Consider the following 72,089-nt stretch of genomic DNA (forward strand, 5'->3'; position numbering starts at 1 on the left):
ATGAAATAAGTATATTACTGTTTTGGCAATGTGTTTTTCTTTTCTTGGGTGCAAATGATTAGGTTGAAACACGAGGTGTGAGAAAGCCCTGGCCATCTACTTCACTCCAGTTTCCAGAGTTGGACCATCAGCCCTACATTGGCTTTCTGTGTCCTACCCTACCTGAGTCTCCCCTCCTTAACAGACAGGATGAATTTTCTCCATGGAATATTAGTCTAAAATTCTCTGAGTAAATCTGTTGTCCCATTTTCAGGAGGAGTATTCGAGAAGGTCACAGTGAGGATGATAAGAGGCAGGCGCTGGGTCCAGAGGGCCAGGAGAAGTTCTGCTGAATGTAATTTTCCGGCAAACTAAGACATAGCTCCTACAGAGGAAGCCTGATTGGCAAGGACTGCTGGAGTCTGTCATTTCAAGTCACCAGTTCATCATCCCACTCCCACTCCACCTTCCCATCACTCAAGGGCTTGGGGGTGGGCCCTTTATCCATTAGCCAATCAGAGCGGCTGTTTAATCGCCTGCACCTCCCGTCCAATGAGGAGCGACAGTGGTAGGCCATTCACGTTGCCTTCCTCCTGATCGCCATATTTGCCGCCTTGGCTGCCATTTCTCAGGGTACCACTACAGCAGCCGTGTGAAATCTTCTGACTGCAGGAACACAGTGAGGTCACCTGGATGCGTCAGAAGCGGGAAATGGTGAGAGGGGGCTGGGCATCTGCAGTGCAGGGTGGAGGAGCTGTTGGATCCAGAAGCAGCGGTGATTTTACGGTGCCCCGTCCATTCCGGATTCTGTTGTTTGATCACAGGTTTGCGGCCTTAGGTGCGCTTCCGCCTGGAGAATGCTGGTGGGCCTAAAGGCTTGAACCCCTGTGTCCCTGTGAGGTGACTTGCTCCCAGCTCCCAGTCCTGCTGGGAGACTATTTGCAAATTCCTGTCCCGCAGACTGAGGTGGTGGGAATTCTCCCGAGTACTTAAGGAGTTTGTGCCAGGATGGGGCGCTCCTGGGCAGCGTCCCCTTAACTCCTTACTGGGACCTGGCTTCCGTTTGCGTCCATCAGGTTCAAGAGAAGCATGACCTAAACTCTATGCCCTGTCCACTCAGTGCAGTGCTTCTTAGTTTTGCCAATAAGTTCTTAAATTTCCATGTATCCCGCACATTGCCAGATTGATTGGAAATGCAGATCCACACGTGCACATGGTTGGATTCTGAGTGGAGGGGACACTTTTTGCTCTTCCTGACTTAAGTGTTCATTTTCCACAGGTTTTTTTTTCTAGAATATTGTCTTACAATGAAATGCTGATTACTTAGACCATGGCTTTAAGAGAATTGCTCTAGGGGGAAAGCCCCGAAAGTAAGGTAGGTAGGCATCTCAAGGCAGAAAGGCAATTTGCTCCCAAAGAGAGGAGAAAACAGGAGAAGAAATAAATTTGGAGGGCACAGACATGCATAATGGCAAGTCAGTTTTCTCCTACAATCATCTTGGTCTTGTTTCCTTGTTACTTCTTTTTATTTTTGGTGAGTGAGGTTTAGATCATAGTTTTGCACAGAGCAGGTGCTCATCCTCTTGAACCATGTCTCCATTCTATTTTGCTCTGGTTATTTTGGAAATGGGGTCTGGTAAACAATTTTTCTAAGGTGATTTTGACTGTCTTCCTGATGTCAATCTCCCCAGTACCTGGGTTTACAGGGAGGAACTACCAATGCTTGGATCTTCATGGTCTTCTTTTGTTTTTTTAACTGCACTGGGATTTGAAATCAGGTCCTCACACTTGCTAGTCATGTGCTCTTACCACTTGAGTGACTCCACTGACCCATTTTTGTGATGGGTTTTTCAAGATAGGGTTTCAAGAACTTTTTCTTCCCACAGGCTTTGAGCCAAGACAATCCTGATCTTTGTCTTCTGAGCAGCTAGGGTTACAGGAAGAATGTTGGGTCTGTGCTCCTTTTCTAGCACAGAAATGATTGGAAGTGTGGGTTAATTGCAGCTACTTATGAGGGTTACAACATTCACAATATGTTATTCCACCACTTTCTATTTGTATTGAGGTAGTTGGTTTGAGAGTGTAATTTGTGTCAATGAAGACAAGTTTGGGATGCCCAGTCTCAGAGAAAGACACCTTTATATTTTTCCTGATGTGGCAAAAAGTTGGTGTATTTGTATTTGATGCGGATGTGTAGTATAAATTAAAAGTATTGGTCCTTGTGTCAGTTCTTAGCATAGAGATTCTGAAATCCTTGAAATTTCTGAGGCATAGGGCTGTATTTGGTTGTTTTCCTAAGCCTAATTGTGGCAATGTTTGCATTTACTCTAATGATTTGTCTTGTGTTTGTACCTCTTTATGACTTTAGGAAGGTGACTGGCATGACCAGAGATAGCAAACATGTGCTATGGCTTATCTGTTACACACTGATGCCCAGAAGTTGGAGGGACTGTGCTGTCTGGACAGTGTCAGATTTGAATTGAAGGATAATTAGTTGCTATTTGAAAGGTTGCTGGTGTTAGTAACACCACATATTTGTTATCAGAAGTGATGGCAATAAACGCAGCACAAGTCATACCATTTGGGATCTTTGGGGGAATGTTTGGTAATGTTACCAGAGTGTCCATTCTTGGTACTTCTGTCTTGTGTGAGAGGAATTCTGGCAAGGCACTAGAGTTGATCAAAAATGAAGCATGGTTCATGATGTAAAAAGTACACATTGAATAGATTTCATTGGTACCAGGCATAAACCTTGTAGTACACTAAGCAAACCTAAAATGGTGGAAGAGATCAGAAGGTTTCTGAAAATAAGCATTGCAATTAATACATCTCAGTGTACATTGATATAGATTAAGATAGCTCAGTAAGGTCACAGGATGTCAGAAGATGACTGAGTATTTCACTCACCTTAAAGTGAGTGCATGGCAAGAGTGTCTGGTGCAACAGATCTTTAAGAAAGACTGCACTGCATTTTTGTGAGGCTCTTGGTTTTTATTACTTATGTCTTCTCCATAATCCTGTGGATGCCACAGTCTTATGCTTTTTTTGTCTCTTTCTCTCCTGATCCTCAATTGTCTACTTTGTATAGGGTGCTGTCCACTACTGAGCCTTCAGTGCCTTCCCATCATTGCCCAACTTCAAAGATAATGCTTCACCATCTTTCTGGCTCTGTGCCTCAGAGGTACTAATAATTCCCTGATGTGCTAGACCAGTCTACCATCTTCACATTTATTAATGACTTGTGCAGATACTCATAAGGATGAGTATCTTCAGTCATGTTTCATGCTTTTTATTTTATGTATTATTGATAGGATATAGTTTCATCTGTTTTTCTTTGTTTTTGTGTCTCTATTAGAAATCATTTCTTCACTGGTGGAATTGCTCAAGTAGTAGAACATCAGCCTAGCAAGCATGCAGCCTTGAATTCAAACCCCGGTACTGCCAAAAAAAAAAAAAAGAAAGAAAGAAAAAAGAAATGATTTCTTCATAGTTTCCACAAGGGTTACATAAAACATATTATGGCTATTCAAAATTTAGCAAATAAAACATAGCTTTAGTTGAATATAAAGACAATTTACTTTTATTTCATTCCCACACCACATTCAATGATATTCCTTTCACACTTTATATCTCTCTATACTTTATATTCTGTAAGACATAGTATATGTTTATTTGTTTTTAATGTTTATTTCTCACTGAAGTTAAAAAACATTTTGGTAGTACTGGGTTTTTAACACAGGGCCTAATATGCTAAGCAGACACCCTACCACTTGAGCCACTCTACCAGCTCTGAAGTTAGGTTTTTACATTCTGCTTTACAGCATTTGAGTATTGTAAATATGACTAAAATTTACTTTCATCTGGTGGGATTAATACCATTTTCATGGGATTTCTAAGGTCACTTTGTTTAATTTTTGCTTTTGTCATGTGTAAGCTGTCTCACCACCTCCCTAAGGAGGACACACAGAAAATATTCTAACCATATCATCAGTTTTGATAAATGCAGGGTTACAGCACAAGTCTGAGGAATCCATACTTCAATAAGGATGAGTGGGTTTTAGTCCTGTCCTCACCTAAAGTCACAGAGTTTCATGGTCTTTCAGTTTGTGCATAATTGTTTAAAGCATAGTTTTGGTTGATTTCATTACCTAGCAATATCAGTACATAGAAGTGCTTACTTATTCGATTTACATTCTTAATCAGTGATTGAACTCTTCATATACTGCTAAAGGGAATAAATATATGCTAACAAAATCAGTTAGATTTTATTAGTATATATATTTACGCAAATTAATGGATCTCAGGACTTTGCACTTGCTTTTCAGGTACTGTACTACTTGAGTCACACCTCTAGCCCTTCTCTCTTTGGCTATTTTTTTTAGATCAGGTGCCTCCAACTTTTTGTTTTTGTTTTTGTTTTTATGACCTGGACTGACCTGGACCCAATCCTCCTCTTCTCAGCCTCTCAAGTACCTCAGATGACAGGCAATGGTCATTGGTTCCTGGCTCAGTATGACATTTTCATACATCTCTGTAGTGTTCTTTGATCACAAACACTCTTCTACACACTCTTCTCACCCTCCTGGTTGTCCTCTTCCTGTCCTCAAATAGTCCCTGCTACTTCCATGTCTTTTAAAATGGTCATAATATGTCACATAAAAAACTCTTCCTACATAGAATTATTTATACATCTTTATATATAGATACTTGAAATATAAAACTATTCTGATAACATATGCATTTAATGATATTAATGTAAACTTTATAATATACATACATGTGAAAAACTTATGAAAAATGCACAAAAATATAGAATTTTTTTATAGAAACACAAAATCTCATATAAATATACAAGATAAATAAATGTTCTTATTTGAGAAATTCACAAAATAAATACCTTTGTACCATGCTACATAAGAAAAAATAGTGAGCAGAAAGCACTTCAACTGATACATTTCATTGACCCTCAAATTTGATACCCACAAAAATACTAATCTTGCTTAACACCTGTGGATCATGCCTATAATCCTATTTACTTCAAAAGCTGACATTGGGAAGATTGTGTTGAAGGGTAGCCTGGGTAAAGAAGTGACCCCCATCTTTGAAATAATCAGACCAAAATGCACTGCAATAGGGCACTTGGTTTAGAAGCACAAAGCTGTGAGTTCAAACCCAAATCCCACAATCCAAAACAAGCCAAACACTAAAATATATAAGTTACTTTATATCTTTCTCAGACTTTCATATTTTGCTATTAGCAAGAGAAACTGGTCTAACACAAGTAAGTTTTATATTCAGTCCTGTGCAGAATCTATTAAGAGAAAAGGTTTTTCTAACAATAACAACAACAAAAATGCCTTGGTATGTATAGAGTTTTTCTGGATTTGAAAGATGACATTTACTAGGAATGCCCTTGCCAATGATCTGAGGAATAGGTATATAGTTAGGGAAACAGCTAGAGAGGGACATAAAGGAAAAGGAAGGAAGATAACCTATGGATTTTGGAAAGTACTACCAGGACTTAGAAAATGGAAGGAATGATGAGTATACCTGATGGACCTTGAGGATCATCTTATTCAGCAAATAGTAAAGCAAAGAGAGAAGGTGCTATTGCTGATAATTTTGAGATCTTCAGAGAAAGAGACAAGATGATGTCCCAGAGGCTGTGAATAATAGGTGGAATGACAAGGTGTTGAAAATTACTACAAAATTGATCTTATCAAGTTTGAAATCTAAGATTCCAGGTTCTGAGAGAGTAGGAAACAGTGTATTAGTCAGCTTTCATTCTGCAGAAAATTCTTCAGGTAGTGAAACTGTAAGGGTTAAAGTTGTTTTTTGGTTCCTAGTCATGGAGGTCCCATCCATGATGGAATGGCTCTGTGGGATTTGGATATGGGGCCTGGCAGCACATAGGATGAGGATTATGTGGTAGAGCAAAACAATAAATGTCATGGCAGGGAGCAGAAGAGCAGAAGTAGAGTAGGGTCCAGTGAACTCCCTTGATGGCTTGTTTCCAAATATCTGAAGACTCATATTTGGCCCCAACTCTTACAGGTTCTAAAACCTTCCAATAGTCCCAAGCAGGGGACAAATCCCTCACTCATTTGCCTTTGGATGACACTGGTTCAAACAACACTAGATTGGTGAGAATGGGGAGTGGTTGGTCAATAAGTAGTAAGTTACAGCAACAATAAGGAGTCACACTTTCTGTACATGCAGATATGTTTAACATTCTGTCCATTCCATGATTGGACTTTATCTAGGCATGCCTAGAAGTGGTGGGGTCAGACTGTCATTTCACAAAGTCTGTAAAAGTAAGCTTAAAGAAGGACTTACAGAAGCAGGTGCATGAAAGAGTTTATGAATGTGTCAGTTTCTTTTTATCAGAATATTAAACTCTCTCCATGTGATTGTTTTCTCTGTTTAAGGTCAACATTGAAGGAGGGGAATTATTACCATGTGAGGAAGAGGGGGCAGCAGACATGCTAAGGACCCAGATTTAAATCCTTAGGTGTGCCTGCTGCAGCACATGGGACTGTTGCACTGTGAGGCACAAATTCAGTGTTCACTCTAGTGTTCAAGCTTGGGAATATGATGTACCTTCTGAATGTGGGTCTTCATTTATAACTTGGAGTTAAACAGACTCCTTGTCTGAATTACTCCAAAGGGTTTTCTTTTCAATTTTTTTTTTTATTCTTCACTTTTGCATCCTTTGTACATTTCTGCAGAGAAATCTACACTTTCTCCTTGTACTTATTAACTGTGGTCTCTCTTTCATGTGTTCTTACTTTCTTGGGTAATACAGTTTAGGTTGAGATTTCAGGTAAGAAATTCTTGTCCATGAAGAGACATACGTGATCCTAATTCCTGAAATGTGGCAACATCAGGCCTTTCCTTCTGGTCAAGGAGATACTTACCTGCCTGGCCTAGAACCACAAAGTTTCTGAGGTCACAGGCTGTCCCCATGAGAAAATGAGTGTGAAATTCTCTCAGCATATTCCTGGCTCCATTTCCCAGTTGAAGAAGAAGGGTCCATTCTGAAAAGCAGGTTCCACCTAACTACAATGAGTCCCCCGGATGGACTGGGTAGGCACCAGGGAGGAGGCATGAACTGCTGAGGGCTGTTGCTGGATTCAATTATTGGATTTTTGCACTCTACCTTGTAGGGAATCACTTCTTCTGTTACTCAGATCTCAAGGGGTGAGTTCTGGATCCCTAGCCAGTGAGAAGTGCTTGAGAAATGGTGAGTCACAGGCTGGTCTAAGGAGGACCCTCTGCTTAATACAGGAAATACCTTCCTGTTTCTGCCATTTTCTGAATCACATTTTGCTGCTGAGAGCAATTCTCAGTCTCTCTCCTACTGTGACCTATATCTGGTGCTAGGGTTCACTTAACTCACCAAAGAAGCCTAGAATGCTATTTTTAAAAGGCATTCCAGACCCTAGGAGGATGAGGGGTTAGAAATGCCCTAAAAAAGTTTGGTGCAGACCAGGGCCTCCCAAGTACAGCACTGCAGTTTGTGGCCTGAGTCTTCACTTGTGCTGCTTTGCACTTTTTCTTCTTGACCCTGGGCTGGGACTGTTCAGATGGGTGAACTCTGGCATCCTGTACTTTATGTGCAGTGACCTTGCCCAGGCCCAGAGCCCTGTTAGGACTCCTCAGCACCTGAGCTCCAGGTCTCTCCAGCCTTCAGTGTGTGGGAGGTTGTTGCTTCCTCCATTATCCTTAGGGCATTGGTGATTGACCAGAATTAGCCAAGTGTTTCGAATGCAGTCTTAGGCCAAGGCCATATATGCAGCTCAGCTCTTCTTAGGGCTGTCATAAATTCCTAAACTTTAGCTGCCTTTGCATTGCTCAACCCACTGGAAAGGCTGTGCACATGAATCTAGGGATCATGGTGAAGGGGAGATGTTGGGAAGATATTGAAGGTTTGAGGTTTTCACAATCTCTGACATCATTGGAGTTGTCTAGATTGTTTGTTCAAAATTTAATTTCATATGGAAGGGGGACCTGGCCTACTATATCACAGCAGGACAGCACCAACTCTGAGGTCTGCAGAGTCTTAAGGGTGAGTTAGAGGAGAGCTGTGCTTTCTAGGGAGGAGCATACTGTGGTGGACAACTGTGGGAGAGGAAGGACAATGGAGGGGCCACCATCAGCTCCTGGACCAGAGATCCAGGGGAAAAGGTCTTCCAGGAGACCACAAAGAAGGGGTTGTTGTGGTGCCTTAGGTTGAGGGTGGGTCATAGACTTCAGGAGTATAAGAAAGAGACAGAGTTCAGGAATATTTACTTATTAAGTGTACTGTTTCTTCTGACCAGTTAAGGCAATGTTTTTGAGGTAGAAAGTGGGAATATCAAAAGTGTGAGACTTACTTTGTTTCAGGTATACTGAAGAAAGTCATCTAAGTATAATGTGAATACAAAGGATGGTGTTATTTAATCACAAGTGTTTTCTAGGATTTCTTTGCTTTGGCAATACTTCAGCTGTTTGCATTTTCTTTTTTTGTGGCACTGTGCTTTGAACTCAGTTTTGCACAGTTGCTAAGCAGGCTCTCTACCTCATGAGCCCCTGCACCAGCAAGTTGTTTGCAGTTTCATTAAGGGAGTTGGTCTTGTCAGAATGTACCATGTGACAATTGAGAAATCCTGCCTTATATAGTGAAAAACAAGACATATTTGGTTTGGTGTGCTAACATACAGGTTTTTATTATTTGCAAGTTTATTTGGGTGTATGGTATTGGTGTGATAGCTACACTTTCTTTTGTATTTAATAATTTTACTCACTTGTTAGTATGTTCTCCTTTTTTTGTGGATCTTGGTCTTGAACTCAGGGCATACTCCTTGAGTCACTCCACCTGTCCTGTTTTGTGAAGTGTGTCACAAACTATTTGTCTAGGCTGTTTTCAAACCATGATCCTCCTGATCTCTGCCTCCTGAGTAGCTAGGATTAGAGCTGTGAGCCAGTGGCACAAGCTCTTTCTTATTTCTTGGGTGATAATGGCTAGATTGAGAAATCCTTGTCCATGAAGACAATTGCCTGATAGCAACAACTGTGACAAGACCAGGTTTTTTCTTCTATTCTATTCTAGTCTCATTTGCCCTGTCCGAGAAATTGGTCCTTCTGTGAAATCAGGGGCTATATCCATAGGTGCTGAATGTGGAATATTCTCAGCAGACTCTTGGCTGTATTTCCATGTGAAAGAAATAAAAATCTTTTGGAAAAGCCGGGTGCAGGTTATGCTTAAATAAAATGCATCTCCATGCTGGTGAATATAAGCTTTCTTTCTCTCCCTGTCTCCTGATCAAATTTTCTAATTTGTAGATTTTTCTGTTGACTAATGAATCTCCAATGCCTTCCCACCCCTCACCCAGCATGAAAAGTTGCTGCACACCATATTCTGCCTTTATGCCTCAGAGATACTGGGGAAAGGCTCATGCCAACAGTCAACCATCTTCACATTTATTTATGACTCTTTATTTAGTTACACCATCCTTTCAGTCTTGTGGTCTTGTTCCTTTTTTTTTCCCCTACTGGTATGCTTTGATTTTTTTTCTTTATCATTTGTGCCTGTATTAAAAGGTGTCTTTTATTGTTGTTGCAGTTACAAGTTTTCATAAAATATCTTATGTTTATCTTCTTGTAATTTTAGCAAACAAAACTTAGCTAAAATCGCAAACAGAGTCTTTTCTTTTTTGCTTCGCACTCTACATTTACTACCATTCATGTTATACTTAAGGTTCTGAACTGAAGAAACTGTCAGATTCATAATTTCTTCTTACATGAAACTGCCTAAATGTCTCTTTCAGTTCCCCTGACCTTGAGAGATTTGTAATCCTATTGAGATATGGTCTGATTCCTGGAATCTATGCATGCCAAAACAAACATTTTCCAAAATCAGCCCAAAGGTATTAAGAGTTAAGACCTCAGAAATGACAGGAACACTCCTGTCTGTCAATGTGTGGGTCTTCTTCTTCCAGTGCTTACCAGTTTCCCACTGTCACCACTCCTTCTTTAGGTGTTCTTGCCCTCTGTTCACAAGTCCAAGACTGATTTCAGCTTACAGTCATTGGCCTCAGCCCTGTATTCTCTATTGCACCTTATGCATGGTCATCACACAAACACTATTTTTTTTTTTTTTTTTTTTGTGGTACTGGGGTGTGAACTCAGGTATTCATGCTTCCAAAGCAGGTGCTTTAATGCTTCAGTCACACTCCCAGTCCATTTTCCTCTGAGGTCTCAGTCACTTACTTGCCTAGTTTGGCTAGCAGCTGCAGTCCTGATCCAGCCTCCAAAGTAACAAGGATTACAGATAGGAGCCATCAGCATCCAGCCCACATTGATCATTTAATGTAGACAGAATTCACAATAGTTGCAGTGTTCAGTTTCAGATGTGCTGTAGTAATTGCCTGAAACATTGTCTCAGGCAGTTAAAGAATGATAGTCATAGAAAACAGGGTAATAAAAGAGAAGCGTTTTAGTTAAGGCGAGAAGAAAATAGTAGAAAAGCTCCTGTATACATAGGAGGGGTCTCAAATCAGAGCTAATGAGACTCATTGAATCGTGGTTTTTATAAGGATTTTTATTTCCTACTTGAAGGAGAACTGGGAGGTGTCTTCATTCTAGTGGTCCATTTAGGGGATGTATGCTATCATCACACATGTGTTCTGAGGTGACCATGTGCTTGCCCTCTTTCCCTTCCCTTTGGCCCTGAGGTCTGGTGTACTGGTTGGACATACAGAGAATAGCTTATGTACAAGTATTATTTTCACCTTAACAAATTCTTAGGTGAGACAATGAAATGTTAATTCTTCTCATCCCCACTGGTTCATTTGATCCCTAATCTGCATTATGTTTGTCACCAGATGATTTTAGAAGTGCTTGTATATCCATTTGAAATTGTTTTTTATTTTTATCCTAATCCTACCCTTGGGGATAAATCCATTCATTTCTGTAGATAAATCCCAAACTATGTGTAATGTGTTTACCTTTAAAATTCTCATGTTTGTTTGTTTTGGTGATACTGGGATTTGAACTCAGGACCTCATGCATTCTAGGCAGATGCTCTAACACTTGAGCCACTCCACTTTCCCTTTAAATGACTCTTAATTATATGCTGGCTTAATTACCAGAGGATCTCTTGTGTTCAATATAAATTGTTCATTTGCAACTCCTTTCAAAGACACAGATAACATTTTCAGTGAGACTCATGGTTCTTTTCTAACTTCTCTTCTCCCTAAGCTGTCACAACACATCTCATGGAGGGCACACAAAGGATATGCTAAACAGATAATGAACATTGTTAAATACTGGGGTTCACAGCACAAGCCAGTTGAATCCATACCACATTGAGGATGTGTGGGTATTCATCCTGTCGTCTGGTGGTCCTGGGACTGTTTTCTCCACAGTGTATTGATTTGAAATGAATAGATATCCTGGAAGAAGACCATATGTTTTCCATATCAAGAAAAATCAATGAATGTCAGGAGTTTGGAAAGCAATATTGAACTCAAATTATGCATTTACAGTTTCTTTACAGTTACCAGCTATAAGAGTCTGAAGTGAAGTTTTCTCTCTCATCAACATTTTAATGAAGAAGGAGAGATAATTTGCTGTAGGAGGAGGAGTGGTAGAAGAGCTTGATAGACTACAACAGTTAATTCTGCAGGTTTCTCTGATTATTACTATTAACTGATCCAACTTATGGCTCCCTTTCAGGAATAACGCTGGTCTTGATGATGGGAAATCTGTTTAAAATCAAAGTGGGTTTTATGTGTCATCTTGGGCCATGCAGCATCCTTCTTAGAGATTGTACACAATGCTCTTTTCATTCTTTTCTGCTTTCCTCACAATCACAGGACTTCTTGAGCTCAACTGCCTTTTTATTCTAATTGGAACTTTGGTGAGATACACTTGCCATAAAACTCCATTTTCTCCATACATGAAATATAACATTTCTTGCAATGTGTTTTTATTTTCTTGTGTGAAAATGGCTAGATTGAAACTTGATGTGTGACAAAGCCTTGTTCATCTGCTTTCTTCCATTTTCCAGAGTGTGAGCTATATTGATTTCCTGAGTTTCCCCTCCTTAACTTACATGATAAGCTTTTTCCATTAGATATTGAGTCTGGGGTTCTCTGCACAAACCTGTTGTCCCATTTTTAGGGGAAATGCACAAGAATGTCTCAGTGAATATGATAAGAGTCAGGTAGTAGGTCCAGAGAGCCAGTACAAGCTTTGCTGGTTGTAATTATCACACAAAGAAAAACAAACCTCCAATGTAGGAATTGAATCCTGATTTGGGAAGGGCTGCTGGACTCTATGGTTTAGACACACTCAGACACCTACCCTATGTTTGGGGATTGGGCCCTGTATCTATTAACATGTCAGAGTGGCTATTTAATCACCAGCACTTCCCCTCCAATGAGAAGCAGCAGTGGTAGGAGGTCTATGTTGCATATCACATTATTGTCATATTTGCTACATGTCTGCAACTGGGAAATTGCTCAGGGTACACAACTCCTGCAGCTCTGTGAAGTCTTCTGACTGTAGGACCATAGGGAGGTCACCTGGAAGCATCAGAACAGGGAAATGGTGAGAGGGTGGCTGGGCATCTACAGTGTTGAGTGGAGGGACTGTTGGATCCAGAAGCAGTGGTTTTGACTGGTCCCTGTCCAGTTGGTTCCAGGATCTGCTCCCTAATCAAGAGGTTGGGGCCTTAGGTCAACTGTCACCTGGAGAGTGGCAGTAGACTGGGGGTTTGAATCCCATCCTGTGTCCCTGAGAGAAAATTTCATTCCAGCCCACAGCTCTGCTGGGAGTTTCTGCCTGCAAATCCCTATGCAGCAGACTGAGGTGGTTTGGAATTCTCAAGAGTTTTTATGGAATTTGTGTGGGGACAAGGCACTCCTTACTGGGACCTGGCTTTCCTTTGAGTCCTTCAGGTTCAAGGGAAGCATGGGCTAAACCCTATGCTCTATTACCTAAATCCAGTTCTCATTCTTCTTCTTCTTCTTTTTTTTTTTTTTTGTGGTACTGGGTTTGAACTCAGAGCCTTCACCTTGAGCCACTACACCAGACCTTTTTTTGATGGGTTTTTCAAGATAGGGTCTCATGACCTATATGCCCAGGCTGGCTTTGAACTGTGATCCTCCTAATCTTTGCCTCCCAAGTAGCTAGGATTACAGACATGAGGCACCAGCACCTGGAAATCCAGTTCTTCTTAGTGCTGCCCATATGTCCCTAAATTTCTATGCGTCTTGCACATTCAGATTTGTTGGAAATGGGGATCCTCTTGTGCTCATGGTTGGCTTCTGATGGGAGGGGACACTTCTTGCTTTTCCTAACTTAACTTTTAATTGTCCACAGGTTGGTTTTAGAATATTGTTTTATAATGACATAATGATTAACTTAGATTGTGACTTGAAGAATATTACTTTAGGGGGAAAGCCCCCAAAAGGAAGATATATAGGCATCTGAAGACGGAAAGGTGAGTTGATCTCAAAAGCAGGAGAAAAAAGGAGAAGAAAGAATTTGGGGGCCAACAGACATGTAGATTTGTTGTGCAAATATTGTCAGAGGAGAAACCCAGTGACACTCAGAGAAGTGGAGAACTTAGATTTGATTTTATGCCAGATTTGATTTTGGGCTCACACTCAAAATTCTGGGTCCTATATAAAGAATTCAGGGGATACTTAAAGGGCAGTGCAGGCCCCAGGTTACAAGAAATGTGTTAGGGTTAATAAGTGAGCCAGTGCTGGGTTAGAGACTTGGTGTTGTTTAGATAAGACCAGCAGGGGAGATCTGCTTTGGAAAGTTTATTTACAGAAGGAGACAAAAGAAGGTGGGACTGAATGATTATCTCTACTTATGGCCCTTTTCATGACCTAACTAGCAATTTCTAATGTTCTGTGTCCTTTCCTGAGAGAATGTTCTTGTTGAGATTGGGAATATTAATTTTCACCTATGATCATCTTTGTCTTGCTTGTTTCCTGGTTACCCTGGTTTTTTTTGGAGGGGTGGGGAGGAATTGAGGTTTCCACTCAGAACATGGCATTTACAGAGCAGGTGCTCAACCACTTGAACCATATCTTCAGTCTATTTTGCTCTGGTTATTTTGGAGATGGGGTCTTGTAAACTATTTTTCTGAGGTGACCTTGACTGTTATACCTAGGTTTACAGGAAGGAGCTACCAGTGCTAGAATAATCCTGGTCTGTTTTTGTTTTTATGCGTATACTGGGATTCAAACTCAGTCCTCATGTTTGCTCTTACTGTTGGGACCCAACTAGGGAAAAAAATAACAGATGTGGGGACCCGTTTAAAAAAATAACAGGGACATCATCATTTCAAGCTCAGGCCCCTTTGTTCCTTAGCACGGACCTGAGCACAACCTCTCCTCTGGAATGCACCACCTCAGCCCTGATCCAATCATAATTGAGCAAAGCAGGCCTTTGACCAAGGTGACCAAAAAAAGGAATAACTCTGGCCACATTCCTCATGACCAAGACACAATGGAGTAAAAACCAATTCCAATATGCCAAGACCCCCTCACCTGAATAACATCCAATCTGTTCACCACTAGGATGGAAAGTCCTGCCTCCTGCCCTTCCCCAATAAAAACCCTGCCAGCGCGAGGCTCGGGGCTCTCTGTGCAGATCCGCTGTGTCGGTGAGGTCGGAGAGCCTGAACTTAAGCCTGAATAAAGGCTCTTTGTTTTTGCATGTGACTTCGGACTCCTGAGCTGTCTTTTGGGGTCTCGCGATCTGGGTACAACATTACCACTCGAGTGAAGCTGCTAGCCCTTTTATGTGATGAGGTTTTTCAAGATAGGATCTGAAGAATGATTTCTTAGCACAGGCTTTAAGCCTCAATCTTCCTGAGTGTCTCTACCTCCTGAGAAGCTAGGATTACAGGAGAGAACCATGGGGATCCTGGTTCTCATGACCTTATGGTGACACTGAAGTGTTGTTTGTGTGCTGACTCAGGCTGAGATTTGTCAAAATTCACATAACAACTACTTACTTATAATTTAAAAGATATTTGCACTGATTATTTCACATAATCATTATTGATGCAAAAAAATGGGCTCTTGGAAAATGTGTTGGGAAATGTCTGAGTTTAGAAAGGGGATAAGGGGAAGAATTTTGGTTCAGGCCTGTAGAAAGGAAAGAATTTCTGTATGAAACATTCAAGAGTAAGTGTTCTGTTTCACTAGATCAACAGGAGTAAGTTCAGTTATTTATCCATAGCTCCTTTCGTGTTGTATCTGAATATAAGCTAGTGATGTGATGCACGGTACCACCTCAGATAACTTCACGATGAAGAATGGTGGCCACACAAAGAAAGCATATGCTTTGGACTGGCATCTGCAGTGGAGTCAGTGTGGTGGGATCCACTTGTGACTTCAGGTGTCTCCACTAAAGCCATGCTGTATCGAAATTGAACTCTGAGATACCCATTGGCATTTGAGAGTTTGGGTCTTTCCACACATTTACTTCACTGATGTCAGGAAAAAATTGTGGCACAGGTGAGAACTGTCAAATGATTCTGGATAAGAGCCTGGAAATGGCTGAGATTGAATTCATGGAGAAGGAAGCTGTTTCCTGTTGGACGGTGGGAGAATTCTCTGCCTGATGGCCTAGGGTGAAATTTCTTCATTGATCAGGTTTCTCTCCTCTGTTCCTAGGAAGGAACTGCCATGGGCTGCATCTGAACAGAGACAAAGTCTCTCAGCATAGGAATTTGTTTAACCTTCTCTTCCTGAACTGTGGGTGAAACAGGCTGCTTTCTTGAGTGGCCTTTCCACCCCCCCAAAACCCCACCCCATACAGAATCATTTTCTATAAAGTAGCAGTTTACTGAAGCAGTTAAAATTTTTCTTGTGATTTGAGTGTAAGAATGTAATTTTTCTGGTTGGAAGCAGAGGAGAATTCTTCCTGTTTTCTTTTTGGTGGGACTGGGGCTTGAACTCTATCACTTGATCTACACTTCCAGTTCATTTTACTCTGGTTATATGGAAGAAGGGATCTCACAAATGGTTTTCCCTTCTGAACTCAAACCATAGTCCCCCAACCTCAGTCTCCATGTAGTTATGATTGTAGAAGTGAGTCTCCAGTGCTCAGCACACAGGAAATTTGTAAATATTTATAAATATTATTTGAATCCCTATGCGACTGAATAGACAGTCCATTATTACTTCTGGGGTTTCCTTCTGATCTCTGCCAGTTCTGTACATTGATTTGACCAATAGATTTTTTGTATATTCTTCACAATATTGCTCTGTATTAATCTCAAAGCAGAGTTTTACTTGTTTTTGTTTCCAAGAGTTTGAAAGTGTTAATATTGCCATCCATGTGTTAATAATGGTATATGGAAAAATGGTTTTTGACTTCTTTCCTCATAGTTCGCACTCTTGATGACATGCATGGCTACATTTCAGCCTGTTTACTATGAAATGTGGGTTAAAAGTTCTCTCTTTGATGTTGTTGACTGCTGATTTTGTCCCTGAGTACTATGCAGTCTGTGAACACAAGTGACATTGCAACTTACATGGGAGACAAAACTGCTTATTATTTAACAACCTGAATCCTTGTTCAAATTATTCATCAGAAAATATGTTATAAAGAAATGGATAGAATGTGTTTGATAATACTCAGTTATGAGAAGAAAAGGTCAGAGTAATAGGGGGAAGCTACATTCCAAGGAATGAAGGAGAGGAAATACATAGGGAATGAAGAAACCAGTATACTGAGTCCAATATGTGTTAGAAATAAAGAATGACATGGAATAGATAGGTGGGTTGATAGCTCAATTCCCAACTCAGGATTTATTGTGGAGAAGTAGCCCTGCAAATGTAGCATAAGAGCTGCTTTTTACAGATCTTACTCAGAACAGAACAATATTAAGATAATCTTATCATTTTATGGACATAGAGGGTCAAGGTTTATTTTAACATGACCCAAGAAAATCTTTCAGACATTTCTTAGATTTCAGTCAGCTTAATGACATACTTAACCTTTTATAAGTTTCATCTATTATATATTTTTTAAGACAAGTTCAGGAACTCTACATGACATTCTGTACTTTCTGATTGTTTTCCTTATCCCTCTTCCTTCAGATCAAACCTGTCTTTCCAAAATCCATTCCATTTAAGAGTACTTTCCTTTTACCTTTTACCTTTCCCCAAAAATATACCCAGTACTTTTCTACATCCTTTCTACTTGTTGACATTTTCTTTGTAACTTCTATTCTAAAAGAACTTTTATAAGAATTTTTCATTTAAATAAAATTGCTTTTCTAATAAACTATTTTATTAGCTTTATATATTTAATATATAGACCCATGAAGAAAAGGCAATCTTAAACTGTTTTTCTATTCAATAATAATTTATACAGACACATTTGGTAGTAGATCTAACTAGAAAAGAATTGAATGTGAATAACACTTATGACAAAATGAAACAGATAAAGGTTATTGTTTATAAAATGATGCCTGTATTTTAATTAGACCTGATTGACATAAGCCTTGAAAATCTGTTCTTTTTTTAAAAAAGTGTCATCAGAAGAGGTGGGGAAGAGAGGAGAAGCATCATTTCCTTTACATCAACTTTAAAATAGCAGTATTCCTAGAGATGTTCATATAAACATATTCACACATGTAAAAAGTTTGAAAGCATTCTAAATTAGGCATGCCATGATTGTCAATTTATTCAATATCTTAATAGGCTCAACAATGTAATAATATTTAGCTTCTTTGTGCAAAACTATATAGGGTTTCCCAGTGCCGTCAGAACAAACTCTTAATGGGACTTCATGATATCGAAAGTTCTTGCCTCCCACCTATATGCTTTCATGTCCCAGAAATCCTCACTAGTTTCCTTCAGCCTGTCATGGCTCACTGAACATTCACTGCACATAGCATATCTATGTCAACCTGAAGCTTCACATTTTCTGTCACTTCTAGCATCCCTTCCTCCACCTGTCACAATGACATGCTCTTTAGATGTCACTTTAGACACAATCATCTCTTGATGCTATGTCTGACCATTCTATCATACCTGTGTACAAGATACCTTCCCAAACTGAACTCTTTGAAGCTGAGAAAAGACCTTTGATCTGTGACAGACTTGACTGTCAGCAATTACAATAGTTCCATAACAAAAAGTCCATGAGGAACTTAGTTTTTGACCGACTGGGGAAATGAAACAGGGCAAGATACACCAAGGATGAAGAAGTGTTTGGAGATTGACACGGTTAATTAAAGACAGGACCTGGTAACTTGGGGCTTGAAAGGAAAAGAAACATCCCCCGACCAATAATGAAATAGCAGTTCTACCAGAGCTAAGAGTTTGAGCAAATATATGGAGGTCTGCTGACTATGGAGAGAAGACATCCTCAAAATATGAACTAGAGATGCTCCCTAAAGAGACTACCAACCCACACAGGATGTTTAGCCTTTGACCAGGACCAGATGGCAAAACATTGAGGCATCTTGTACATTGAAAACGCATTGAACTTGAAATCTGTGTCCTGTTTCATTCCATGCCCTGATGTCCTTGAGGCTGTATACTGGCCATGGTACGAATATGGCGGGAGAGTAGAGAATTTATCTCCTATATTTTCTTTTTTTTTAATTCATATGTACACACAATGTTTGGGTCATTTCTCCCCCCTTCCTCAAACCCCTCCCTTACCCCCCATGTCTCCTCCCTCTTCCCTCCACCTCCTCATACCTGGCAGAAATTATTTTGCCCTTATCTCTAATTTTGTTGAAGAGACAGTATAAACAATAATAGGAAGGAACAAGGGTTTTTGCTACTTGAGATAAGGATAGCTATACAGGGTGTTGACTCACATTGATTTCCTGTGCATGTGTGTTACCTTCTAAATTAATTCTTTTTGAACTAACCTTTTCTCTAGTTCCTGGTCCCCTTCTCCTGTTGGCCTCAGTTGCTTTAAGGTATCTGCTTTAGTTTCCCTGTGTTGAGGGCAACAAATGCTATCTAGTTTTTTGGGTGTCTTACCTATCCTCATATCTCCCTTGTGTGCTCTCGCTTTATCATGTGATCAAAGTGCAATCCCCTTGTGTTTGCCCTTGATCTAATGTCCACATATGAGGGAGAACATATGATTTTTGGTCTTTTGGGTCAGGCTAACCTCACTCAGAATGATGTTCTCCAATTCCATCCATTTACCAGTGAATGATAACATTTCGTTCTTCATGGCTGCATAAAATTCCATTGTGTATAGATACCACATTTTCTTAATCCATTCATCAGTGGTGGGGCATCTTGGCTGTCTCCATAACTTGGCTATTGTGAATAGTGCTGCAATAAACATGGGTGTGCAGGTCCCTCTGGAGTAACCTGTGTCGCATTCTTTTGGGTATATCCCCAAGAGTGGAATTGCTGGATCATATGGTAGATCAATGTTTAGCTTTTTAAGTAGCCTCCAAATTTTTTTCCAGAGTGGGTGTACTAGTTTTCCTACCAGTAGTGTAAAAGGCTTCCTTTTTCCCCACATGCTCACCAACACCTGTTGTTAGTGGTGTTGCTAATCATGGCTATTCTAACAGGGGTGAGGTGGAATCTTAGTGTGGTTTTAATTTGCATTTCCTTTATTGCTAGAGATGGTGAGCATTTTTTTTATGTGTTTTTTGGCCATTTGAATTTCTTCTTTTGAGAAAGTGCTGTTTAGTTTACTTGCCCATTTCTTTATTGGTTCATTAGTTTTGGGAGAATTTAGTGTTTTAAGTTCCCTAGATAGTCTAGTTATCAGTCCTTTGTCTGATGTGTAGCTGACAAATATTTTCTCCCACTCTGTGGGTGTTCTCTTCAGTTTAGAGACCATTTCCTTTGTTGAGCAGAAGCTTTTTAGTTTTATGAAGTCTCATTTATGTATGCTAAATCTTAGTTGCTGTGCTGCTGGGGTTCCATTGAGAAAGTTCTTACCTATACCTATTAATTCCAGAGTATCTCCTACTCTTTCCTGTATCAACTGTAGAGTTTGGGGTCTGATATTAAGATTCTTGATCCATTTTGAGTTAATATTTGTATAGGGTAATATACACGGATCTAGTTTCAGTTTTTTGCAGACTGCTAACCAGTTTTCCCAGCAGTTTTTGTTGAAGAGGCTGCTTTTTCTTTATCGTATATTTTTACCGCCTTTGTCAAAGACAAGTTGGTTATAGCTGTGTGGCTTCATATCTGGGTCCTCTATTCTGTTCCACAGGTCTTCATGTCTGTTTTTGTGCCAGTACCATGCTGTTTTTATTGTTATTGCTTTGTAATATAGTTTAAAGTCAGGTATTGTGATACCTCCAGCATTTTTTTTTTGACTGAGTATTGCCTTGGCTATTCGTGGCCTCTTGTGTTTCCACATAGGTTTAAGGGTAGATTTTTCAATCTCTTTAATGAATGTCGTTGGAATTTGATGGGAATTGCATTAAACATGTAGATTACTTTTGGAAGTATAGACATTTTTACATGTTGATTCTACCAATCCTTGAGTATGGGAGATCCCTCCACTTTCTATAGTCTTCCTCAATCTCTTTCTTCAGAAGTTTATAGTTTTCCTTGTAGAGGTCGTTCACATCTTTTGTTAGGTTTACACCTAGTTATTTGATTTTTTTTGAGGTTATTGTCAATGGAATTGTTTTCATCTATTCTTTCTCAGTTTGTTCGTTATTAGTGTATAGAAATGTTAATGATTTTTCTATGCTGATTTTATAACCTGCTACCTTTCTATAGCTATTGATGGTGTCTAGGAGCTTTTGAGTAGAGTTTTTTAGGTCTTTAAGGCATAGGATCTTATCGTCTGCAAATAGGGATATTTTGAGAGTTTCTTTACCTATTTGTATTCCTTTTATTCCTTCTTCTTGCCTAATTGCTCTGGCTAGGAATTCCAGTACTATGTTGAATAGGAGTGGAGATAGTGGGCATCCTTGTCTGGTTCCTGATTTTAGAGGGAATGGTTTCAGTTTTTCTCTGTTAAGTATTATGCTGGCTGTATGTTTGTCATATATAGCTTTTATAATGTTGAGGTACTTTCCTTCTCTTCCTAGTTTTCTTAGAGCTTTTATCATCAAATGGTGTTGGATCTTATCAAAGGCTTTTTCTACATCTATTGAGATGATGAAGTGGTTTTTTCTTTGCTTCTGTTAATGTGGTTTGTTACATTGATTGATTTTTGTATGTTGAACCACCCATGCATTCCTGGGATGAAGCCTACTTGGTTGTGATGAATGATCTTTTTGATGTGTTGTCAAATTCGGTTTGCCATTATTTTGTTGAGGATTTTTGCATCAATGTTCATTAAGGAGATTGGCCTATAGTTCTCCTTTTTGGAGGTGTCTTTGCCTAGTTTTGGGATAAGTGTAATACTGGCTTCATAAAATGTGTTAGGCAGTTTTCCTTCCCTTTCTATTTCATGGAACAGTTTATGAAGGGCTGGTGTCAGTTCTTCTTTAAAGGTCTGATAGAATTCAGCAGAGAATCCATCAAGTCCTGTACTTTTTTTGGGGGGGAGACTCTTGATTGCTGCCTCAATTTCATTTTGTATTATAGATCTATTCAGTTTATCAATATGCTCTTGGTTCAGTTTGGATGATCATCTGTATCTAGAAATCTGTCCATTTCTTTAAGATTTTTGAATTTTTTTGAATGTAGGTTCTTGTACTACTCTCTGATGATTTACTGGACTTTGAAGGTGTTTGTGGTTATCTCCCCTTTTGTATTCCTTATTCTACTAATTTGGGTTTTTTCTCTCCTGATTTTAGTCAAATTTGCCAGGGGTCTGCTGATTTTGTTTATTTTTTCAAAGAACAAACTTTTTGTTTCATTAATACTTTGTATGGTTTTTTTTTGGTTTCTATTTTATTGATTTCAGTTCTTATTTTTATTATTTCTCTCCTTCTATTTGTTTTGGGATTTGCTTGTTCTTGTTTTTCTAGGCGTTTGAGATATACCATTAGGTCATAATTTGGATTCTTTGTGTCTTTTTAATATATGCACTCATGGGTATAAACTTTCCTCTTAGGACTGCCTTTGCTGTGTCCAATAGGTTCTGGTAGGTTGTGTTTTCATTTTCATTGACTTCCAGTAACTTTTTAATTTCCTCTTTTATTTCATCAATGACCCATTGTTCATTAAGCAATGCGTTATTCAGTTTCCTGCTGTTTGCATGTTTTTTTGTCTTTACTGTTGTTGTTTAGTTCTAATTTTATTGCCTTTTGGTCAGATAGATGCATGGTATAATTTCTATTTTCTGATATTTGCTGAGGCTTGCTTTGTGCCCTAGGATATGATCTATCTTGGAGAAGGTTCCATGGGTGGCTGAGAAGAATGTGTATTGTGTAGAAGTTGGATGAAATGTTCTGTAGACATCAAGTAGGTCCATTTGATCTATCATAGATTTTAGATCTAGGATTTCTTTATTGATTTTTTTGTTTGGATGACCTATCTATTGATGATAATGGGGTGGGAAAGTCTCCCACAACCACTGTGTTGAAGTTAATATATGCTTTTAGGTCCCTCAGGTTATGTTTGATGAAATAATGTGCATTGACATTGGGTGCATATAGGTTGATAATTGTTATTTCCTTTTTGTCTATTTCCCCTTTTATTAAAGAAGGAATGTCCTTTTTTATCTTATTTGATCAATGTAGGTTTGAAGTTTACTTTGGCATAGATAAGTATTGCTATTCCTGCCTGTTTTCAGGGGCCATTGGCTTGGTAAATCTTCTTCCAGCCTTTCATCCTAAGCCTATGCTTGTTTCTGTCAGTGAGATGAGTCTCCTGTCAGCAACAAATTGTTGGATCTTCCTTTTTATCCATTTCCTCAAATGCTGCCTTTGGATGGGGGAATTAAGTCCATTAACGTTAAGTGTTAGTACTGATAGGTATGTGGTGATTCCTGTCATTTAGTTGTCTTAGTTGTTTGGAGGTTTGATTGTGTGTACCTAAATTGAGGTCACTCTCTACTTTCTTGCTTTTTCCTTTCCCGTAGTTTGGTGCTGTCTGCCCTTTCATGGTTTTGTTGGGTTTCACTTTCTGTGTGCAGAATCCCTTGAAGAATCTTTTGTAGTGGTGGCTTTGTGATCTCATAGTGTTTTAGTTTCTGCTTATCATGGAAGACTTTTATTGCTTCATCTATTTTGAATGATAGTGTTGCTGGGTAGAGTATCCTGGGCTTGAATTTATTTTCATTCAGTGCCCGCAAGATCTCGCCTCAAGCACTTCTTGCTTTTAATGTTTCTGTTGAGAAGTCTGCTGTGATTTTGATGGGTTTACCTTTGTATTTATTTGTTTTTTTCTCTCTTACAGCATTCAGTATTCTTTCTCAGGTCTCTGTAATTGTTTTAATGATGATATGCTGTGGGGTAGTTCTATTTTGATCTGGTCTGTTTGGTGTTCTGGAGAACTCTTGAATCTGTATGGGAATAGATTTCTCTAGGTTTGGGAAAGTTTTTGTTATTATTTTGTTGAATATATTATGCATTCCCTTTGCTTGTATCCCTTCTCCTTCTTCAATGTCCATGATTCTTGGGTTTGGTCTTTTGATGGAGTCAGTGAGTTCTTGCATTTTCTTTTCACAGGTCTTGAGTTGTTTAACTAATAGTTCTTCAGTTTTTCCTTTAATTACAATTTCATCTTCAAGTTCTGAGATTCTGTCTTCTGTTTGTTCTATTCTGCTGGATTGGCCTTCCATTTTGTTTTGCAATTCTGTTTCAGTCTTTTTTCTGAAGTTTTCCATATCCTGAGTCCCTTCCTCTTTAATGTTGTCTATTTTTATCCTGAGTTCATTTATCTCTTTATTAATCATTGTCTTCATTTCACTTTGGTTTTTATATAATGCTCCAATGGTTTCTTTTATTTCTTCTTGTGCTTTTTCAAATTCTCTATTTTTGTTGTCTTGAAATTTCTTGAGTGTCTCCTTTACATTTTGGTTCACCATATCCAGTATCATCTCTATAAAATTCTCATTGAGTACCTGTAGTATTTCTTCTTTTATATTGTTCTTGTGGGCTTCATTGGGTTCTTTCATATAGTTTATCTTCATTTTGCTGGAGTCTGGATCTGAGTATCTGTTTTCTTCATTTCTGTCTGGTTCCTGTAGGAATTTTTGCTGTGGGGAAACTGGTTTCCCTGTTTTTTCTGTCTTCACGTCATTGCTCTTGGTGTTGTTATTGTCCATGTAGAGTGTGCAATTAAGTGTTTTCTAGCTTGTAATAATAACAATGGTGATAATTAGAATGGAACAGTGAGAGGAGATGGAAAGGGAAAGGGAAAAACAAATAAACAAGTAGAAACAAACAAAATAAACAAAAAATAGTTTCAAAGATATAAACAGAGAGAGATAGTGTACTAATCAACAGTAAGTTTGTGGTCCATGTCTTCCCAAGCCTTCCAGATGCTGCCGTTTGGCTGCAGCATGGGAGCCCTCCTGGTTTCTCTGTTTAATGTGAAATGGAGATGCTATGCGCAGGCTGGAGGTGTGGAGGAGTCAAAGTTTTGCCTCTTCTCGGTGGTTTTCCTGTAAGATGTATCTCCAGCATCTCTCCAAGATTTTACTTTAAGTGGCATGCCTTCTGCTTTCACCCTCTAGCAGCCATCTTGGAGTCTCTCTCCTATATTTTCAATAATATGTTTCCTCAGCTTAGCAGAAATCTGAAGGAAACTTTTTATAGCTTTTGTTACTTTTATTTTTATTTGTCTTCTAGTTTCATTTACCTATTTTTCTGGCTGCATTATTTTGTGATTCTGCAATTTGAACTCAGTGCTTCATTCTTAGAAGGTAGGTGTTCTAACAAATGAGCACTTTCAGCCTTATTGCATATTTATAATCTTTTGCTTTTTTTTTCATCTTTTTCACATTATCCTTGTTTTGCTCTCTGCAATCTTATTCTTTTTCATCTACAACATTCCCACTCATTTTTTATTTTATTGTTCTTGTTTTTCTGATTATTTTTAATTTCACTGTCTATTGTACTTTTTGTTTTCATGTACTGCTGTTTAGACACAGAGCCTGTACCTTAAGGCAGTGTATGAGCCATTTCTTGTGTGGGTTTCTTTTTTTTTTTTTTTAGATATGTTCTTCTGAGCTATTTCCCCAGGCTGTCTGTGAACTGTAGTCCTCTGATCTCTGCCTCCTGAGTTCCTAGGATTACATGTGTGAGCCACTGGTGCACAGCTCCATTGTGCATTTTTGCATGCATATTTTTTGCTACTGAATAAGTATGCTTTAAATGGCATATTTTTTGTGTGTATTTTAGCTTTTTTTTTTTGACAGTAGTGAATTTGAACTCAGGATCTGCCCCTGCAAGGCAGGTGCTCTTCTACTTTATCCACTCTGCTATCCCTCTTTTTGTAAAGGGTTTTTTCAACTAGCATCACCCAAACTATTTACCCTGGGATAGCTTCAAACCTGAATCGTTCTGACTCTGTCTCCTGAGTATATAAGATGAGAACCTTGAGACACTGATGCCCAGGTGCCAAAAATTTTTAATAGCTCTCAAGGCCCTTTCAATAGAAAATATGCTCAGATTCTTCACACTTTAGAATGATCCACCAGCCTAACGCAAGCGACCACTCTAATCACTCATTTGCCATTGTCCATCACATACTGCTCTAATCTTTCCATTCTAACAGGTTACTTAGAGTTCAAAGTGTTTGCTAGGTCCCAGTGGATTGCACATGTAACCCTAGCAACTCAGGAGGGAGAGATCAGGAGAAGTGCTGTCAGTAGACCCTACTCCAAGAGGAAAAAGGGCTTGCAGAATGGCTCAAATGGTAGAACATCTGTCTAACAAGCATGATACCACGAGTTCATGGTATCATGATATCATGGCATCAATACTGCCCCACTGAAAAAATGTCTTAAAACCTAAATCACAGCCTTCTCTTTGCCCTGCTTCCTGTTGCTCTACTTTGTAGCAAAGATAACAGGGCCCCTTTTCATACATTCCTTCACGTATAATACAGTTTCTTGACACATCCATGTGTTGTGCCTGGATTCTTCCCCACAGAACTTGAAGAATCTGGGTGTCTTTTGATCAGTGACCCCATGGGATGACAACACCAGGTCTTTCCTCCTTGTCCAGTAAGTTCTCAATGCACCTGGCCTAGAAACTACTCCTTCTCTGAGATCATAAGTTGTGCCCTTGGGAAAATGAATATGGAACTTTCTCAGTATATTCTTTTCCACATTTCCTGGTGGAAAAAGCAGGGTTTGCTGTGAAAAGTGGGTTTTGCTTAGCTAAAGTGAACCCCTAGGCTGAGAAGTGTAGGGAAAAGTGAGGAGGTCTCATCAGCTGAGGGCTGTGGCTGGAATCTGTTATGTTTGCCTGACACTGTGATGTAGGGGATCACTTCTGTTATTCAGATCCCAGGTGAAGTCTCCCAGATCAGTAGCCAATGAGAAGTGCTGGAGAGCATAAACTGTAAGAAATGAAAATCAGAGAATCTATCAAAGTCAGGTACAGGAGGACGAGATGCTTAACACAGCAAATCCTTTTTGGCTCTGCTGTTTTGTGGATCACTTTGAGAACAATTCTTTGTTACTTTGTCTCCTGTACTGACCTGCACATGGCACCAGGGTAGTGGGTAGAACTCAAGTCACCACAGAAGCCTCTGAATGTGAGTTTGTGACCAGTGTCCCCAGTCTTGGGAGGATGAGGAGGATCCTACACACCTGGGTCTCCATCCTCAGCTCTGGGATCGGTGGCTTGAGTACCTGTTGGTGCCACTTTACATTTCTTTTTCTTTGCCCTGGTGTGGATAGGGACTTGGCAGAAGGCTCAACCCTGGTGTCCTGTCCTCTACATTGGCATGAAGTGGCCCAAGATGAGAACCCTGTCAGAGCAATTCTGCATCTGAGCCCTGTGACTTCTCAGCAGGCAGTGGGCAGGAGGTCATGAGTTCCTGCCCTGGAGGAGCTGTGGTCCTTGTGGGTTCCTGCTTTCTCCAGTATCAGCAGGGAAGAGCTGATTGCCCCAAATATACTAAATGATTGGAAGCAATGTGTCAAATCCAGGGTCAGGGCCCAAGTACAGTGTTTCTTAAGCCTGTAATCAAACCCTGAATTTACAGCTATGTCCACACTGTCCAACTCATAGGAAAGGCCATGCACGTGTGTTTGGGGTTGATGGGGAAAGGGAGATTTTGGAAGGTGTTGAGGGTTTGAGGTTTTTTGCCTTGTCTTGACATCAGTAGTAGTAGTCCTGGTCTGTGTCTAGAAGCATGTTCAAAAATTAAATACAGATGTAGGCAAGACCTGACCTTATTGAAAGAGTTACTTATGGAGCAACTGGAAGGTCTACAAGTATCTCAAGTGTGAAGTAGAGTAGGGCTCTGCTTTCTAGGGTGGAACAGTGTTAGAAATGAGATGGGAGGGTGGTGGTAAAGTAGGCTCCAACACCACCTCCTGGACAGAGATATTTTTCTCCTAAGGTGAGACTCTTTCAGGTGACAATAAAGGACGGTTTGTGTGATGAGTTCAGACCTAGAGAAAGGAGTGTATTTCTTTGGTAAATTTTGCCTAATAGGTGCTTTGTTTCAGCTCTTTGAGGAAGCTAATGAATTTGAGGCCGAATATAGAAAAATAGAAAGTGCTTCCTAGTTGTACATGTTACAAAAAAGGACATCTAAATATAAAGAGAACAGAATGTATGTGAGATGAGGTGATTAAAGAATCACCAGTGTTACCAGGATTACTTTGCTTGGGTATGATTTCACCTGTATTTGCATTCATGGAGTTTGTCTAGTCAGAATGTAATTTGTGCCAACGCAGAAAGCCTGGGATGGACAGTAGAACAACAAGATACCTTCAGGATCTGCCTGTAAGAGAAAGGACTTATAAATATAAGAGTTTATTTTAGTGTGTGGTATACTTAAAAACATTGTGTTTCCTCTTCCTTCCAGGTTCTGGCACAGAGTTACTAAAATTCTTAGCATATCCTGACCAATAGGAGTCACTGTGGTTATTTCTCCTTGGCTCTCTTTATGTGGTTTTTGAATATATGCTAGTGGTGTGATGCACAATACCAGCCCAGAAAACTTCATGGTGAGGAATCATGGCCATACACAGAAAATGCCTGCTTTGTTCTGGCATGTACAGTGGAGCCAGAGTTGTGGAATCCATACCATTTAGTGGTGTCTCCACTAAATCCACGCTGTGTCTGATTGAAATGTGACATACCCATTGGTTTTGAAGAACTTGTTGGTGTTTACACATATACATCAAAGTGGTTTCAGAAAAACTTGAGACATGTTACAAATTTCAAATGACTCCGAATAAGTGTTTGAAAATGGTTATGACTGATTCGTTAGAGAAGCCAACTGGTTTTAGTGATAGATCAGTAGAGAAATGAGTACGAAGTTCCCAGAATGAAATTGCCTGATTTTCAGGTTTCTCACACTCTTCCTGGGAGTGAGCTGCTGTGGAGTGCAGCTGCAGAGACAGAGTTCTCTAAGAATAGGAATGTGTTTACATTTGTCCTCCTAAACTGTGGGTGAAACAGATGGATTCCCTCTCTGATTTTCTTTTTTTCCCATTGTAGAATCATTTTCTAAAAAACAGCAGTTTACTTAAGCTGTTAAAAATTTTTCTTATGATTTCCGTGGAGCCATGTAATTTTCTTGGTTGGAACCTCACTGGATAGAATGATGATTTCTTAGCTTGCAAGGACCATTCTTTTCATCTTTTTGTGGGACTGAGGTTTGAACTCCAAGCTCTACTGCTTGTGTGTTACCTCTAGTCCGTTTTACTCTGACTAATTGTAAAAGGAGTCTCAAAAACTGAATGCCATGGCTGAACTTGAACTGAAGTCCTCACTATCTCAGCCTCCCAAGTAGCTGGGATTAGATTTATAAACCAGGGAAATTGTTAGCTATGTATTTCATTCTCAGTTTAACTTATTTAAAATAGTTTAACTGTTGGAATTCACCAATATAGTTTTATACATTCTCAAAAAGTATATTCTCTATTAGTTTCAAAGCAAAGTTTTACTTGGATTTCAATCTTAAGGAGTTTTGAAAGTTTTAATTTTGCCATCCATGTATCATTAATATTATATAGTAAAATTGTGGTTTCTTTTCTTATTCTGTCACACACATGATGGCATGGAAAGTTCCAGTTCATCCTGTTGGCTCACTCATGAAATGTCTTTAATTGTTGAATTTGTCTCCAATTGGTAATATGTCATAGCTTTTTTTGTTTGTTTGTTTTTAACAAAACTGGGTAAAATTTGTTGCTGTGTGGTTGCTTAGATAAATTGAAATTTAGTAGGAAATATTGATAGTGTTATTTATCATCAGATCTTTTCATATGTAGGTTTATGTATTGTGTTGTGTCTCAAAATTTGCAATGACCTAATTCATTTTGGTGGATTATATCTTAGTTTTGTTGGCTTATTGTTGTATGTATTAAATGCTACAATAATTGTTTCCTTACTTTTTCTGCTGTAGAAGTAGTGTGTGTTTTTACTTAGATTCTAGTTTATTATTTGAAAGAAGGTGATGGATGTTAATAGTTTAAGCTTGTGTTTTCCAACCTTGCTTCCATTCATTGGTAGCTCTGGGTCGTGTATGGCTTTGGAGGGATTTTCTATGTAGGCAGTGATGTCACCAGTGACTAAAGATAGTTTTTTTTGCTTCTCCTTATCAGTTCCTTTCACTTGTTCTCATTTGTTTTCTCTTCATATGTTAATACGATCTTAGGAGTTTTGTTCATTAGCTTATTTAGCTGATGGATCAAATTAATTTATTTTTTCAATGTTAATTAGTTAATAAGTTAATTAGTTCTTTATAACTGGAATTCCTACTTGCCTGTCATGAATAAATGTATTCATACATTGATATATGTACTTTGATACCAGTTGTACATGGTTGTTTTTCTCTGGTCCTGAGGATGGAATCCAGTGACACATCCATGATGGTTAAGCACTCTGATACTTGACTTACAACCTCATCCCTGTTGAGAATGTTTTCATTTCTCTTTCTTCATTTTGTTGACTGATGTCCTTGAGTTTTGAGAAATGGTCTCCCTATGTGCCTACCTGTGATGGTCTTGAATTGAGGTCCACCAACCTCAGCAGTGCTCAGAAATACTTCATCTCTATTCATATGTTTCCCTGAAGGTTTTGATTTGTGTAATATCTCTGTTTGGCATGGTGTTATGGTAGTTTGGGACTCATTACATGTGTTATCTCTACTTTTGTTACTGGAAGAGAATTGTAGATTAGAGCTATCATATTTGCACTAAATGTCAGTGAGAATAAGCCAGTGACACCATGTGGGTCTAGTCTTCCTACATTTGTAGTTATTGAGGAGAATTTCAATTCCTCTTACATATAGGTGGATTTATTTGTATTGTTGATGTCTTTGTATAAGTTTTAATAGTTTGTTTCTTTCAGGATAGGTTATTAAATTTATAGCTGTGTAATTGTTTGTAGTATTTCTGTATTATGCTTTTAATGTCCATGTGATTAATGGAGTGGCATCTCTTGTTAGTTATATCAATAATTTTTATTGTTGTCTTCTCTGGTAGCTTGTTTTAAAGAATTTTATTTAGCAATACTAATGATCTTATCAAAGAAATAGCTTTTTGTTTTATTGACTTCATCTCTGGATCTCTTGTTGCTAATTACATTGATGTCTTTTATAATGGTTGTTAGCCTGTGCTTCACTAAACATCATCTTGCTCTTGTCTGTGTGGCTTTCTAAAGTCAAAAGCTAGAACTTTGTGTTGATTTCTTTCTTTCTGTTGTATGCATTCATTGCTTTACACTTCTCCTTAAAACCTTCTTTGTATATATCTCAGAAATGATGTTGATAGTAAGAGGGAGGCTGAGGCAGGAGGAATGAAAGTTTGTGTTTACTCTATATCATATTACAGAGCTGTTTCCAAAACAAAAACAAAAACAAACACCACAGCCACTGTAACTCATCATTCACATAGTATTAATAGAAATACTTAAAAATAAATATACAAAACACAAAATCCCTACCCACATCACCAAAAATATGTTCATTCTTTTCCATGCACATTGAAGAACTTAAAAGTCTTCTCAGTTCCATTTGATACATCTTTCATTTAAAATTTTATAATTTAGTGAACTCCTTTGAGGATTTCTAACTGTGTTTCTGCTATTGATTTCCAGTTCTATTACAGTATGGTTTGAAATCATTCCTTATTTGTTTCAATCCCTTTATGTTAGTGTATTTTGGCCGGGAACACAGTCCAGGATCTGATTTCAGGAATATGCCATGTCATCTTGAAGGATATGTACTTTGTAGTTGGGTAAAATGTCCTGCATCACCACAACCACAAAAATGTGGAAAGAATAAACTACTAAAAGAATGCATGAATTAAGAAGAATTAGGAAAGATGTAGGCATTATTAAGTCAGTTAACCAGGAAAACATTAAGATGAATCAAGGAGAAAGAAAATACCTGGGCCTGTTGTCACATGCCTCCTAATTCAGGTCTAGGGTGGTTGATATTGGAGTTTGAGGTTGATGCAGGCAATAAAGTGAATTTCAAAACAGCCCAGGATATATAGCAAGACCCTGCCTGAAAACTGAAAAAAAAAAATGCTTGTTTGTGAAAATCATTTTAGCTACATTCAGAGTTTAATTTCTAGAAAAAATTGTTGGAATGCAATAGCATATAAGGATTTCGTAAAGAATTTTGGTCATTTTGCTTTAGTAGCATTAAATGCCATTGATGTAGACTTGAGTTTTCTTTTTACATGTTCAATTATGACAGTCAAAATATGAAGTAATAAATAGCAGGATATTTGTGGAGAGTTAACATTAGGCTCATTATCTCTTTTGGATTTTAGTAAAGTTACTTGAATGCAAGTCATATGTCCTGATGAATACCAACAGACTAGAATTTGAATCCTCAGCAATCAACACACATGTATAAGAAGAGGCAGACTGCATGAAGAAAATGCCACAGTCAAGCAGTGTCTTCAAATTCAAAGTGAAGAGTACACATAGAATGAAAGATTTTTCAACATATTCTGAATTACAGAGAAGTATCAAGGAGGCTTAGAGAGATTATAATAAGACTTGGTTTATCCATTTATGATTTCCTTCAATTAAACTTCAATGAACTCAAGGAATTGAAAGTCCAAAGATGTTATACTGACGAGTTAAGTAATGGAAGCTGTAGTGCATTAAGAGGGTGAATGTCTATGGGTTGTCAACATCCTCCTTGTGTAAGTGGGGACTACACTGTCCTATTCTATTTGTTGGTTGAAGACTAAAAGAACCCTCAAAATAAGAAAAATCACATGATAAATAAAACTATGCCCTATCATAATCCTTTTCACCATAGGTATATAGTGGTCTTGATGTGTTCATTCTTATACTATATCTTGCATTCACTGGTATATTTTTAATAAATTGGTTATTAAAGTAAAAATAGGAGAGTTATTGAGTTAGAGTGGAATAATATTAGTAGATCAGTTGTCAGTAGGGAAGCATAAAGAGCTTTTCATGGTCAGAGGCTTGAGTTTACTATATCATAAATGTGGGTTTGATGGGTTGCTAAGTGTCATCATATCAATAGAGAATTTTAAGTGTATAAACTAAATCCTATAGGTTTTAGTGCTACAGCATTTCCAAGGAAGTCTGTAAGATTAGAATCAACCATCAGCACAGTTGTAGGACTGATTGTTGTGAAATTTATTGTTGATCCTACAACCAAGTCCATGAGCCACTGGCCTCAATATTGATACCTATTCATTAAATGGATAATTTCATTGGTGAGAAAAACCAGTATTTCTTTCTATAACTACCATGGGAACTAGTAGGTTCAGGTACCTTAGGGTACAACCGGGGCTTCCAGTTTAATATCAAAACTCCCACTCAAAATGAATTATCTGTACCTATGTTGATGGATAGTTATGTAATAGGTTATACATTAGTGACATTGTAGCACTAATAGACTTAGTGAGTGAAATAAAAGGTAAATTCATATGAAAGACAAAGACCTTTGTTCTTTTTGTTGGGGGAAGTAGTAGACTGGTCTTTGAACTCAGGCTTCCCTTGGAAAGAAAAGGTGCTCTACACTTGAGACACATCTCAAGTCTATTTTTCTCTTATTATTTCCAGAACTCTTGCACATGGTGGGCTCAAACCATGATCCTCCTGACCTCAGCTTCACAAGTAGCTAGTATGACAGGTGTGAGCCACCAGTGCCCAATAAAATCTTTCCTCTGTACTGTATATTATAATCATTTTTAAATTGGAAGTTGAAATCGCCATTGTCTCAGTTATTGATTTGCTAGTTTAATGTAGAGAAGATAATACTAGGGAGAAACAAATAAAAATAGTAAATGTATTTATATTCTGAAAGGATCAATTAAAAGTTGAATTCATTTAGTTCATTTCTTTTCAGTTTGTATCATTTTGTTTTGCTTTTTTCCAGTGCTGGTGAGGGAACCTAATGCTAGGCAATTGACCTATCCCTGAACTGTTTATTTCTTTTCTCAAGGATTCACTTCTTTTCATATTTCAATGTTTTTAGTGAAGTGCACATAGTTCATGAGACCCCATCTCCAAAATTAACCAATGTAAAATGGGATTAATTTAGGTTCAAGCAGTAAAGGACTTTCTTTGCCAACAGGAAGCCTTGAATTCAAAGCCTAGTTCCACTAAAAAGAAATGCAAAAAATAATGGATAATTTTACATGCTCATCAGCCAACTGGATGCAATTATTACAGAATTTACTAGTCAACAATAGAAAAGAAACATTTATGAATTCAATGCATATTCCCAAAGGAATATTTATCACATTAAAAGCTGTAACATGCACTTTAAATAATGTCAATCTATGGTACTCATCAAAGACTTATATTCCTTGAGTAGAGGAGTTGCTAGTGTGAAGGTGCATGGTATTTGAAATCAAGTGAGCCACAGGTAAATGCTGGTGGGTGTTCTCTCCTATCCTATGGTTTAACTGTGGTTATTATAGGAGTGATTTTTATGCGGTGGTGTGATTTTGACACGCATAGTTACGCTAGATTCACACTTCTCTGGGGGGCCAGGACTAGTTTTGAGAAACAAGGAACCCTGAGCATTGGCTGTTGCTGGGTACTGTCCTATAGATCCTCATGGCCAGGAAAAGCATCCTTTTCCTGTCACAAATGCCTTGAGGTTCTTGCCCTGAATGATTAGCCCATCAGAGAGGCTGGTTCTAGCCTGTATGTACTAATAATGAGCACCAGTGTAACTGTTCCATGATCCACAATGGGGCAACAAGCTATCTGCCATGTTGCCTACTTTCCACTGATGAGAGTCTTCTCAGACACATCAGTTTGGCGACTGAGTGATTTACATGGAGTGTAGAACCTTAGAGGACAACTGGCTGCATTACCAGTAGGAAATGGTGACAGCATGGCCAGGCTCTGCAGTTGGGCAAAGAGGGCCACAGTCATCTTGTCAATGTGTGAATTGATCCCACTTTTGATACCACTCCCTCTTTGGTCCCCTCAATCCTGCAGGGGTGAGGCCAGGCAGGGTGTCAGGAACACAGTCCTGTTCTGTCTTGTCCCTGTGAGGTAACTTCATCCTGGCCCTCAGTACACTCTGGAAAGATCCACACCGAAATCTGTGACTCCCCATGTGTGTGGTGATGCAGGGTATTCAGTGGATACTCTAGGCTAATTTATTAAGTTTGTGTAGGGAAAGAGAATTGCAGTGCAGTGCACCCTCTCTCCCCTTTTTCTAAGGTGAGTTCTGGGTTTCCTATGAGATGAGAGTAATCAGGAATTAAACCCACATCCTGTCCTCTGAGGCCCCTCTTCTTAGTGCTGCCACTAAATCCCTGAATTTCCAGGTACCTCCCACATTGCTAGAACTATTGGAAACAGACATCTACATGCATACATGGTTGTTCTTGGACTGGAATGAAGACATTCTCCCACTCACATACCTGTTTCTGTTCTCAGATTGTTTCTCATTGTTTTATAGGAATGAATGTTAAAGTGAGGCGGCCATAAGAAAGTGAGTCTGAAGGCTTGTCAATCTTGGGATATGAAAATTGTGGTTTTGTATTTGCTGTAGAAAAGGATCAAGGGATGCACCTTCAGAATGGACATGATTTTCAGAGCTAAGTGACACTTTCAATTACCCTGAAAGATCCAAGTTCCACTAAAAGCCAGGTTTATTTTATTTCACCTGTAAAATTTGTGACTAATGCCAGGTTAGAATGCTACCTTGATATTTTTTGGGGGACCATCAACTTGCCTTATTTTATACTTAGAACTATTATATGTGGTTTAACAATGCTTATTATTTCCTTAAATAATAGTCTCAAGAACTATTTTCTAGCATGGGTATGAACCAAGACCCTCCTAATCACTGTCTTACTGAACAACTAGGATTACTGGTGTGAACTACAGTGGCCTTGGTTCTTTGTGATCTTATGGTAACATTAAACTGTGATTTGTTGGATGACTCAGGCTCAGATTTGTCAACTCTTACAACTCTTTACAAATCCTTCTGAAGATTTTTGCACTGATTACTGCACATAATCATTTTTGATACAAGGAAAGGGCATTTGGAATGTGTGTTGGTGAATATCTGAGTTTACAAAGGGGGTAGTGGGAAGAATGTTGATTCTGTGCTTCTTTTCCAGGAGAGAACTTATTGGAAATGTAGGTTAATTGCATCTATTTATGCGTGTTACAACATTCAGAATATATCATTCCACCACTTTCCTTTTGATTCAGGTATTTAGTTAGACAATGTAATTTGTAACAAGGAAGACAAGTCTAGGAAGTCCAGGCTCAGAGAAAGACACCTTTATATTTATTCTCTCATGGGGCAAAAACTCAGTGTATTTTAAACACCAAGTGGGTTTGTAGTATAAATTAAGTTTTTCTTCATTGTGTCAGTTTCTACAACAAAGATTCTGAAATACTTGAAATTTCTAAGGCAATAGGAGTGCATTTCATTTTTTTATGAAGCCCTATTCAGGCAATGTTTGAATATATTCTAATGAGTTTTGTCAGGGCAATACCTCTCTATGACTTTTGGAAGTGACTGGTGTGAGCAGATATAGCACAGATGTGCTATGCTTGGTTTTCTGTCTCTCACTGATACCCAGAAGTTGGACGGACTGTTCTCAACTCTGCATGGTGTCAGAGTTGAATTGTAGGACACTCAATTGATATTTGAAAGTTGGCAGTTGTTGATAACTCCACATATTTGTTATCAAAAGTGATGGCAAAGAAATACAGCAGAGGTCATAATATTTGGGTGTTTTAGGGAATGTTTGGTAATGTTACCAGATGTGTCCTTTCTTGGTACTTATGTGTTGTGTGAGATAAATTCAGGCAAGACACTGAAGTTGGGCAAAAGTGAAGCATAATTCATTAAGAAAAGATAAATATTGAATAGACTTCATAGGTAGCAATTAGGCATAAATCATGAGGATATACTAAGCAAATCTAAAATTGTGGAAGAGCGATCACAATATTTATGAAAATAAACAGTAATTAAAACATCTCAAATGTGCATTGACAGAGGTCAAGATAGCTTACTAAGGTGACGGAGTCAGAAGATGATTCTCAGTATTTCACTAACCTTAAAGTGGGTATATGACAATTTCTGCATCAATAAATGTTTAACAATGAAGCTCATAAACCATATTCCTAGTGGTGAGGTTGACCAAAAATATTTTGTTCATTTTAATTATGTAAACTTGCTCTAGTGTTTTTCCCTATTAGCAGAATATTCTTTTAGGAAAGGGGTGGAGGGATTGGTTCTCTGTAGATTATGGATAATTTAAATTTACCAGAAAATTTTGATAGTGTATGAATTTATCTGAAGTTTTATGGATGAAACTTATCCTGCGATTTGCCAATACATGCAAAGTTCTAGTTTATTACACTTTTCTATTCAGAATTAAACAACTTCTTTGTATGCTACTGCTTGCACTACACTGATATCCTGGAGTGTTGAGTATTTCTCCTACTTGTTCCTTCTTGTTACTCTTGCCCCATCTCACCTCTTCCTTTCTGCCTATCATTCTTCTTTGGCTGCTCCTTTGTTCTATGTGAATGGTGTTCTTCTACTATTTTGAAGTTCAGATAGTTAGCATAACTTCAGCAAAATGATGTGTTGTATATTTAACTGGTGTAGTACAATCTTTCTGAAATCCTTTATTTACCTATTTATTTGCTAACTTATCATACAGGGTCTTGTGATTGCTAAGGCAAGCACTATACCAATTGAGCCATTCTTCCAGCTAAATTTATTACTTACAGTAGTATTTTGTTGGTGTAATTGCTTCAGAACCCTCTCCCCTTTTTATAGTTAAATTGTTCACATTCATCCCAATAGCAGTTCCCAGATACCAGTAGACATGCAACTTTTCTCATGCATCTATAACATTATTCAGTCTTAGGACACTTGGTGGTACTTTTATGGGAACAAGTACTAGGGATTTGTAATGGGAAGTGCTAGAATCCCATTGTACAACATTGAAGTTTTTGGGACCAGCTACCAAATAGCTGTTTATGTTCTACTTTCAATTTAAAAAATAGTTCCAATGAGATGTCAGAAGTACTATGTGATATGTGTATATAGATGGTGAATGAGAGTGTGATGACTCTGAACTGAAGTAAGTTCTTGCAAAGACAGTCTCTGCCCCAACTGCTGAGGCTTTCACAGTTCTTCTTGTAGATGGTGTGGGATGTGGTAGGAGCCACTGACATGAGCATGTGTTGCCACTTGTACTTGGCTTGGTTTCCTTCACAGACATGGTAGATGATTTTATCAAGAGAACATTTGACTATAAGAGATGTGCAAAAGGGTGCATCTTTCTCACAAATGTTAACGCACAAATGTTAATGTGAGAAAGATTGAAGCCTGTCATTACACTTGGTGTGTTTTGACAGCATCTTCAGTAAAGACAGATAGATAACAGGTTTGAGGTCCATCAAGCAATACAGCAAGTCTAGGGCTGCCAGGACTAAATAGGGAGACCCTGTTTCAATGACTAACACATACAATCTTTTGTAAAAATAGTGAAAGTTCTTCATGTACTTGAATGCTGTATAAATAACAGGAGCAAATTATAAATTTGTGCAGAATGTTCCATGGAACACAACCAAACTAAAAATGTGTTGTTTTAATCATCCTCAAATACTATTTGTATCCAATTTTTACTCCTGAACATCAGCTTTCTGTTTATCATTCTGATTCCTACTTGTATACCCAGCTGCAATGGAACCTGAGGCAGGATGAGTGCTAAAGTACATGGTTGGACATTGGCAGCACCATACTTGAAATAATAACAGCTCAATAAAAGAAAGTATGTGGATTAATTTGACATAATTCTGTAAGTTATGTTTGAGTTTTATGGGTACTATCTTTTTAAAAAACATGTAATGCTTCAGGAATTTGCATGTCATCCTTGTGCTTGGCCATGTTAACCTTCTCTGTACCATTCCAATTGCAGAGTATGTGCTGTTTAAGTGAACATTTTACTGACTGTTTTAATTTTATCAGTTGATAAGGTGTTTCTACTTTGATTTATGTCTGTGTTGGATTTATCAGTGAAGTAATATAGGTTTTTCAAAGTTTCCCAGGAGGCCTTAATTTTGTGCAACATTTGACAATTTGTCCCTAATATTTTTTCCTACCAGTAATCCAAATGGAAAGAAATACCCTTTGTCACCTGCATACCTTAACAGTTTCCCACCACATGGACCTCTGCCCTGACCTCACTTGAGCCATTTCCCCTATAGCTAGACCAGCTCTCCAGGCCAGCACTCACTGGATTAGCAACTGACCCTTGCTAGTAGTTCCCAGACATAGGTCAATGCAGGGACCTTTCAGTGATAAAGTTCCAGACTCAGGAGTTTGTTAAAATAGCCTACCTCCACTGCACTGTCCTCTTTTGATATAGTCAATAAGGACAAACCTAATTCCAGAAAAGAATGTTTAATAAGAGATATTAAATATTGTCATACCAACCTTCGACTATTCACCAACAGTGCATTGTGGGTTATCTTTCTACAGACTCTTTAGGGTGAACCTTGCCGATACATGCAAACAATTATGAATAGTATATATAGAATAGGATATTGTTGGAATAAATTGCTTCAGGACACTCTCTTTTTTACAATTTATATACAGTTTGGTAAGTTTCATCCCATTAGCTATTCTGCAATAACAGCAGAAAAGAAAGTTTCACTCATGCATTTATAACATTATTCATGGAGTCTCTTTTCACCTGATATTACTATAATGGGACATAAATTGAAGGAATTTATTAGTAGATTACTACAATTGCAGTGTATAATGCATAATTTTTGTGACCATGTTCTGCTTTGAATTTAACAAATAGGTCTAGGAAGATGTCAGAATTAGTATGAATTGCCTGTGGGTATAGATGGAAGATGAGAGTGTGATAAAAATGAAATGCATTGAATATGTGAAGACAACATCACATTATGAATTAATTATGCAAAGATTGTCTGTTTGCAGTTCTGTGACAATCTCAATTATTCTCACAAATGTGTGTGGAACACATTAGGAGCCCCTGACCTTTGAGGATGTTGCTGTGAACTTCACCCTGGAAGAGTGGGGCTTTTTGGATCCATCCCAAAAGAAGCTCTACAGAGAAGTGATGCTAGAAACCTACAGCAACCTGTCCTACATTGGTAAATATGGCATCATTACCTTATTCAAACTATGCACTACTGTTCTGGCTCTTGTTGCCTTGTGGGGTGTTTAAAAAGGGACAGTAATGGTTCATATACCTGCATGATCATTTTATACTATGAAAATAGCTGAGGTGTCAAATTGTCCTTTCATATTGATTAAATATTAATTATTTTTCTGTCTCTATCTCATAAACAAAAGAAGAAAATGCAAATATTGAAGAGGACTTCAGAAATTCCAGTAGAAATATGAGGTAATTTCTACTTATAACTGAAACTGTGAACATCAAATGTGGCATGACAAGAAGTTTGAAAACCAAGGAAATGAGACCCCAACTTCCACTTGTAAATTGCTGAAATCAGTGAAAAGTTCTCTAAGATTGGGAAAATAAGTTAAGCTTCCAGAATCAGAAAATTCAAAACTTGATATGTGCCAGTATTCATAACATGTTTTGTCCCAAGATGTCACAAGAGATACTGTCCAGTTGCCCAATATATAAAAACAACCCCAGTGTATGCACATGTTTATTTAGCTATATCATGTCAAATTCCATCAGAGTTGTACTGTCATGTGCACTGGCATAGACTGGCACATTTTTCAAGCTATCTCCTCATGTTCATTCTTCTATTTCATGATCCTATATGCATTTGATCCAAGGCACCTCAATAAGAACTTTAAGTGTATTTCTATGTAGTAAAACTCTTTCAGTTTTGTCAAACACTTTTTGGTAATAGCTGTCCTCAGGCCCTGCTGCAGAACATTTAGTATATTTATGTTCATAAATCCTTACAGGAATGAACACCATCACTTCTCTTAATAAATCATTAATAGGATGACAATGGTAATCTTTCTCTTTTTTATAGACCTGAAGTGTTGGAGAGACAGCATGAACAGAAACATGTTCAATACTTTCAACAGACTCCAGAGAACATTGTAAGCAAGGAAACTCTGCTTAAACTAAAACCATGTAAAAGCTATATATATAATGCTTATGGGAAAACCTGCACTGATCACAAGGTTCTTCTAATCCATGAAAGGATACAGACTGTAGTGAAGGCTCAAGGATGGAATCAGTGTGGGAAAGCCTTTACTCAAGCCTGTCACCTTCAGAAACACAGAAGAACTCACAGTGGAGGGAAACCCTATGAATGTAAGCAATGTGGGAAAGCCTTTACTCGTCCCAATCACCTTCAGAGACATAAAAGAACTCACACTGGAGAAAAACCATATGCATGTAAGCAATGTGGGAAAGCCTACTCTTTTTCCAGTACACTTCATATTCATGAAAGAACTCACACTGGAGAGAAGCCCTATGCATGTAAACAATGTGGGAAAGCCTACTCTTCTTCCAGTACACTTCATACTCATGAAAGAACTCACACTGGAGAGAAACCCTATGCATGTAAGCAATGTGGGAAAGCCTACACTTGTTCCAGTACCCTTTATATTCATAAAAGAACTCACACTGGAGAGAAACCTTATGCATGTAAACAATGTGGGAAAGCCTACTCTTGTTCCAGTACACTTCATACTCATGAAAGAACTCACACTGGAGAGAAACCCTATGCATGTAAGCAATGTGGGAAAGCCTACACTTGTTCCAGTACCCTTTATATTCATAAAAGAACTCACACTGGAGAGAAACCTTACGCATGTAAGCAATGTGGGAAAGCCTTTTCTAGTTCCAGTAACTTTCAGAGACATAGAAGAACTCATACTGTCGAGAAACCCTATGCATGTAAGCAATGTGGGAAGACCTTTACTCATTCTGGTAACCTTCAAATACATGAAAGAACTCACACTGGAGAGAAACCCTATGGATGTAAGCAATGTGGGAAAGCCTTTATTCGATCCATTCACCTTCAAATACATGGAAGAATTCACACTGGAGAGAAACTCTATGTGTGTAAGCAATGTGGGAAAGCCTTTACTCATTCTGGTAACCTTCAAATGCATGAAAGAAGTCACACTGGAGAGAAACCCTATGTTTGTAAGCAATGTGGGAGAGCCTTTTCTTATTCTGCTAACCTTCAAATACATGAAAGAACTCACATTGTAGAGAAACTCTATGTATGTAAGCAGTGTGGGAAAGCCTTCCCTAAAGCCTGTTACCTGCAGAGACATAGAAGAACTCACACTGCAGAGAAGTCCTATGTGTGTAAGCAATGTGGGAAAACCTACACTTGTTCCAGTACCCTACGTGTTCATAAAAGAATTCACACCGGAGAGAAACCCTATGGATGTAAGCAATGTGGGAAAGCCTTTTCTCGTTCCAGTCACCTTCAGAAACATAGAACTACTCACACTGGAGAGAAACCCTATGCATGTCAGCAATGTGGGAAAGCCTACACTTGTTCCAGTACCCTTCGTATTCATGAACGAACTCACACTGGAGAGAAACCCTATGGATGTAAGCAATGTGGGAAAGCCTTTACTTGTTCCAGTTACCTTCAAAGACATACAAGGATTCACACTGGAAAGAAACCTTATGTGTGTAATCAATGTGGGAAAGCCTTTACTTCTTCCAGTCACCTTCTAATACATGAAAGAACTCAAACTGGAGAGAAACCATATGCATGTAAGCAATGTGGGAAAACCTTTACTAATTCAAGTAACCTTCAAGTACATGAAAGAACTCATACTGGAGAGAAACCCTTTTGATGTAAGCAACGTGGGAAAGCCTACACTTCTTCCAGTACCCTTCATATTCATGAGAGAACTCATGCCATAGTGAAACCCTGTGGATGTAATCGATGTGGGAAAGACTTTAGTCATTCCAGTCACCTTTGAAGCCCTGAAAGAACTCACATTGGAGAGAAACCTTATGGATGTAAGCAATGTGGACAAAGGGTTCTTATGCCCCAGTACCTTTAAAAGACATAAAGGAACTTACATTAGAGAAAAAAGCTATGGATGTCACCAATTTCCAGGGACATTAACAAATGGGAACTCACTCTACAGAGAAGCTCTATTAATGTAAGGAATGATAGACAACGTACACTCTATCCACTATCCTTCATACTCATGAAAAAACTCACAGAGGACAAACCCAAAAGTTAAAAATATGGAAAGCCTTCCTTAGTTCTGGTACCCTTCCTGCACCTTCAATACCTCCTGATGTAAAAACTCTAAGGTATGGCAAGTGTGTTAAAGCATTCACATATCCCAGTCTTCTTGAAAGATATGAATGAAGTCAGAAACCTTATCAAAGTAGATAATTTTGGAATGCCTTCTTTTCCCAATAATCTTCTTTGAAATGACACAATCCACATTAGATTACAATGCTGTACATACACATAATACAGATACATCTTCACACATTGCAGTGCTGCTCCAAAATATACAAAGTTAACAATAGAAAATAATTGTATTAGGAAAGCAGTGTGGAAAGTCTTCACTCATTTCCATTACCTCAAACTGGAGAGTCCTCACACTGGAGAGTAAATCTATAGGTTTAAGCACAATGAAGCTGTCTATATTCATTCCATTCACCATCAAAGAATTGTTACAATCTGTTACAAACCTTATAGATGTAAAATATGTGGGAATGTCTTCTTTCATTCTCATTATTCAAAAATATACTCAAGGTGTCATACTGGAACATAACTTTGTGCATTAAAGTAATGAGGGAAAGCTTTGAAATATCCTGCTTCCTTTTAGCAACATGAGGGAACTCCATTCTTGCATTCATGAGACTGCCCAGTTTATCTAACTTTTGTTAGCATAAGCATACCATGTCACCTGCTTTCCTCTGGTGATATGATGAAACATGACATGAAGAGAAAATTCACCTCATGGCTTTGTTCTTTCAGGGAAGGGACTCCACCTCAATGCCACACATCCAATCCAGTCTGTTTTCTCCTAGTTCTTTTGGAGCAAGGGCCTTTGAATATTTGCCCACCTGACCTCCAACCAAGATCCTCCTGGCTCACCCTCTCAAGTACTAGGATTACAGAACTGAGCTAGAGGAAACTGGTTATGTATTTCTAAATATTTCTCTTAAAACAACCTTTATGTTCTTACTCTAGTTGCCAGCCTATAAAAACAACCCCATGGGATCCTGCATCAATAGACTTCCTAAGAGCTGGGAGGGGTTTCTTAAGTATGTCTCTTATATGGGACTGGAATCTGGACTTGACCTCATTCTTGCTACCCAGGTTTTCTACCTGTTTGTCTTTTTAATTGTGACTTTCAATGTCCTTGCCACAGGGTCCTTTTTAATTGCATAGGTATCCTACGCTGACTTTGAACTTAGGTTGTTCCAACCCGTTCCCAAGCACTGGGATGAAAAACATGTGACATGATACTTGTGAAATTGTTCAGATTTTATCTTTCTTATTTCTCAATGCAGTTTGTGTACTGTCCAGGACATAGGTGAAAACAGAAAGCTTGTTTTCAAGTAGAACCTGGACTTGTCCTTACTCATGCTTTAAAAAGATTGTGGTTTTGATCACCCTTGTATGATGCCTTTTCTGTCAAGAATCACTTTTCTGTTTACATTAAAACCCAGTGAAGACTTCTTTCCTTTCTACTGAGATCTATTTGTTAATCTGTGTCTTTTAATATGCCATGTTTAATAATATAGTTTCAAGATTGTTTATTAATATTGACTATAGATCATTTTAATACTCTTCTTTCTCTATCTGTAACTTCCCTTCTCTTCATTCTTCATTCTTTCTTTTTTCAAGTTTATTTCCATGTAAATGTCTCCAAACATTTATCCATAATCCTTCTGTGGAAGAACAATTTGGGCCTCTTTGTTTTCCTGAAAGAACTACAAGTTTGGGCCTTATTATGTGACTCAGGGATCAGTTTCTTTCTTTTTTTTTCTGGGGTGGGCTGGCCCTCAGACATGAACTTAAGGCTTCTTGCTTGTTATATAGCTACTGTACCATATAAGCTACTACAGCAGCCCTTTTATGTGTGTTAAGTATTGTCCAGATAGGGTCCCTCAAAATATTTGCCAAAGCTGATGTCGTAATGAACTTCTCCTGATTCCTCCTTTTTAGTACCTGGGATTAACCTGTGAACTATTGTTGCCCAGGTCTGGGGATTGCTTTCTTATTCCAATGATCTCAGATGCTTTAAGGCATTTATTCTACCTACTGTACTTTGCAATGTGGATTTTGTTCCATAGTTGTACACTGTGTTGTTGGAATTAGAGATTTGTACACAATACCATTAGATGGCATGATTTTTTTCAAACCAACCTATTTGGTATTCAAACTCAGGTCCTCATGTTTACTGGACAGGCACTCTACCACTTGACCTACTCTGGTAGGCTGATTTTGCCCTGGTGATTTTTGAGATTGGACTTTGTATGACTTTAAACCACAAATCTACTGATTTCTGCCTCCTGACAAACTAGGATTATGGGCATGATGCTGGGGCACCCACTGAAACTGGTCTGTTTCTAAGGATATATGCTACACTTGGTTAATTATGCACTGTCTGATAAATAAAAACTACCTTTATCTGAGTTGTCTTTCATTAGTAGTATTAGTTTTAAGTTTTTGATGGTCTGTAATTTACCACACAGAGGCTTCCTAATGTTTCTTGGTAGAGTCACAGAAGAGGTGCTCAGTTCCTTTCTACTCATGAAGGAACTCAAACTGGAGACAAACCTTATGGATATGGGAATTGTGAAAAAGCATTCATGTCCCTGCTGCCAGGTGGGATACTATTCACTTATCTCACTACCATGAACCCATGAAAGTCCACACTGCTTTTAGCATAGTAAAAGTGCCATTGTCCTTTACACAAATGAGATAATTCACAGTCACAAACTTATATATGTAAGCTATGTTGAAATATCTTCATTCCATTATCAGAATATACATGAAAGATATCACACTGGTAAGTTCAAACCCCAGTATCACACACAAAAAAAATAGGGTGGTGCAGGTTAGGCTTGAGACAACAGCAACAAAAGAATTCCAGGCCAGGGTTTCATACCTGTATTCCTAGATCAGGCAGAGATGAGGAAGATTGCATTTCAAAGCCCCCACCAGTCAAATTGTTCATGAAACACCATGTTAAAAGTACCCATCACAAAAGAATTGCTGTTCGGCTGGCTCTAGCAGTAAAGTATCTGCCTAGTAAATGTGATGCTCAGAGATTAAACCCTAGTGCCATACCCCCCCCAAATAGAAATCCCTAAGTTTTCTTCTAATCCCTTTGCACATGCATACATGCATGTAGATGTGAGAGGGGCAAGTATATGAATATATGTGTGCATTTAAATGTGATATAGGAAGGCGGTAATGCGGGCACATGTCTGAAATCATAGCTTCTCGTGATCCTCACAGAAAAGGGTTAGTTGTAGTTCAGCATCAAAAGAACATTTATATCAAAAGTCCAAATAGAACCAGTTCTTTGGTTCACTTTACAATTTGTACAGTGCAGGAAGTAAAGAGCCTTTTGTAGAGTAAGTTACATATATAGTCCTCAATATTTTTACCCATGTACATAAAATATGTCTTCTGGACAGGCTTCATTGTCCAAGGGGTAAAGCACTTACCAAGCATGCATCAATTCTTGAATTCATCCCCAAATGGTGGAATAGAAATAGGAAACTGCTACATGTGGTTCATCTAGCAGGTGGGATTTTTCTGCCACTTTATAGGCTGAGCTCACAATTTTATAGTAAACTGTAGCTTCTGCATTGCTTTTCTGGGCCTCATCTGCTAAAATTTGTTTCTTAGGAAGAAGTAGAACCTTCAGCCCCTGCCATAGAGCCTGCTATTTCAAGTTCCACCAGAGCAACCTTGATTTCATGATTTTGCAAAATATTGGACTCAAGCACCCTAGGGGCCAGAGTTTCTGCCTCCAGTTTTCTCCCAGGCATGGGTCCAAAATTTGACAAGTTTTCCACTGCTGAAATTGCTTCCTTAATTACCAAATTCATTGTAGCCATCCCCAAAGCCATTATACCAAACATCAGCATGGGTTACAGCAAAACCACCATTATCACTAAAATTTCCTTCTTGGCCAATCAAACCATTACCGTCAAAACCATTTCCATAACCAAGGGCCATTTTCTCATGCCTGTTATCCTAGCTCCACTGGAGATTGATCAGGAGGTTTGTGGCTTGAGACTAACCCCAGGCAAAGTTAATGAGTGAGGCTATCTTTAAATATCCCATCATAAACAAAAAATTTGCTGGTTTGTTGGCTCAATGTGAGGGTGAAGTCTTAGCATTGCAAAAAATAAATAATAAACAAAAGAACCCTTAGTGACATGCTCACACTTTCCAGAAACACTTCATCCAATTGGGCTGAAGAACTAGTTAAACTTATTTTGCTTGACATGGCTTCCTGTCTATGTACTGGCCATTCACAACATAGTATTTCTTTTATTCATTTATTTAACAACAATGCCTATTAAGCACAGACTTTTGTTCTTCCTAATCAGACACAATGATTTCAGCCAGGTCCCTAGCCCTTTCATGATATTTTAATAATTTTTCAGGTATGGTTCCCATTTTTGCCATTGGCTTCCTCATACTATGCATCTCTGCTCTTTTGTTTACCCTGTTGTCCAAGACTATCATTTTTTGAGTACATGAGATAATGTTGAAGGCAAATACTACAGAACACCTGAGACTCGGCCACTGCCACTACTATGAATTTTGTCTGCATTAAATGACCAATGTTGGTCTGGGTGCTGATGGCTCACATTGATAATCCTTTTTACTTTGGAGGCTGAGATCAGGAGGATTGCAGTTTGTTGCCACACTATACAAATAAGTGACTGATACCCCAGAGGAAAATGGACTGGGAGTGTGGCTAAAGCAGTAAAGCACTTGCTTTGGAAGCATGAATACCTGAGTTCACACGCCAGTACCACCAAAAAAAAAAAAAATCAGTGTTGGTGTGATGACCAAGGAATTTACCAGTGCTTTTGTATTGATTTTGCTTTTGTGTCTAAGGTGCAATAGAGAGTATAGAGCTGAGACCAATGACTTTAATCTGAAGTCAGTCTTGGACTTGTGAACAGAGGACAAGAACAGCTCAAGAAGGAGTGGTGACAGTGGGAAACTGGTGAGCACTGAAAAGAAGACCCACACATTGACAGTAAGGAGTGTTCCTCTCACTTCTGAGGTTTTAACTGTCAATACCTTGGGGCTGAATTTGGAATGTGTTCATTTTGCCATGCACATAGATTCCAGGAATCAGACCATATCTCAATAGGGTAACAAATCTGTGAAGGTCAGTTGTACAGAAAGAGGTATTTAGGCAGTTTCATGTAAGAAGAATTTAAGAATCTTACAGTTTCTTCAGTTCAGAACCTTAATTATAATATGAATAGTAGTAAATGTAGAGTAAGAAGGAAAAAAGATTAGAGGCTAAGTTTTTGCTTGATAAATTATAAGAAGATAACTTTATATTTTATGAAAACATAACTGCAAAAAATCCTTTTCATGCAGGCAGAAATGATAAAAAAAATCAAAGCATACCAATGGGAAATAAGGAAGAAGACAAGATTGAAAGGAAGGTTTAACTACATAAGAGTCATTAATAAATGTGAAGATGGTAGACTAATGGCATGAGCACTCTGAGGCATAGTGGCAGAATATGGTGAGCAGCAATCTTTTGTGTTGGGTGAGAGGTGGGAAGGCATTGGAGACTCAGTAGCCAACAGAACCATCTCCAAATGAGAAAATGTGAGCAGGGGAGAGGGACAGAAAGAAAGGTTATGCATGGGTAACTTACAGTGACAGAAGACAGACTTTCTTAGAAAATACACAAAACTATACAAAATAAAACCCAGAATATGTCATAATGCACATTGAGAGACAAAGAGATTTACTGTGTAGCATAGGGTAGGGCCTGAGAGGAAAGAAACAAGAACCTCAGGAATGACAACAAACATTGGTCTCAATATGTAGAAAATGTAGTCTAAGGGCAACTGCAGTCTGCATAACTAATTCGCTAGGAGAAATTTTGCTCTTCTTTGCATTCATTTAATGTACAGTAGTGGGAAACAAGTTAGATGTGAAAGTTTGCTGCATTGTCCAGCAATGTCAGGTGCTAGCTTAGTGAGTGCTGGCCTGGTGGGCTGGTCTAGCTGTAGGGTGAAGCACTTCAGTAACACTGAATACAGATTTCCATGTGGTGAGAAACTGTTCAGATACACAAGGGATGAAGGAAATTTCTTCCCACTTGGGCCATCAGTGGGGAAGTTAACTGAGATGTGGGATGAGGGAATGAACATTTGCTAGTGATTATTTGCAGAAGTGAAGTGTAGAATGTCATGTGACTTGAGAGTTAGGGATCCCATGGCCTACCGTGTTTGTCATTGTATCACTCCATAGGGCTTCCCAGGCCCATGACCAAACATTTCTAGGTGCTGGAAGCTAGTACAAGCAGATGGACAGCTTTGGTTATGCCTTACTTGTTTGGAGAACCAGGACAACTCAGAGTAAACAGTTATGCTCACAAACCACACCTTTTGTTCATAGACAAACACCACAATTAATACAGAAAAGGTAGCCAAATTACTTTCTTAAGAGAAAAGGCTCAAACAAAATGCTAACAGAAACTGCTAACAGAAATATGGAGGAATGTCATCAGCAAACAGCACAAGTAGTCACACTTCTCAAGATAAAGGGCATATAAGAAGAGTGATGGGGATTTTTGGTGCCACATCTTGGTAAAAGAATTCACCAAGAAAAGAAAATAGGATAAGCAAGAGATTTATTTGGGAAGCAGTGGGCAACTGAACATATGGTAGTTCTGGGTGCTGCTCTGATATGAGAGTCAGGCAGATTTATTTCTAAAATGAAAAGCAAATGAAAATGAAAGGTGCACCCTCTAGAAGGAGGGTGGGCAAACTTAAGTGGGGATAATTCACAAGGGGTCCAGAGAACTCAGGCTTACATCGTGGTCTGTGTAGATTGATATGGTCATTCCCGGTAAACTGGGTTATGTGTCATTAACTCATACTGTGAGCTTGAGGCTGGTGGCTCAAGCCTACAATGCTAATTGTTAGGGTGAACATAGGGCAGACACATGAGGACTGGACCCTTCCTCATCACAGTGGCTTTCTGAAAACTCTACACCCAGCCCTAAAGAATAACATTCACATTTAGCCATTTCCTGGAAATTTCCCACCCAGCCAATTTCCAAATTATCTTGGGAGTGTCAGAGGGCTGATGGAGGGTATTCCTGTCCAGGGACTTCCTGGGAGTTCTCTTTTAGACTCCCTTCTTCCTGGGACTTCTATCACTAACTTCCTATATTTATCACTTGTCTGCAAGCAGCTGTGGGCCCAAACTCTCATGCTGGGAACTACCACCAAATAATGCTTCATCCAATACAGCATGTGCTGATATATCAAGCCATCCCCATGCTGCTTTCAGTCTGCATGCACTTCAGTCCAACGTATCTTTTTTTCTAGTTCAAAATAGGTACTCAGGAGGCAGATATCAGTCTGATTACAGTTTGAATCCAGTCTGGATAATTAGTTCATGAGACCCTGTCATGAAAACAGTGAACACAAACAGGGCTGGTGGATTGGCTCAATTTGTAGAGCACCTGCCTAAGCATGAGGCCTTGAGTTCAAATCCCAGTATGCCAAAAATTACCTTTCATAAATTTGCCTCATGTCATCAACTTGTCCTACATGATGGGTTGGGGGAGATTTTGGTCATAGATAGTGAGACTGAGGCTGTTGTTTTTGGTAGGTTCCAGTGATTTCAGGTCAGCAAATCCCTGCTGTATGGCACAGGCATTTTGGTAGTATTAGCAATCTAGCATGTGATTCTTTATCAACAGACAAGCCACAGTTCTCAGCCATCAGGTTTCCCAAATCCTTGATTGGTCCTCATCAGAGAGTTCCTGTTTCTTAGCGAAGACTGTATCACCACTGCAGGATTGATTCCATCATCTTTGCTATCCAATGAAATCAAGGTGAGGCTGCTCTCATTTTTGGTCTGTATGTGAGTTGATACATTTTTACATGGGTTCTGCAATAAATTTTTAGAGTGGGATTATTTAGTATATCACCTGCCAATCTAGTGTGACCCACTGAGTTTAAACACAAGTACTGCCAGAAGCAAAGAAACAAGCACACAAAAAACCCCAAAGAGAGCCCAATGAGCCTAGCTCCAGGGGCACATACCTGTAACCATTGGTATTTGGTAGACTGAGATCAGGAGGATGGCAGTCAAGATCAGTACAGAAAAATAGTGTGTGAGACCCCTGTCACCAATATTACCAGAGGGAAATGAATTGAAGATGTAATGGTTCAAGCAGTTGAGCACATCCTTTGCAAAAGCAAAGCTCTGAGTTCAAAACTCAGAGCTTTTGAAGACCCCCGTCTTCAAAACTAAAGCAAGCACAGAAGAGGAAATAAGCTAGATCAAGGTGGTTATAGGAAAGCACTGATTGTGCCAAACTCCATGTCTGTCTTCTCCTAATTTCTTTCTATTCTTGTTTTCTCCTCTATTTCTGCTTTAAGTCACCTGCATATCTTACCTTCAGGACTTTCCCTGTAGTGTAATACTCTTGAAGTCATGTACTAAGCTAATCAGGATTTCATTCTAAACAATGTCTAGAGACAACCTGTGGACAATTGAGAGTTAGGTAGAAGGGCAAAAAGTGTCCCCTCCACTCAGAAGCCAAACAAATGTGGATGTGAATCCACACTTGCAATGATCTCACAATGTGCTGGATTCATGGAAATGGAGGGATTTATAGACAGTGCAGAGAAGCACTGCCTGAGGGGACAGGTCATAGAATTTAGCCCATGCTTCCCTTGCACCTCAAGGATCCCAATGGAAACAAGGTCCAAGTAAAGAAGGAGACATGAGGACAGCATGGCAGCACCACAACCCTCTAAAACTGCACAAATACTCAGGAATTTCCCATGACCACCCCACTGTCAACTCAGTATGGGAGACATGGGTTTGGGGGAAGAACCTCCCAGCAAGGGCTACAGGGTAGAATGAAGTCACCTCACAGGCCAGAGGACCATAACGGGGTTTCTGGCTCACAGCCCAGCCCCATCCTGTAGGCAGCAGGAGGCCAAAGTAACTTAAAATTTCCATGCAATAAAAACTTTCAAATGCAAAAACCCATTCTCTATGAGAGGGCTTCATGTTTGCAAAGCAGATTCTCTACTGCTTGAGCCACACTTCCAGTCATTTTGCTCTGGTTATTTTTGGAGATAGGAGCTCATGAAATATTTGCACTTCACCAAAAATATGGAAACATGAAAATAACTGAATACTTGAGAAAAGAAATGAATAGTTTGGTATGTAGGTCTATTGCTGACCATGAACAAGGCCACAGGTCCCATCCACAGCATTGGAAAATACTAAACTAAACAAAATGATACAAACAAAAAGAAATGAACTAAAGAAATTCAAGTTTTAATTAACCCTATGAGAATAGTATTACCTGTATTATTTTTATTGGTTTCATCTAGTATTATCTTCCTACTTCAAACCAACTAATCAATAACTTTAGAACAATGGCTATTTCAATTTCCAAGGTAAAAGATGACTACAATAGACAATACAGAAGGAAGAACTTGTTGGAGCCTGGTGGCTCACACGTGTCATCCTAGCTACTTGGGAGGCTGAAGTCAGGAGGATCATGGTTTGAGGTCATCCTGTTAATTTGGGATGGTACCATGTATCACCTACTAGCATGTATTCGGATGCCACCTAAAGGGGCAAAGGATAACAACCAAAGTTGCTCCTATTGGTCAAGATATTCTAAGAGTTTTAGTAATTCTGTGCTAGAACCTGTGATGAAGAGCAAACACAGTTTTTAAAATAGATCACCCAACAAAATAACCTCTCAAGTTAATAAATCCTTTCTTTTTGCAGGTCTCTGACTTTCCTCTGGTCCATCACAGGCTTCCTCAATAGTCACAATTACATTCTGACTAGACAAAGTCTATGAATGAAAATGCAAACAACTGAAAACTTACCCAAGCAAAGTAATCCTGGTAACACTAGAGGTTAAGACCACCACCCCACCATCCTTCATGTTCCCATTATACTTAGATGCCCAACAAGAGAATCACACACTTTTGATTCTTCCATGATCTACCTCAAGTTGATCATCTTACTTGATCTGTGGAAAAAGAACACGAACTATACAAAGTTTACTAATGAAATTCTCTCCTCTTCCAGGCCTGAAAAGGCCCACACTTTCCAGGATGTCCTCAGCCTGAGCCACTATATCAAACCCTCCTTTATTGTCACCTGAAACAGTCTCAAGGCAAAGGATCTCTGGTCCCAGAGCTAATCTGGGCCCCTCCTTTACCCATCATCTCTCAGGTTCTTTTTACTACTCTTTGCTCCTCCCTTGAAAGAACAGCCCTTCTTTCCCTTGCCTTGAGACACCTGCACACTCTGTTGTTGGGTTTGTCCTGCCACTGAGACCCAAAGTTCCTGTTTTCCTCAATCTGCATTTCATTTGTGGAAAATGCTGTCTACACAGTCTAAAGAGAACATCAATTGTGTTCATAAAACTTTGACCAGTCTCCAATCTCTCCCCTTCCATTCGAACCTGAAATGGAAGTGCACCTCCACTACAGTGAGTTGTGGAATGTGACTTGTAAATTTAGGGATTTACTAGAACCCTAAGTAGCACATGCCTGGGTTCTGGCTGTTCAATCAAGATCCTGCTTCTATATTTTTACATAATTCAGGACTATGAGTTGTTTTACCCAGAGAAGTTTGGAAGGAGCAGGAACACCAAGGACCACAGCTTATCCTGCTGGAAACTACTACCTCCCACCATCACCTCATCTTGGGAGAGAACCAATGGCTCCAGGATGGATCAGGTTACCCAGAGGTAGAGGCCATGATGACAGGGTCTGGTTCATCTTCACAGATCCACAACCTACAGAGAAGATGGGGGCCACAAGGCACTGCAGGCAACTAAGGCCCCAGACTCCAGCACTGTGCTGAAGAGGGCAAGGCCCCTCACCACTGCTTCAAGCAGGTCAATGTCCTCATCCTCCTGAGATTGCAACACTGGCCACAAACACTACTTCTGCCTTATATTTTGATCGGGGTTCTGCCCTGAGCACACATACACAGTGCAGTGATATTGATTCCCACAGAGTCCACATCAGAAGAAATCTAGTGACACAGAAAATGATGAGAAGCAGAAAGTCATTTCCCATGGAAATGACTCCCACCATATTCTGATTGGTCAGTCTATACAGTTCTTTCTCCCCAGCACTTTTCATTGGCTGTAGAACCTGGGCCTTGTCACCTTAGATCTCTGTGACAGGAGAAGTGATACCCCACCTGGTAGAGTGGCAGGACCAATAAGTGATTCCAGGCCCAACCTTTAGCAGACCAGGCCTCCTCATTGGACCTTATGTTCCCCAGCATGGAGATGCATTGTATCTAAGCAGAACCTGCCCCTGGCTTTTCCAAAAGAACTCTATTGCTTTCATGTGGAAATGGGGCCAGGAGTCTGCTGAGAATATTCCACATGCAGCATCTAAGGATATAGTCACTGATTTCACAGAAAGAACAATTTCTAGGACAGGGCAAATGAGACTTCCATAGAATAGGAAAAAAGGCCTGGTGTGGTCACAGTATGTTGGTATCAGGCACTTGTCTTATGGAAAAGGATTTCTCACACCTGGTCCCTCAATCTATCCATCATCACCCAAGAAATAAAAAGAAGCTTGGTGCCAGTGGCTCACACCTGTAATCCCTACTACTCAGGAGGAAGAGATCAGGAGGATCATGGTTTGAAGACAGCCCAGGCAAATGGTTTGTGAGACCTTTCACAAAACAGGGCTGGCAGAGTGACTCATGGAATACGCCTGAGTTCAAGCCCCAGATCCACAAATAAAAAGAACATACCAAAAAGTGAGCGAAATTATTAAGTATAAAAGAAGCTGTAGCTATTACACTAATTCCATACACTCAAATAAACCATGAAAGTAATAAAAAACCTGTGTACCAGCAGAGAGAACCAAATGTGTCTTGGTTTTTGACTGTGACTCACACCCTTTCTCAATTGTCACATGGTATGTTATGACAAGACCAACTCCCTTAGTGAAAATGCAAACAACTTGCTGGTGCAGAGGCTCAAGTGGTAGAGCACCTGCCTAGCCAGTGTGACACTGAGTTCAAAGCACAGTACCACAAAAAAAGAAAATGCATGTAGCTGAAATCTTACCAAAGCAAAGTAATCCTAGAATATATTCATGATTAAACAACACCATCCTTTGTTTTCCCAATACACTTAGATGACTTTCCTCACTAAACCTGAAACAAGATAAGACTCACACTTTTGGGATTCCCACTTTCTGCCTCAAAAACATTGCCTTAATTCATCAGAAGAAACAGAACACTTAAGCAAATGGTTCTGAACTTTGTCTCCCTATTACACTTCTAAAGTCTATGATGCAACCTCAACCAGAGGCACACAACAACCCCTGTTTATGGTCAGCTGAAAGACAGTCTCAGCTCAGGGGAAAGGATCTCTGGTCCAGGCGCTGATGGTGGCCCCTCTGTTGTCCTTCCTCTCCCACAGTTGTCCACCACAGTATGCTCCTCCCTAGAAAGCACAGCACAAATCTACCTCACCCTTGAGACTCTGTAGGCCTCGAAGTTGGTGCTGTCCTGCTGTGACTTTAATAGGCCACGTCCTGCCTCCATCTGAAGTTAAAGTTTGAACATACTATCTAGACAACTCCAATGATGTCAGAGATTGCAAAAACCTCAAACCTTCAACACCTTTCCAACATGTCCCCTTCACCATGAACCCCCATGCACGTGCACAGCTTTGCAATGAGCTGGGCAATGTGAAGAAAGCTTCAGTTTGGGAATTCATGACAGCCCTAAGAAGAACTGGACTGCAGATGGGACCCTGGACTGAGACTGGCTTCTAAACACTTATGTTATTCAGGGCAATCAGTAATGCCCATCCACAAGGATGACAGCTCCTCCTGTGTAGGAAGAACAACCTCCCACCCACTGAAGGCTGGGGAGACCTGGAGCTCAGTGCTGAGGAGTCCTAACAGGGCTCTGGGCCTGGGCCAGGTCACTGCACATAAAATACAGGATGCCAGAGTTCACCCATCTGAACAGTCCCAGCCCAGGGTGGAGAAGAAAAAGTGCAAAGCTGCACAAGCAAAGACTCAGGCCACAGACTGCAGTGCTGTACTTGGGAGGTCCAGGTCTGTAGCAACCTTTTCAGGCCATTACTAGCCTCCTCATCCTCCTGGGGTCTGGGATGCCAGTTAAAAATAGCATTTCAGGCTTCTTTGGTGACTTAAGTTCTGCTCACTTCCCTGGCACCAGGCCCAAGTCACAGTAGGAGAGAGACTGAATTACTTTGAATTGCTCTCAACAGCACAATGTCATCTAGAAAATGGCAGAGACTAGAAAGCATTTCCTGTATTAAGCAGAGGGTTCTCCTTAGACCAGCCTGTGACTCACCAGTTCTCAAGCACTTCTCACTGGCTAGGGATCCAGTACCCACCCCTTGAGATCTGAGTAACACAAGTGATCCCCTACCAGGGAGAGGGCAAAAACCAAATAATTGAATGCAGCAACAGCCCTCAGAAGTTTAAGCCTCCTCCCTGGTGCCTACCCAGTCCAGCCGGGGGGCTCAGTGTAGTTAGGTGGAACCTGCTTTACCGAATGGACCCTTGTTCTTCCACTGGGAAATGGAGCCAGGATTATGCTGACAGAATTTCACACTCTTTTTCCCATGGGGACAGCCAGTGATCTCAGAAAAGTTGAAACCCAAGCTAGGTCATGTAAGGACTCACTTGACCAGGGGGAAAGGCCTGATGTTGTCACATTTCAGGAATTGGGATCATGCACTTCTCTTCATGGGCAAGAATTTCTTACACATGAAATTTAAATCTAAACTGTATTACCCAAGAAAGAAGAACATAAGAATAAGAAACCCCAGTTAATAATTAGGAGAAAGTGAAGGTTTCTCATGAGAACTGTACCATGGATACAAGAGGGAAGATTTAAAAAAAAATGAAAATATCCATTAAAAAGAATAAAAACCCTTTGCAGTAGTGGGGACAAGGAGAGTGTTTGACTCCAAGTTATGAAAACCCACATTCAGAAGTACAGCACATTCCCAAGCATGAAAACTAGACTGAACAACGAATTTTTGCCTCAATGAGCAACAGTCCCAGGTGCTGCAGCAGGCACATTTAAGGGTTTAAACCTAGGGCCTCAGCATGCCTGCTTTCCCCTCTTCCTTGCATGGTACTAATACCCCTCCTTCAATGTTGACCTTAAACAGAGGGAAAAGTCACATGGAGATACTTTAACATTCTGATAAAAGAGAAACACATATTAATAAACTCATTCATGCACCTGCTTCCATAAGTCTGTCTCTAAGCTTACTTTCACAGACTTTGTGAAATGACAGTGTGACCCCACCACTTCTATGCATGACTAGATAAAGTCCAATCTTGGAATGGATAGATGTCAAACACATCTTCATGTACAGAAAGTAGTTCCCCTTATTGTTGCTGTAACTTACTACTTATTGACAAACCACCCCCATTCCTTACTACCTGTTGTTTGAACCAATGTCATCCAAAGGCAAATGGTGATGGGATTTGTTCCTTTCTTGGGATTATTGGAAGATTTTTGAACCTGTAATAGTTGAGGCCAAGTATGAGTTTTCAGGTATTTGGAGACAAGCCAACAAAGGAGTTCAATGGACCCTATTCTACTTCTGCTCTTCTGCTCCCTGCATGGTGTTTATTGTTTTGCTCAAACACATGCTCCTCATCCTATGTGCTTCCAGGCCCCATGTCCAAATCCCACAGAGCCATTCCGTCATGGATGGGGCCTCCATAACTAGGAACCAAAAAACAACATGAACCCTTGTGGCTTCACTATAGAATTTATTACAGAGTGAAAGCTGACTAATACACTGTTTCCTACTCCCCCAGAACCTGAAATCTACCATTTCAAATTTGATGAGCTCAATTTAGAAGTAATTTTCAACACCTTTTTCATTCCATGAGTTCTTCACCAGCCTCTGGGACATCATCTTGCCTCTTTCCCTGAGGATCTCAAAATCATCAGCAGTAGCACCTTCTCCCTTTGCTTTTCAATTTTCTGAATAAGAAAAGCCTCCAGGAAAATAAGTTGTAGCACCATTTCTTCCATTTTCTCAGTCCTGGTAAACCTTCCAAAATCCATTGTTTATATGGAGTTATGATTATCTTCCTTTTCCAGTATATCCCTCTCTAGCCCTTTCCCTACTATATGCCCATTGCTGAGTTCATTAGCAAGGCCCTTCCTAAAGAATGTCATCCTTCAAATCCAGGAAGATTGTATAAATACCAAGGAATTTTCTTTTATTCCAGCACAAACCATTTGTCTCAATACATTCTGCAGAGTACAGAATACAGAAACTCCTTGTGTTAGATCAGTTTCTTTTGCTAATAGTAAAATACACCAATCTGAGAAAGGTATTAAAGTAAAGTACATATTTTAGTTTTTGGCTTATTTTAGGTTGCAGGATTTCCATTTAAACTCACAACTTTGTGCTTCTAACCAAGTTCCTTATTGCAGTTATTTCAGTCAGATTATTTCAAAGATGGGGGACATTTCTTTTCTAGGCTCCCCTTCAACACAATCTTCTCAACATCAGCTTTTGAAGTAAATAGGATTATAAGCATGGTCCACAGGTGCCAAGCAAAATTAATATTTTCCTGAGTTTCAAGTTTGAAGGCCAAATGAGATGCACCAGGTGAAGGGCTTTTTACCCACCATTGTTCTTAGGTAGTATGGTACAAGGTATTTATTTTGTGATTTTTCAAATAAGAACATTTATTTATCTTTTATATTTATATGGAGAATTTGTGTTTATACAAAAAATTTCTATATTTTTATGTATCTTTCAAAAGTTTTTTTACATGTATCTATAATATAAAGTTTACATTAGTATCTTTCAATGTAACTATTATCAACATAATTTAAATTTCAAGTTTCTATATATAAAGATATGTGTAAATAATTCTACATAGTTTTTATGTGACATGTGACAACTATTTTAAAAGACATAAAAGTATAGGGGCTATGTGAGGACAGGAAGAGGACAAGCAGGAGGGTGAGAGGAGTGTGTAGAAAAGTGTTTGTGATCAAAGTACACGACATAGATGTATGAAAATGTCACACTGAGCCAGGAACCAATGACCATTTCCTGTCATCTGAGGTACTTGAGAAGCTGAGATTAGGAGGATTGGGTCCAGGCCAGTCCAGGTCAAAATAAAAACAAAAATAAAAAATGGGAAAAACTGACCTCAAAAATTAGCCAAAGAAAGAAGGGCTAGAGGTGTGACTCAGGTAGTGTAGCACCTGCGAAGCAAGTGCAAAGCCCTGAGATCCATTAATTTGCATAATTAATATATGCTAATAAAATTTCACAGATTTTTATTCATTTTTAAACAGTATATGAAGAGTTCATTCACCTAATAAGAAAATAAATCTAACAAGTAAGCACTTCTATGAGGTGGTATTGCTAGGTAATAAAATCAAACAAAATTGTGCTTTGAGCAAGTATGCACAAACAGAAAGACCATGAAACTCTGACCTTAAGTGAGGGAAAACATTAAAACCCACTTGTCTGTACTGAAGTATAGATTCCTCAGGCTTATGCTGTAATCCCTGCATTTATAAAAGTTGATGATCTGCTTAGAATATGCTGTGTGTGTCCTCCTATGTGTGTTGAGACAGCTTACATATGCTAAAAGCAAAAATTAAACAAAGTTACCTTAAAATGGCAGGAAAATGGCATTAATCCCACCAGATAAAAGTATTTTATGCATATTTAGAAAACTCTAATGCTGTAATGCAGAGTGTAAAATTTTTTTAACTTGAGACCTAGCAGAGTGGCTCAAATTGTAGGGTGCCTGCCAAGCCAATGTGAGGCCCTGTGTTCAAACCTCAGTACTACCAAAATGTTTTTTAACTTCAGTGAAAAGGAAACATTAAAAACAAGTAAACATATACTATTAGTTAATGAATATGAAGTATAGAGAGATGTAAGTTATGATATGAATGATGCTGAGTGTGGGGTGGGAAGGAAATAAAAGTAAATTATCTTTATATTCAACTAAAGCTAAGTCTTGTTTGGTAAATTTTGAATAACCATAATATTTTTTATGTAACCCTTGTGGTAAGTATGAACATTTTTTTTGGCAGTATTGGGGTTTGAACTCTGGGCAGCATGCTTGCTAGGCAGGTGTTCTACCACTTCAGTAATTCCACCAGTGAAGAAATGATTTCTACTAGAGACACAAGAACAAAGAAATGCAAATAAAACCATATCATATCAATAATACATAAACCAGAGATCATGTACATTTGATTTGAAGAGACAGCTCAGTATATGCACAAATCATTAATAAATGTGAAGATGGTAGATTGGACTAGTGCATCAGTGAATTATTAGTACCTTGGAGGCATATAGCCAGAAAGATGGTGAAGCATGATCTTTCTCAAATTGGGCAATGATGGGAAGGCACTGAAGGTTCAGTAGTAGATAACACCCTGTACAAACTAGATAGTTGAGAATCAGAAGAGAATGAGAGAAAAAAAGCAAAAGCCTGTGTCATCCACAGGATCATGGAGAAGACTTAAGTAACAGAAATCAAGAGCCTCATAAAACGTGCAGTGCAGTTTCATGGAAAATAGAAATATATGAACCTCACAATAAGTACATAGTGCACACTGGGAAATAAAGAGCGCCTCAATGTGTAGCAAAGAGCAGGGGCTGAAATGAAAGAAAAAAAAGACTGAGAAAGCACAACGAACACTACTCTCAGTACAGAGTCTAAAGTCACATGGACTCTTCATCACATGCTGGCAGTAGGAAAGTTGTGTCTTCTTCTAGGCATTCAGTCAAGGTGCAGTGGTGGCAGACTATATTGACAAGCTCCTGAGTCTGGAACTTGAGCACTGAAAGGTTCCTGCACAGTTCTATCTCTGGAAACTCCAAGCAAGGATCAGTTGCTGATCCACTGAGTGCTGGCCTGGAGTGCTGGTCTAGCTATAGGGAAAGGCCTCAAGTGAGATCAGGGCAGAGCTCCATGTGGTGGAAACTGGTCAGATATGGAGGTCACAGTGGAAATCTCTTTCCCTTTGGGTCACTGATATGGAAACACACTGAAATGTTGCATAAAATTGAAGCCTAGTGGAAAAATTTGAAAACTGTATTTGAATTCACTTGTAAATTCACCAGAGATATAAATCAAAGAAGAAACACCTTATCAAATGATCTAATCTGATTAAAACAGTATCATGTTCACCTAAGCACACATAAACTGAAACTAGAATGGTACAGAGATTAACATGGCCATGCACAAGAACGAGATGCAAATTCCTGGTGTGTTACATATTTTTTTTAAAAGACAGTATTGATGAAACTCAAACATAACTAACAAAGTTACATCACATTAATCCCTGCACTTTCTTTTATGTAGCTGTTATTCTTTTTAATTTTAATTTTTTTATTATTCATATGTGCATACAATGCTTGAGTCATTTCTCCCCCCTGCCCCACCCCCTCCCTTATCACCCACTCCGTCCCCTCCCTCTCCCACCCACCCCCTTGATACCCAGCAGAAACTATTTTGCCCTTATCTCTAATTTTGTTGAAGAAAGAGTATAAGCAATAATAGGAAGGAACAAGGGGTTTTGCTAGTTGAGATAAGGATAGCTATACTGGGAGTTGACTCACATTAATGTCCTGTGCATGTGTGTTACCTTCTAAATTAATTCTTTTTCATCTAACCTTTTCTCTAGTTCCTGGCCCCCTTCTTCTATTGGCCTCAGTTGCTTTTAAGGTATCTGCTTTAGTTTTTCTGTGTTGAGGGCAACAAATGCTAGCTAATTTTTTAGGTGTCTTACCTATCCTCACCCCTCCCTTGTGTGCTCTCGCTTTTATCATGTGCTGAAAGTCCAATCCCCTTGTTGTGTTTGCCCTTGATCTAATGTCCACATATGAGGGAGAACATACGATTTTTGGTCTTTTGGGCCAGGCTAACCTCACTCACAATGATGTTCTCCAATTCCATCCATTTACCAGCGAATGATAACATTTCATTCTTCTTCATGGCTACATAAAATTCCATTGTGTATAGATACCACATTTTCTTGATCCATTCATCAGTAGTGGGGCACATTGGCTGTTTCCATAACTTGGCTATTGTGAATAGTGCTGCAATAAACATGGGTATGCAGGTGCCTGTGAAGTAACCTGTGTCAGTGTTTTGGGTATATCCCCAAGAGTGGTATTGCTGAACCAAATGGTAGATCAATGTCTAGCTTTTTAAGTAGCCTCCAAATTTTTTTCCAGAGTGGTTGTACTAGTTTACATTCCCACCAGCAGTGTGAGAGGGTTCCTTTTTTATGGAGCTGTTAATAATTGAAGTAGGGTGCTGCCAATATCCTACTCTGTGCTTTAGCAGTCCTCCTGCCTCAGGTTCCATTGCAGCCGGATTCACAAGTAGGAACCAGAATGATAAACATAAAGGTAATGTTCAAACAACACATCTATACTTCTGTCATGTGTCTGGAGCACTATGCAAAAATTTTAAATGTACTCATATTACATATACAGCATTCAAGTACATGAAGAATTTTTACTGGACTTTAACTTGGTTTTAAAAAGATTTTGTGTGCTATTTATTGAAATAGGGTCTCCAAATTTAGTCCAGGCTGCCCTGAACTTGCTGTATTGCTTGATGGACCTCAAACCTGTCATCTATCTGCCTTTACTGAAGATGTTTGCAAAATCACACCAAGTATAATGACAGGTTTCAATCCATTGTGCATTTCCATTTGCAGGAAAGATGAACCTTTATGCACATCTCTTTTAAATTGTCTCTTCACAACATCATCTATCATATCTGTGAAGGAAACCAACACAAGTACAAGTGGCACCACATACTTAAAGGTCAGTGGCTCCTTTCACATCCCACAGCATCTACAAGAAGAATTTAGAGTCATAGTAGTTGAGATAGAGACTATCTTTGCAAGAAAGTCACATGACGATGGGTCCACCAAATACTTCAGTTCAGGGTCATCACACTCTCATTCACCATTTACATTCACAAATCACATAGTACTTCTGACACCTCATTGGAACTATTTTTTAAATTGAGAGTAGAACATAAACACCTAGTTGGTAGCTGGTCCCATCAATTGCATGTTGTACACTGGGATTCTAGCACTTCTCATTACAAATTCCTACTACTTGTTCCCATAAAAGTAACACCATGTGTTCTAAAACTGAATAATGTCATAAATGCATGAGCAAAGTTCCATGTTTACTGGTATCTGGGAACTGCTATTGGGATGAACTTCAAAACTTTAACTCTAAAAAGGGGAGAATTCTCTGAAGCAACTTACAACAATATCCTAGTATAGGTAATGAATTTGCTTCAAATATAAAAATAATTATTTGCTTATTTCTACCATCCCCATGACAGGTAGCCTATGGGATGGTAAACTGAAATACACTCCCTGTGATAACTATGATTATTTGCATGTTTCTGCTATGTTCTTCAGAGGGATCCTATAGGATGAGAGCCCAAAATCCATGGCAATGCTCACATGGTAAAAACAGCACACAGTTTGCAGAATTTTTGTGATAAAGTAAAAATATACAATTCCTGGAGAGTGTGCATTTCCTTAACATAAGTTGGGCAGTCATGGGGAAAATGAGACAAGTAAACTCCAATTCAAGATACAGAGGATGAAATATTAAGATCTAGTTTTTTATTACTGCTAATGTTTACAAGAACATTATTTTGGAGACAGTAATGTACCTACTACATGTGATTTCATGTTCTGGATGCTGGGACCTAATGTACATATGGAAGAAGTAGACTGGAGTAATTTTAGAATACAGAACACTATGATTCCTGAGCATTCATGGTTTTTCCTGAATGAAGTCTTATGGGAGCCACATAAAGTATATAGCCATGGATACCAAAGGCCTATATATGCATTGAACTGGGAAAGATAAAACTAGAACATTTTAGAATCACAGGGCAGGGGAAGTGGCTCAAGGGAGAAAATGCTTGCCTGTCAAGCACAGGGCCCTGTGTTCAATCCCCAGTACCACCAAAAATAATAAACCAGATATCATCATGATGAAATACCTGTTGCATATGATAGTGCAAATTTTCCGCATGAGAAAAAAAGGAAACATGGTGAAGAAACAGGAAAATGGAAAAACTGTGCATGAAGACAATGTTATGCATAACCCCCACACACACAAGGAACAAATAATAACATATACGAAGAGAAAGAGAAATGTGGATCATCAGCCAAAAAGTATTGTAAGAGTTCCTCCAACTGCTTTTGCTGAAAGGCACGGATTCCATACTCAGCCTACGAATTAACTAAAAGGAGAAGAAACACTGCTTCTGCTGCATTGAAAATGGCAGACTCCAGTAGTGCTTGCCCATCAGGCTTCTTTTGTTGGAGATATGTTTTAGTTTGTGGGATAACTACATTCAGCAGAACTTGTCCTGGCCCTCTGAACCTAGCACCTGCCTCTTATACTCACTGTGACTTTCTTGCATACTGCTCCTGAAAATGGGACAGCAGGTATACTCGAGAATTCTAGACTCAATTTTCCATGGAGGAAATTCATCATGTCTGTTAAGAAGGGGAGACCCAGGTAAGCTAGGACACACGAAGTCAATGGAGGGCTGATGGTCAAACTCTGGAAACTGGAATGAAGTAGATGGCCAGGGATTTCTCATTCCTCATGTTGGAATCTAGCATTTGCACCCAAGAAAATATAAACACATTGTCAAAAATTGATATACTTATTTCATGTATGGACCCCACCTCCAAAAGAGCCAGATAAAATAGACTGCAGATATGGTTCAAGCCATTGAGCACCTGCTCTGTAAATGCAAAGCTATGAGTTCAAACTTCAGTCCCCCAAAATAAAACAAGCAAACAAAGAAACAAGATGGTCACGGGAGAAAACTAATTTTGCAAATCTCCGTATCTGTCTACACCCAAATTCTTTCTTCTACTGTTCTTTTCTATATTTAAGAGCAAACCACCTTACTTCCTTGAGCTATCTGCATATCTTACTTTTGTGACTTTCCATCTGGAGTAATACTCTTAAAGTCACAATCTAAGTTAATCAGCATATCATTATGAAACAATATTCTAGAAACAACTTATGGACAATAAACAATTAAGTCAGGAATGGCCAAAAGTGTCCCTGCCACTCAGAAGCCAACCACAGGCACATGTGGATCAGCATTTCCAAAGAATCTGAAAATGTGTGAGATTTGTGGAAATTCAGTGACTTATTGGCAGCACTAGGAAGCACTGGATTTAGGAGACAGAACATAGAGTTTAGCCCATGCTTCCCTTGAACCTGAAGGACTCAAAGGGAAGCCAGGTCCCAGTAAGGAGTTAGGGGCACACTGCACAGGAGGGTTCTTGCCCTGCAAAAACTCCAGAAGTACCCAGTGGTATCCCCAGTCACCTCAGTCAGCTAGTTAGGGATTTGCAGGCAGAAACTCCCAGAAGGACTGTTTTTATTTTATTTTTATCTCCCTCTCTCCTGACCTGCAATTTTCTATTTTGTATTGGGTGCTGTCCACTACTGAACCTTCAGGGCCTTCTCATCATTGCCCACTTTGAAAGTAAACAGTTCAACACACTTCTGGCTCTATGCCTCAGAGGTACTAGTAACTCACTGGTGACACTAGTCTAGTCCACCATCTTCACATTTATTAATGACTTGTGTAGATACTGATCCCTTCCTTCAATCTCACTGACATGATCTGTGTTTTATGTATTATTGATATGATACAGTTTCAGTTGTTTTAGGTAGGAACATGACCTTGCTTCGGAGTTGGGGAATATGGCACGTCAGCTGGAAGGATGTATACTCTGCTATTGGATAAAATATTCTGTATTATCACAATCACAAAAGCTATGAAAAGGATAAATTTGCTTACAAGAGTACATAAAAATGAGAATGAAAGAAGCATGCATTATTAAGACAGTTGATCAGGAAAACATTAAAATGAATCCAGGAGATAGAAAATATCTGGACCTGGTGTCCCTTGCCTCCTACTTCAGGACAAGGGTGGTTGAGATAGAAGACTCATGGGTTTGAGGTTGACACAGGCAATCGAGTGACTTTCAAGAAAGCCTAGGATACATAGGAAGACTCTGTCCAAAAAACTGAAAAGGAATGCTTGTTTGTGAAGCTAGTGGTAGATACATTCAGAGTTCAATTTCTGGAACAAATGGTTGGAATGTAATAGTATTTAAGAATTTGGTAACTAATTTTAGTCATATTGGTTTTGTAGAGTGGTATGCCATTGAGGGAATTCTTTTCTGTATAAATGTTCAATTGTGACAATCAAAATGTGAAGTAATAAATAAAATAGCAGGACACTTGTTGAAAATGTTAACATGGGCTTATTATCTCTTTTGGATTTTTCTAAAGCTACATGATTGCAAGACAAATTGTCTGATAAGTACTAAGAGAATAGGATCCTCAGCAATGAAAATAATGATAGATAACTCAACATGCCTGTCAGCCAACTGAATAAAATTTTTACAGAATTCATTAGTCAATACCTGACACTGCCTAAGATTCACAACATTCTATGCTATAACATGCACTTTATATAATGTTAATCTATGGAACTCAACAAAGTCTTGTATTCCCTGAACAGGAGAGTTGCTCTTGTGAGGCTCCATAGTATTTGAAATCAGCTGAGCCTCAAGTAAATGCTGGAGGGTGTTCTCTCCTTTCTGAAGGTATAATTGTGGCTATCTGGGAGCATTTTCTGTACAGCATTTTGATTTTAACATGCATACTTATTCCAGATTCACACTTCTCTATGAACACATGAAGAAAATCTGTAGTCAAACTTACAGAAAGCCACATTTTGGTAGTCTCCTAGAGAAAGGATTTTTCATTTGGCCATTTTTGGGGATAAGAACCTTAAAGTAACTGAATTGTGGGTAGTATAAGATGTACAAGCCTGGAGTTTTGTCACTAGGAGATGGACTCCTGTGGTATATCCTCACGTTTCTTTGATCACCTATAGGAACTTATGCCTTGCAGGGCTCCTTATCTAGGCTCTTCAGCCTTGGAGGTGTGTTGAAACATGGAACATAGATTTCCCTTGTGGCTTTTTGCAATGAAGCCTCTTTCTCTGAGCTAGTTCAAAGGTTCCTTTTCATTGTTCTTTATTCCGTTGTATTATTTGTTTCCATGTAACTCTATCTTCTCTATACATTAAAAATATAACTCTGTTGCTAGTGCATTTTAATTTTCATGACTGAGAATAGACAAAAAAAGGCGAGAGAAAGCATTGACCCACTGCCTCATTCCAAATTCCTGATTTTGGACTCTAGTCCTCAATCCACGTGCAGTATCCTTGTCTGATTTTCTTACCCCTTCTTCTCTGCCATCATAATATGTCCCTGAGGGACTTGATACATGAATTCCCTGAGGACACTTGTCCCATTTTCAGGAGGCATAAGCATGAAGGGCACAGATGTATGATACAAAGCAGGTGCCTATACTAGAGGGCCAGGACAATTCTTAGAAAATTTGAAGTGTGAGCATTGGCTATTGGTGGGTACTGACCTAGAGACCCCCACAGCTAGGAGAAGCATACTGACTTGTCATTAGTGCTTTGAGGTTCTTGTCCTGAATCATTAGCCAATCAGAGAGGCTGTTTCTACCCTGTGTGTACTAATATTGAGCACAAGTGTAAATGATCCATGATGCCCAAAGGGGCATCAGGCTATGTGCCATGTTGCCCAGTGTCCACTGATGAAACTCTTCTTAGACACATCAGTTTGGCAGATGAGTGATTTATACTGAGTGCAGAACCTTAGAGGACACCTGACTGCAACAGCTGTGGGAAATGGTGACAGCATGTCCAACCTCTGCAGTTGGGCAAAGAGGGACACAGGCACCTTCTCAATGTATGATTTGATCCCACTTTTGATGTCAGTCACTCTTTGGGCCCCTGAAACCTGCAGGGTGGGGCCGGGAAGGCAGTCATGGACCCTGAATTCTCCTGTATTGTCCCTGTGAGGTGATTCATCCTAGCCCACAGCTCTTGCTGGACACCTCCACAGCAAACATGAGGCTCTCTCTGTATGGAGATGGCAGACTATTCATTGGACACTCTAGGCTTGTTTATGAAGCGTGTGTGGGAATGCAGTGTATACTCTCTCCCCCTTTCTCTATGGTGAGTTTCTGGGTTTCCTGTGAGACTTTCAGGTTCAGAGTAAAGAGGACTTCAGTGTAGAACCTGTCCTCTGAGGCCCAGGATTCTTGGTGCTGCCACAAAATCCCTGAATTTCCATGTATTTCCCACATTCCAAGAACTATTGCAAGTTCTGCTCAACTACAGTGAATCCCCAGGCCTGGCTGTGTAGGGACCAGAAAGGAGGCCTAGCTTGCTAAGGGCTATTGCTGATTTTGAGCAGAAGGTGCAGAAATTGAAAGTTTGTGCTTACCTTGTTGTAGATTTAAAAAGGAAGGATATGTAAGTGTAATGAGAATAGCAAGGATGGTGGGTGGTTGTATGTAATCACTAGTGTTCTCCAGGATTACTTGGGTAGTTCTGGGTAAGTTTTCAGTTGCTTGCATTTGCATTCAGATCATTGGTATAGACACAATGTAGTTTGTGACAATTGAGAATGCCTGTCACAGACAGTGGAAAAACAAGGTAACTTTAGGGTATGCCTGCTGGAAAAACATGGTTTATTAAATTCAGAGTTTATTTGTGTGGCTCTTGGTCCCAGGTTCTGATAAGGAGTAAAACTCAGAGTGTCCTGAGCAATAGGAGCATCTTTGGTTGTTTATTCTTGGTCTTTTTACATGATGTCTGTATGGTACATGTGAGATGGTGCACAGTTCCATCACCAGATAACTTCAAGATAGGAAATGGTGCTCTGCACTCGTGACTCACACCTGCAATCCTATCTTCTTGAAAGTAGAGATGAAGAGGATCATGGTTTGCAGCTAGCCCTAGGAAAATAAGCCAGCCCTGAGGAAATAGTTTGCAATAACCTATTCAAAAATACTGAACAGAAAGAAGGGCTGGTTGGGTAGCTCAAGTGAAAGATTATGTACCTAGCATGTGTGAGGATGTGCATTCGAATCCCAGTACCACAAAAAATGGGGAATGGTGACCATTCAGAGCAAGAACACGCAGGACTGGAATCTGCAGTGGAGCCAGTGTGGTGGAATTCAGTGCTAAACTTATGGAATGCAGCTCTGCATTGAAGACTGTCCTCAGAATTAAAATGTGTGATATCCATTGGTTTTGGCAAATTTATTTGAATTTAGCAATGCCAGGAAAGGACAGCACAACTCTGAATATTGAACTGGCTGTGGATGAGAGTTTGACACCTTTCCCAATGAGCCTGTGTGGCAGTCAGCCATTTCATAGTGGATGGATGGAAATAGTGTGTAGAGTGAAATTTCCTGGGTTTTTTGTTTGTTTGTTTGTCTTAGGTTTTCTATCTACTCTCCTGGAAGTGAGCCACCATGGGCTGCATTTTCACATAGACAATGGTCCCTAAGTTTAAAAATGTGTACAACCTTCTCCTCATGTGGTGTGATTCCACAGGCTGCTTCTTTCAGTGGCTTCCCTTTTGTTCCCTTTATATAATCTTTATTTCTGTGATATTGCAGTTTATTTAAGCCATTAGGAATTTTTTGCCCTGTTTTGCCTGTTAGATTTTAATGAAGAAATGATGCCTTAGGATGCAAGTTTCACAAACTTTGTACAAAATTGGGCAAACTTCTTCTATGGATACTTTGAGGAAAAAAAATTTAGTTAGGAAAATTTAATGGCATGCAAATTTATCACTTGATTTTTCCTGTATATGTGCTTATTTATTGTGTGGTTTGTGAAATGTGGAATGACAAAAACCATTTAATTTTTGTCTAGTGTGAAATAGGATTTTTGTTTGATTATATTTTGTTTGTGTTCATTACCCCTGATATTAAATATTTTAAGGTATGGTCTTTTTGTTGTTGTTATTGTTGTTTTGTTGTGGTAATGTGGTTTGAACTCAAGGCTTCACACTTCGTAGGCCCACGCTCTACCACTTGAACTACTCTGGCAGCCATTTATTCTGTTCTTTTTTTCTTTTTAACTATTATTGGATGAGAGGTATATTTTGATGTTCACAAAAGATCTTACAATATACCATAGTTAAATTTACCCCGTCCATAATTCTCCTTTATTCTTCTAACTTTCCAAATGTTTTATTTTGTAGTAATTTTGCACATGGATTCATAAGGAGCTCTTGAACTGGATATGTATTCCAGGCTGACTTTGAACTTATGATAGTCCTATGTCCATCTTCCAAATGTTGGGATGAGTTGAATGGTGGTGGCTCACATGTCTAATACTACCTACTCAAGAAGCAGAGATCAGGAGGATCAGAGTTCGAGGCCAACTATGGCCAATAGTCCTCAAGGCCCTATCTCGAATATACCAAACACATAAGAGAACTGGTGAAGTCCATCATGCAGTAGAGCACATGATTAGCAAGTGTAATACCACAAGTAAAAGCCCTACACCAACTTGAGAATTCTCTGATTATTACTAGGTAGGGATCCAATTTATGGCTCCCTTTCAGGAATAACACTGATCTTCATGATGGGAAATCTGTTTAAAATGCAAGTGGGTTTTATGTGTGATCTTAGGCCATGCAGCATCCTTGTTAGAGATTGTACATAGTACACTTTTCATTCTTTCATGCTTTCCAAGCAGGATTTCTACTTCTTGAGCTCAACATCTTTGACCATGAACATGGGCATTTGGAGATCAAGCCAGGCTCCCACGTCCTTTAGTGAAATTTTAGTTAGTTTTCAAGTATGGTCTCCTGTCTTGAGCATGGCTGCCTCATACTATAATCCTCGCACAAATAACTCCCTTATAGGTGGAATGGTTTGCAATTACCACCATGCAGAGTCATTGTCTGAGATGATGTGGCATTACCTTTTTGCCCAGGTTGATACTAAACCATGAAACCAACTTTTGTCTCCTGAGTAGGCAAGGACAGACATGAGCCACCACAAACCAGCACACACTATGCTATTTCCAAATGACAGTTTTATCCTGGTGTCATGATCAACAAAATTTAAAAAAAGAAACTCCATTTTTTGCATTGCATCAGGAACTATGTTCACGCTCTTCATTTTTGCCATTCTTTACAAAATCATCATGTAATTGCTAATTTTCAGCATCTCTTTAATGCTACCAAAAATATGTATTACACATTTTTTGGTGAAATTGGGTCTTGAACGCAGGGCTTTGCACTTGTAAAGCAGTTACTCCACTTCTTAAGCCACATATCCTCCTCACATTTAAGAGATGACTTGGATTTTGAGACTCTTCTCTTTAGGCAGCTCTCTGTGGATCCACACCTCTTCCTAAAGCAATTGAAATTATTCATTCTGAACAAGAGCATGAAAATTGAAAATATTTACAGGACATATTACATGTACACTAGTATTGCAAAAATTCCAATGAGTTTTTGGAGAGAAGGAAAATGTTACAAATAAAGATCCCAAAAGAGACAGTGTTGAAAGGAATTAAGTGTAGATACTAAATCCTTTCTCTTCCTTGAAGTTAGGGATTGAAATTTACTAGGTGCATGATCTAACTCTTGATCCATGCCTCTAGTTTGCAAAATCATTTCTTCACATTTGTTATCATATATAAATGTAAGTACTGGGTGCTTATGCTTGCTGAGAAAAAATGATGAATGAGGGCATCTGAGTATGGTATGGAAGGGAAGACGCTGGAGCATTCCATAATACCTGCATTGACCCTGAACCTGTGTAATGTTATTCAAAAGTGTACTGCAAGCCTTTGATGTGCCTGCTCAGGAAGTGCTAGGCAAAAGTTCAAATGTTAGAATCACAAAAATGTGGATGAAAGACCCTTTTGTGTTGATACACAATTAAAATCCCAGCCACTAGGGAGGATGTTGCATAAAGATTATCAACTGGATGCCAATCCAGTTATTTAGTGAGATTTTGTCTCAAAATAAAAAATCAGAGTGCCCTGTTAGAATAGTCATCATTAGCATCATCACCAACAACAGGTGTTGGTGAGGATGTGGGGAAAAAAGAACCCTCTTACACTGTTGGTGGGAATGTAAACCAGTACAACCACTCTGGAAAAAAATTTGGAGGCTACTTAAAAAGCTAAACATTGATCTACCATTTGATTCAGAAATACCACTCTTGGGGATATACCCAAAAGACTGTGACACAGGTTACTCCAGTGGCACCTGCACACCCATGTTTATTGTGGCACTATTCACAAAAGCCAAGTTATGGAAACAGCCAAGATGCCTCACCACTGATGAATGGATTAAGAAAATGTGGTATCTATACACAATG

General features: G+C 39.1%; 1 protein-coding gene and 1 non-coding gene across 2 annotated transcripts; one reads left to right on the forward strand and one right to left on the reverse strand.

Moving 5' to 3' along the window:
* Positions 1-424: 424 nt before the first annotated feature.
* LOC109678047 (uncharacterized) lies at positions 425-44,181 on the forward strand. Its single transcript, XM_074053694.1, has 4 exons — positions 425-693; positions 39,535-39,661; positions 39,864-39,915; positions 40,526-44,181. The coding sequence occupies exons 1-4, from the start codon at positions 673-675 to the stop codon at positions 42,321-42,323; spliced, it is 1,998 nt and encodes a 665-aa protein (XP_073909795.1). The 5' UTR covers positions 425-672; the 3' UTR covers positions 42,324-44,181.
* LOC141417048 (U6 spliceosomal RNA) lies at positions 38,373-38,476 on the reverse strand. Its single transcript, XR_012441678.1, has one exon. It is a non-coding gene; the product is annotated as a U6 spliceosomal RNA (small nuclear RNA).
* Positions 44,182-72,089: the final 27,908 nt, after the last annotated feature.

The sequence above is a fragment of the Castor canadensis genome, chromosome 14 (assembly GCF_047511655.1).
Source record: "Castor canadensis chromosome 14, mCasCan1.hap1v2, whole genome shotgun sequence".
NCBI classification, from domain to species: domain Eukaryota; kingdom Metazoa; phylum Chordata; class Mammalia; order Rodentia; family Castoridae; genus Castor; species Castor canadensis.

Bases quoted from the DNA above. Each gene is read 5' to 3' on its own strand.
- LOC109678047 (XM_074053694.1), top strand. From the start codon at position 673: ATGCGTCAGAAGCGGGAAATG. The intron at 694-39,534 runs GTGAGAGGGGGC...GGAACACATTAG, and splicing joins TGCGTCAGAAGCGGGAAATG to GAGCCCCTGACCTTTGAGGA. The intron at 39,662-39,863 runs GTAAATATGGCA...CATAAACAAAAG, and splicing joins CAGCAACCTGTCCTACATTG to AAGAAAATGCAAATATTGAA.